We start from the raw sequence: 72,089 nt of genomic DNA, 5'->3' as shown, positions 1-72,089 counted from the left end.
TCGGAATCTATAACTAGTGTCACATGAATGGTTCAAACATAGACAGTAAGAAGAGTCAGTTTTCTTGTACTCAGGTCGGCATTGTGCCCTTTGCATTTAATTCCGATGCAATATCTGTGCTTCATCTTCAATAAGAAGGCCAGAGGGATACAGTAAACCTGAAGTGAAGCATCGGAATCTATAACTAGTGTCACAGGAAAGGTTCAAAACATAGGCAGTAAGATGAGTCAGTTTTCTTGTACTTAAGTCGGCGTTATGCCTTTTGTATTTAATTCCGATGCAATTTCTGTGTTTCATCGTCAATAAGAAGGTCAGAGGGAGACAGTAAACGTGAAGAGAAGCATCGGAATCTATAACTAGTGTCACAGGAATGTTTCAATCATAGACAGTAAGAGGAGTCAGTTTTCTTGTACTTAAGTCGGCATTGTGCCTTTTGTATTTAATTCCGATGCTATATCTGTGTTTCATCAACAATAAGATGGTCAGAGGGATACAGTAAACCTGAAGTGAAGCATCGGAAGCTATGCTTAGTGTCACATGAATGGTTCAAAACTCAGACAGTAAGAAGAGTCTGTTTTCTTGTACTTAAGTCGGCATTGTGCCTTTTGTATTTGATTCCGATGCAATTTCTGTGTTTCATCGTCAATAAGAAGGTCAGAGGGATACAGTAAACCTGAAGAGAAGCATCGGAATCTATAACTAGTGTCACATTAATGGTTCAAACATAGACAATAAGAAGAGTCAGTATTCTTGTACATAAGTCGGCATTGTGCCTTTTGTATTTAATTCCGATGCAAATTCTGTGTTTCATCGTCAATAAGAAGGTCAGAGGGATACAGTAAACCTGAAGAGAAGCATCGGAATCTGTAACTAGTGTCACAGGAATGGTTCAAATCATAGACAGTAAGAAGAGTCAGTTTTCTTGTACTTATGTAGGCATTGTCCCTTTTGTTTTTAATTCCGATGCTATATCTGTGTTTCATCAACAATAAGATGGTCATAGGGATACAGTAAACCTGAAGTGAAGCATCGGAATCTATAACTAGTGTCACATGTATGGTTCAAACATAGACAGTAAGATGAGTCAGTTTTCTTGTACTTAAGTCGGCATTGTGCCCTTTGTATTTAATTCCGATGCAATATCTGAGTTTCATCTTCAATAAGAAGGTCAGAGGGATACAGTAAACCTGAAGTGAAGCATCGGAATCTATAACTAGTGTCACAGGAAAGGTTCAGAACATAGACAGTAAGAAGAGTCAGTTTTGTTGTACTTATGTAGGCATTGTGTCTTTTGTATTTAATTCCGATGATATATCTGTGTTTCATCAACAATAAGATGGTCAGAGGGATACAGTAAAGCTGAAGTGAAGCATCGGAATCTATAACTAGTGTCACAGGAATGGTTCAAAACATAGACAGTAAGAAGAGTCAGTTTTCTTGTACTTAAGTCGTCATTGTGCCTTTTGTATTTAACTCCGATGCAATGTCTGTGTTTCATCGTTAATAAGAAGGTCAGAGGGATACAGTAAACCTGAAGTGAAGCATCGGAATCTATAACTAGTGTCACAGGAATGGTTCCAAACATAGACAGTAAGAAGAGTCAGTTTTCTTGTACTTAAGTCTGCATTGTGCCTTTTGTATTTAATTCCGATGCAATTTCTGTGTTTCATCGTCAATAAGAAGGTCAGAGGGATACAGCAAACCTCAAGTGAAGCATCGGAATCTATAACTAGTGTCACAGGAATGTTTCAATCATAGACAGTAAGAGGAGTCAGTTATCTTGTACTTAAGTCGGCATTGTGCTTTTTGTATTTAATTCCGATGCAATTTCTGTGGTTCATCGTCGATAAGAAGGTCAGAGGGATACAGTAAAACTGAAGTGAAGCATCGGAATCTATAACTAGTGTCACATGAATGGTTCAAACAAAAACAGTAAGAAGAGTCAGTTTTCTCGTACACAAGTCGGCATTGTGCCTTTTGTATTTAATTCCGATGCAAATTCTGTGTTTCATCGATAATAAGAAGGTCAGATGGATACAGTAAACCTGAAGTGAAGCATCGGAATCTATAACTAGTGTCACAGGAATGGTTCAAAACATAGACAGTAAGAAGAGTCAGTTTTCTTGTACTTAAGTCGGCATTGTGCCTATTGTATTTAACTCCGATGCAATGTCTGTGTTTCATCGTCAATAAGGAGGTCAGAGGGATACAGTAAACCTGAAGTGAAGCATCGGAATCTATAACTAGTGTCACAGGAATGGTTCCAAACATAGACAGTAAGAAGAGTCAGTTTTCTTGTACTTAAGTCTGCATTGTGCCTTTTGTGTTTAATTCCGATGCAATTTCGGTGTTTCATCGTCAATAAGAAGGTCAGAGGAATACAGTAAACCTCAAGTGAAGCATCGGAATCTATAACTAAAGTCACAGGAATGTTTCAATCATAGACAGTAAGAGGAGTCAGTTTTCTTGTACTTAAGTCGGCATTGTGCCTTTTGTATTTAATTCCGATGCAATTTCTGTGTTTCATCGTCGATAAGAATGTCAGAGGGATACAGTAAACCTGAAGTGAAGCATCGGAATCTATAACTAGTGTCACATGAATGGTTCAAACATAAACAGTAAGAAGAGTCAGTTATCTCGTACATAAGTCGGCATTGTGCCTTTTGTATTTAATTCCGATGCAAATTCTGTGTTTCATCGATAATAAGAAGGTCAGATGGATACAGTAAACCTGAAGTGAAGCATCGGAATCTATAACTAGTGTCACGGGAATGGTTCAAACATAGACAGTAAGAAGTGTCAGTTTTCTTGTACATAAGTCGGCATTGTGCGTTTATATTTAATTCCGATGCAAATTCTGTGTTTCATCGATAATAAGAAGGTCAGATGGATACAGTAAACCTGAAGTGAAGCATCGGAAGCTATGCCTAGTGTCACATGAATGGTTCAAAACACAAACAGTAAGAAGAGTCTGTTTTCTTGTACTTAAGTCGGCATTGTGCCTTTTGTATTTAGTTCCGATGCAATTTCTGTGTTTCATCGTCAATAAGAAGGTCAGAGGGATACAGTAAACCTGAAGTGAAGCATCGGAATCTATAACTAGTGTCACATGAATGGTTCAAACATAGACAGTAAGAAGAGTCAGTTTTCTTGTACTCAGGTCGGCATTGTGCCCTTTGCATTTAATTCCGATGCAATATCTGAGCTTCATCTTCAATAAGAAGGCCAGAGGGATACAGTAAACCTGAAGTGAAGCATCGGAATCTATAACTAGTGTCACAGGAAAGGTTCAAAACATAGGCAGTAAGATGAGTCAGTTTTCTTGTACTTAAGTCTGCATTGTGCCTTTTGTATTTAATTCCGATGCAATTTCTGTGTTTCATCGTCGATAAGAAGGTCAGAGGGATACAGTAAAACTGAAGTGAAGCATCGGAATCTATAACTAGTGTCACATGAATGGTTCAAACATAGACAGTAAGATGAGTCTGTTTTCTTGTACATAAGTCGGCATTGTGCCTTTTGTATTTAATTCCGATGCAAATTCTGTGTTTCATCGATAATAAGAAGGTCAGATGGATACAGTAAACCAGAAGTCAAGCATCGGAAGCTATGCCTAGTGTCACATGAATGGTTCAAATCACAGACAGTAAGAAGAGACTGTTTTCTTGTACTTAAGTAGGCATTGTGTCTTTTGTATTTAATTCCGATGCAATTTCTGTGTTTCATCGTCAATAAGAAGGTCAGAGGGATCAGTAAACTTGAAGTGAAGCATCGGAATCTATAACTAGTGTAACAGGAAGGGTTCAAATCATAGACAGTAAGAAGAGTCAGTTTTCTTGTACTTATGTAGGCATTGTGCGTTTTGTATTTAATTCCGATGCTATATCTGTGTTTCATCAACAAAAAGATGGACAGAGGGATACAGTAAACCTGAAGTGAAGCATCGGAAGCTATGCCTAGTGTCACATGAATGGTTCCAAACATAGACAGTAAGAAGAGTCAGTTTTCTTGTACTTAAGTCTGCATTGTGCCTTTTGTATTTGATTCCGATGCAATTTCTGTGTTTCATCGTCAATAAGAAGGTCAGAGGGATACAGTAAGCCTCAAGTGAAGCATCGGAATCTATAACTAGTTTTACAGGAATGTTTCAATCATAGACAGTAAGAGGAGTCAGTTTTCTTGTACTTAAGTCGGCATTGTGCCTTTTGTATTTAATTCCGATGCAATTTCTGTGTTTCATCGTCGATAAGAAGGTCAGAGGGATACAGTAAAACTGAAGTGAAGCATCGGAATCTATAACTAGTGTCACATGAATGGTTCAAACACAGACAGTAAGAAGAGTCAGTTTTCTTGTACTTAAGTCGGCATTGTGCCCTTTGTATTTAATTCCGATGCAATATCTGTGTTTCATCGTCAATAAGAAGGTCAGAGGGATACAGTAAACCTGAAGAGAAGCATCGGAATCTGTAACTAGTGTCACAGGAATGGTTCAATTCATAGACAGTAAGAGGAGTCAGTTTTCTTGTACTTAAGTCGGCGTTGTGCCTTTTGTATTTAATTCCGATGCAATTTCTGTGTTTCATCGTCAATAAGAAGGTCAGAGGGATACAGTAAACCTGAAGAGAAGCATCGGAATCTATAACCAGTGTCACAGGAATGGTTCAAATCATAGACAGTAAGAAGAGTCAGTTTTGTTGTACTTATGTAGGCATTGTGTCTTTTGTATTTAAATCCGATGCTATATCTGTGTTTCATCAACAATAAGATGGTCAGAGGGATACAGTAAACCTGAAGTGAAGCATCGGAATCTATAACTAGTGTCACATGAATGGTTCAAACATAGACAGTAAGAAGAGTCAGTTTTCTTGTACTTAAGTCGTCATTGTGCCCTTTGTATTTAATTCCGATGCAATATCTGTGTTTCATCGTCAATAAGAAGGTCAGAGGGATACAGTAAACCTGAAGAGAAGCATCGGAATCTGTAACTAGCGTCACAGGAATGGTTCAATCCATAGACAGTAAGAAGAGTCAGTTTTCTTGTACTTATGTAAGCATTGTCCCTTTTGTATTTAATTCCGATGCTATATCTGTGTTTCAACAACAAAAAGATGGACATAGGGATACAGTAAACCTGAAGTGAAGCATCGGAAGCTATGCCTAGTGTCACATGAATGGTTCCAAACATAGACAGTAAGAAGAGTCAGTTTTCTTGTACTTAAGTCTGCATTGTGCCTTTTGTATTTAATTCCGATGCAATTTCTGTGTTTCATCGTCAATAAGAAGGTCAGAGGGATACAGTAAACCTCAAGTGAAGCATCGGAATGTATAACTAGTGTCACAGGAATGTTTCAATCATAGACAGTAAGAGGAGTCAGTTTTCTTGTACTTAAGTCGGCATTGTGCCTTTTGTATTTAATTCCGATGCAATTTCTGTGTTTCATCGTCGATAAGAAGGTCAGAGGGATACAGTAAAACTGAAGTGAAGCATCGGAATCTATAACTAGTGTCACATGAATGGTTCAAACATAGACAGTAAGAAGAGTCAGTTTTCTTGTACTTAAGTCGGCATTGTGCCCTTTGTATTTAATTCCGATGCAATATCTGTGTTTCATCGTCAATAAGAAGGTCAGAGGGATACAGTAAACCTGAAGGGAAGCATCGGATTCTGTAACTAGTGTCACAGGAATGGTTCAATTCATAGACAGTAAGAGGAGTCAGTTTTCTTGTACTTAAGTCGGCGTTGTGCCTTTTGTATTTAATTCCGATGCAATTTCTGTGTTTCATCGTCAATAAGAAGGTCAGAGGGATACAGTTAACCTGAAGAGAAGCATCGGAATCTATAACCAGTGTCACAGGAATGGTTCAAATCATAGACAGTAAGAAGAGTCAGTTTTCTTGTACTTATGTAGGCATTGTGTCTTTTGTATTTAAATCCGATGTTATATCTGTGTTTCATCAGGAATAAGATGGTCAGAGGGATACAGTAAACCTGAAGTGAAGCATCGGAATCTATAACTAGTGTCACATGAATGGTTCAAACATAGACAGTAAGAAGAGTCAGTTTTCTTGTACTTCAGTCGGCATTGTGCCCTTTGTATTTAATTCCGATGCAATATCTGTGTTTCATCGTCAATAAGAAGGTCAGAGGGATACAGTAAACCTGAAGAGAAGCATCGGAATCTGTAACTAGTGTCACAGGAATGGTTCAATCCATAGACAGTAAGAAGAGTCAGTTTTCTTGTACTTATATAGGCATTGTCCCTTTTGTATTTAATTCCGATGCTATATCTGTGTTTCATCAACAATAAGATGGTCATAGGGATACAGTAAACCTGAAGTGAAGCATCGGAATCTATAACTAGTGTCACATGAATGGTTCATACATAGACAGTAGAAGAGTCAGTTTTCTTGTACTTAAGTCGGCATTGTGCCCTTCGTATTTAATTCCGATGCAATATCTGTGTTTCATCTTCAATAAGAAGGTCAGAGGGATATAGTAAACCTGAAGTGAAGCATCGGAATCTATAACTAGTGTCACAGGAAAGGTTCAAAACATAGACAGTAAGATGAGTCAGTTTTCTTGTACTTAAGTCGGCGTTGTGCCTTTTGTATTTAATTCCGATGCAATTTCTGTGTTTCATCGTCAATAAGAAGGTCAGAGGGATACAGTAAACCTGAAGAGAAGCATCGGAATCTATAACCAGTGTCACAGGCATGATTCAAATCATAGACAGTAAGAAGAGTCAGTTTTCTTGTACTTATGTAGGCATAGTGTCTTTTGTATTTAAATCAGATGCTATATCTGTGTTTCATCAACAATAAGATGGTCAGAGGGATACAGTAAACCTGAAGTGAAGCATCGGAATCTATAACTAGTGTCACATGAATGGTTCAAACATAGACAGTAAGAAGAGTCAGTTTTCTTGTACTTAAGTCGGCATTGTGCCCTTTGTATTTAATTCCGATGCAATATATGTGTTCCATCGTCAATAAGAAGGTCAGAGGGATACAGTAAACCTGAAGAGAAGCATCGGAATCTGTAACTAGTGTCACAGGAATGGTTCAAATCATAGACAGTAAGAAGAGTCAGTTTTCTTGTACTTATGTAGGCATTGTCCCTTTTGTATTTAATTCCGATGCTATATCTGTGTTTCATCAACAATAAGATGGTCATAGGGATACAGTAAACCTGAAGTGAAGCATCGGAATCTATAACTAGTGTCACATGAATGGTTCAAACATAGACAGTAAGATGAGTCAGTTTTCTTCTACTTAAGTCGGCATTGTGCCCTTTGTATTTAATTCTGATGCAATATCTGAGTTTCATCTTCAATAAGAAGGTCAGAGGGATACAGTAAACCTGAAGTGAAGCATCGGAATCTATAATTAGTGTCACAGGAAAGGTTCACAACATAGACAGTAAGAAGAGTCAGTTTTGTTGTACTTATGTAGGCATTGTGTCTTTTGTATTTAATTCCGATGATATATCTGTGTTTCATCAACAATAAGATGGTCAGAGGGATACAGTAAAGCTGAAGTGAAGCATCGGAATCTATAACTAGTGTCACATGAACGGTTCAAACATAGACAGTAAGAAGAGTCAGTTTTCTTGTACTTAAGTCGGCATTGTGCCCTTTGTATTTAATTCCGATGCAATATCTGTGTTTCATCGTCATAAAGAAGGTCAGAGGGATACAGTAAACTTGAAGTGAAGCATCGGAATCTATAACTAGTGTAACAGGAATGGTTCAAATCATAGACAGTAAGAAGAGTCAGTTTTCTTGTACTTATGTAGGCATTGTGCGTTTTGTATTTAATTCCGATGCTATATCTGTGTTTCATCAAAAAAACGATGGACAGAGGGATACAGTAAACCTGAAGTGAAGCATCGGAAGCTATGCCTAGTGTCACATGAATGGTTCCAAACATAGACAGTAAGAAGAGTCAGTTTTCTTGTACTTAAGTCTGCATTGTGCCTTTTGTATTTAATTCCGATGCAATTTCTGTGTTTCATGGTCAATAAGAAGGTCAGAGGGATACAGTAAAACTGAAGTGAAGCATCGGAATCTATAACTAGTGTCACATAAATGGTTGAATCATAGACAGTAAGAAGAGTCAGTTTTCTTGTACTTAAGTCGGCATTGTGCCCTTTGTATTTAATTCCGATGCAATATCTGTGTTTCATCGTCAATAAGAAGGTCAGAGGGATACAGTAAACCTGAAGAGAAGCATCGGAATCTGTAACTAGTGTCACAGGAATGGTTCAATTCATAGACAGTAAGAGGAGTCAGTTTTCTTGTACTTAAGTCGGCGTTGTGCCTTTTGTATTTAATTCCGATGCAATTTCTGTGTTTCATCGTCAATAAGAAGGTCAGAGGGATACAGTAAACCTGAAGAGAAGCATCGGAATCTATAACCAGTGTCACGGGAATGGTTCAAATCATAGACAGTAAGAAGAGTCAGTTTTCTTGTACTTATGTAGGCATTGTGTCTTTTGTATTTAAATCCGATGCTATATCTGTGTTTCATCAACAATAAGATGGTCAGAGGGATACAGTAAACCTGAAGTGAAGCATCGGAATCTATAACTAGTGTCACATGAATGGTTCAAACATAGACAGTAAGAAGAGTCAGTTTTCTTGTACTTAAGTCGGCATTGTGCCCTTTGTATTTAATTCCGATGCAATATCTGTGTTTCATCGTCAATAAGAAGGTCAGAGGGATACAGTACACCTGAAGAGAAGCATCGGAATCTGTAACTAGTGTCACAGGAATGGTTCAATCCATAGACAGCAAGAAGAGTCAGTTTTCTTGTACTTATATAGGCATTGTCCCTTTTGTATTTAATTCCGATGCTATATCTGTGTTTCATCAACAATAAGATGGTCATAGGGATACAGTAAACCTGAAGTGAAGCATCGGAATCTATAACTAGTGTCACATGAGTGGTTCAAACATAGACAGTAAGAAGAGTCAGTTTTCTTGTACTTAAGTCGGCATTGTGCCCTTCGTATTTAATTCCGATGCAATATCTGTGTTTCATCTTCAATAAGAAGGTCAGAGGGATATAGTAAACCTGAAGTGAAGCATCGGAATCTATAACTAGTGTCACAGGAAATGTTCAAAACATAGACAGTAAGATGAGTCAGTTTTCTTGTACTTAAGTCGGCGTTGAGCCTTTTGTATTTAATTCCGATGCAATTTCTGTGTTTCATCGTCAATAAGAAGGTCAGAGGGATACAGTAAACCTGAAGAGAAGCATCGGAATCTATAACCAGTGTCACAGGCATGGTTCAAATCATAGACAGTAAGAAGAGTCAGTTTTCTTGTACTTATGTAGGCATTGTGTCTTTTGTATTTAAATCCGATGCTATATCTGTGTTTCATCAACAATAAGATGGTCAGAGGGATACAGTAAACCCGAAGTGAAGCATCGGAATCTATAACTAGTGTCACATGAATGGTTCAAACATAGACAGTAAGAAGAGTCAGTTTTCTTGTACTTATGTAGGCATTTTGCGTATTGTATTTAATTCCGATGCTATATCTGTGTTTCATCAACAAAACGATGGACAGAGGGATACAGTAAACCTGAAGTGAAGCATCGGAAGCTATGCCTAGTGTCACATGAATGGTTCCAAACATAGACAGTAAGAAGAGTCAGTTTTCTTGTACTTAAGTCTGCATTGTGCCTTTTGCATTTAACTCCGATGCAATTTCTGTGTTTCATCGTCAATAAGAAGGTCAGAGGGATACAGTAAACCTCAAGTGAAGCATCGGAATCTATAACTAGTGTCACAGGAATGTTTCAATCATAGACAGTAAGAGGAGTCAGTTTTCTTGTACTTAAGACGGCATTGTGCCTTTTGTATTTAATTCCGATGCAATTTCTGTGTTTCATCGTCGATAAGAAGGTCAGAGGGATACAGTAAAACTGAAGTGAAGCATCGGAATCTATAACTAGTGTCACATGAATGGTTCAAACATAGACAGTAAGAAGAGTCAGTTTTCTTGTACTTAAGTCGGCATTGTGCCCTTTGTATTTAATTCCGATGCAATATCTGTGTTTCATCGTCAATAAGAAGGTCAGATGTATACAGTAAACCTGAAGAGAAGCATCGGAATCTGTAACTAGTGTCACAAGAATGGTTCAATTCATAGACAGTAAGAGGAGTCAGTTTTCTTGTACTTAAGTCGGCGTTGTGCCTTTTGTATTTAATTCCGATGCAATTTCTGTGTTTCATCGTCAATAAGAAGGTCAGAGGGATACAGTAAACCTGAAGAGAAGCATCGGAATCTATAACCAGTGTCACAGGAATGGTTCAAATCATAGACAGTAAGAAGAGTCAGTTTTCTTGTACTTATGTAGGCATTGTGTCTTTTGTATTTAAATCCGATGTTATATCTGTGTTTCATCAACAATAAGATGGTCAGAGGGATACAGTAAACATGAAGTGAAGCATCGGAATCTATAACTAGTGTCACATGAATGGTTCAAACATAGACAGTAAGAAGAGTCAGTTTTCTTGTACTTAAGTCGGCATTGTGCCCTTTGTATTTAATTCCGATGCAATATCTGTGTTTCATCGTCAATAAGAAGGTCAGAGGGATACAGTAAACCTGAAGAGAAGCATCGGAATCTGTAACTAGTGTCACAGGAATGGTTCAATCCATAGACAGTAAGAAGAGTCAGTTTTCTTGTACTTATGTAGGCATTGTCCCTTTTTTATTTAATTCCGATGCTATATCTGTGTTTCATCAACAATAAGATGGTCAGAGGGATACAGTAAACCTGAAGTGAAGCATCGGAATCTGTAACAAGTGTCACATGAAAGGTTCAAACATAGACAGTAAGAAGAGTCAGTTTTCTTGTACTTAAGTCGGCATTGTGCCCTTCGTATTTAATTCCGATGCAATATCTGTGTTTCATCTTCAATAAGAAGGTCAGAGGGATATAGTAAACCTGAAGTGAAGCATCGGAATCTATAACTAGTGTCACAGGAAAGGTTCCAAACATAGACAGTAAGAAGAGTCAGTTTTCTTGTACTTAAGTCTGCATTGTGCCTTTTATATTTAATTCCGATGCAATGTCTGTGTTTCATCGTCAATAAGAAGGTCAGAGGGATACAGTAAACCTGAAGTGAAGCATCGGAATCTATAACTAGTGTCACAGGAATGGTTCCAAACATAGACAGTAAGAAGAGTCAGTTTTCTTGTACTTAAGTCTGCATTGTGCCTTCTGTATTTAATTCCGATGCAGTTTCTGTGTTTCATCGTCAATAAGAAGGTCAGAGTTATACAGCAAACCTCAAGTGAAGCATCGGAATCTATAACTAGTGTCACAGGAATGTTTCAATCATAGACAGTAAGAGGAGTCAGCTTTCTTGTACTTAAGTCGGCATTGTGAATTTTCTATTTAATTCCGATGCAATTTCTGTGCTTCATCGTCAATAAGTATGTCAGAGGGATTCAGTAAACCTGAAGTGAAGCATCGGGATCTATAACTAGTGTCACATGAATGGTTCAAACATAGACAGTAAGATGAGTCAGTTTTCTTGTACTTAAGTCTGCATTGTGCCTATGTATTTAATTCCGATGCAATGTCTGTGTTTCATCGTCAGTAAGAAGGTCAGAGGGATACAGTAAACCTGAAGAGAAGCATCGGAATCTATAACTAGTGTCACAGGAATGGTTCAAAACATAGACAGTAAGAAGAGTCAGTTTTCTTTTACTTAAGTCGGCATTGTGCCTTTTGTATTTAATTACGGTGCAATATCTGTGTTTCATCGTCAATAAGAAGGTCAGAGGGATACAGTAAACCTGAAGTGAAGCATCGGAATCTATAACTAGTGTCGCAGGAATGGTTCAAAACATAGACAGTAAGAAGAGTCAGTTTTCTTGTACTTAAGTCGGCATTGTGAATTTTCTATTTAATTCCGATGCAATTTCTGTGCTTCATCGTCAATAAGAATGTCAGAGGGATACAGTAAACCTGAAGTGAAGCATCGGAATCTATAACTAGTGTCACACGAATGGTTCAAACATAGACAGTAAGAAGACTCAGTTTTCTTGTACTTAAGTCGGCATTGTGCCCTTTGCATTTAATTCCGATGCAATATCTGTGTTTCATCTTCAATAGGAAGGCCAGAGGGATACAGTAAACCTGAAGTGAAGCATCGGAACCTATAACTAGTGTCACAGGAAAGGTTCAAAACATAGGCAGTAAGATGAGTCAGTTTTCTTGTACTTAAGTCGGCGTTGTGCCTTTTGTATTTAATTCCGATGCAATTTCTGTGTTTCATCGTCAATAAGAAGGTCAGAGAGAGACAGTAAACCTGAAGAGAAGCATCGGAATCTGTAACTAGTGTCACAGGAATGGTTCAAATCATAGACAGTAAGAAGAGTCAGTTTTCTTGTACTTATGTAGGCAATTTGTCTTTTGTATTTAATTCCGATGCTATATCTGTGTTTCATCAACAATAAGATGGTCAGAGGGATACAGTAAACCTGAAGTGAAGCATCGGAATCTCTAACTAGTGTCGCAGGAATGGTTCAAAACATAGATATTAAGAAGAGTCAGTTTTCTTGTACTTAAGCAGGCATTGTGCCTTTTGTATTTAACTCCGATGCAATGTCTGTGTTTCATCGTCAATAAGAAGGTCAGAGGGATACAGTAAACCTGAAGTGAAGCATCGGAATCTATAACTAGTGTCACAGGAATGGTTCCAAACATAGACAGTAAGAAGAGTCAGTTTTCTTGTACTTAAGTCTGCATTGTGCCTTTTGTATTTAATTCCGATGCAATTTCTGTGTTTCATCGTCAATAAGAAGGTCAGAGGGATACAGTAAACCTCAAGTGAAGCATCGGAATCTATAACTAGTGTCATAGGAATGTTTCAATCATAGACAGTAAGAGGAGTCAGTTTTCTTGTACTTAAGTCGGCATTGTGCCTTTTGTATTTAATTCCGATGCAATTTCTGTGTTTCATCGTCGATAAGAAGGTCAGAGGGATACAGTAAAACTGAAGTGAAGCATCGGAATCTATAACTAGTGTCACATGAATGGTTCAAACATAGACAGTAAGATGAGTCTGTTTTCTTGTACATAAGTCGGCATTGTGCCTTTTGTATTTAATTCCGATGCAAATTCTGTGTTTCATCGATAATAAGAAGGTCAGATGGATACAGTAAACCAGAAGTGAAGCATCGGAAGCTATGCCTAGTGTCACATGAATGGTTCAAATCACAGACAGTAAGAAGAGTCTGTTTTCTTGTACTTAAGTAGGCATTGTGTCTTTTGTATTTAATTCCGATGCAATTTCTGTGTTTCATCGTCAATAAGAAGGTCAGAGGGATACAGTAAATTTGAAGTGAAGCATCGGAATCTATAACTAGTGTAACAGGAATGGTTCAAATCATAGACAGTAAGGAGAGTCAGTTTTCTTGTACTTATGTAGGCATTGTGCGTTTTGTATTTAATTCCGATGCTATATCTGTGTTTCATCAACAAAAAGATGGACAGAGGGATACAGTAAACCTGAAGTGAAGCATCGGAAGCTATGCCTAGTGTCACATGAATGGTTCCAAACATAGACAGTAAGAAGAGTCAGTTTTCTTGTACTTAAGTCTGCATTGTGCCTTTTGTATTTAATTCCGATGCAATTTCTGTGTTTCATCGTCAATAAGAAGGTCAGAGGGATACAGTAAACCTCAAGTGAAGCATCGGAATCTATAACTAGTGTCACAGGAATGTTTCAATCATAGACAGTAAGAGGAGTCAGTTTTCTTGTACTTAAGTCGGCATTGTGCCTTTTGTATTTAATTCCGATGCAATTTCTGTGTTTCATCGTCGATAAGAAGGTCAGAGGGATACAGTAAAACTGAAGTGAAGCATTGGAATCTATAACTAGTGTCACATGAATGGTTCAAACATAGACAGTAAGAAGAGTCAGTTTTCTTGTACTTAAGTCGGCATTGTGCCCTTTGTATTAAATTCCGATGCAATATCTGTGTTTCATCGTCAATAAGAAGGTCAGAGGGATACAGTAAACCTGAAGAGAAGCATCGGAATCTGTAACTAGTGTCACAGGAATGGTTCAATTCATAGACAGTAAGAGGAGTCAGTTTTCTTGTACTTAAGTCGGCGTTGTGCCTTTTGTATTTAATTCCGATGCAATTTCTGTGTTTCATCGTCAATACGAAGGTCAGTGGGATACAGTAAACCTGAAGAGAAGCATCGGAATCTATAACCAGTGTCACAGGAATGGTTCAAATCATAGACAGTAAGAAGAGTCAGTTTTCTTGTACTTATGTAGGCATTGTGTCTTTTGTATTTAAATCCGATGCTATATATGTGTTTCATCAACAATAAGATGGTCAGAGGGATACAGTAAACCTGAAGTGAAGCATCGGAATCTATAACTAGTGTCACATGAATGGTTCAAACATAGACAGTAAGAAGAGTCAGTTTTCTTGTACTTAAGTCGGCATTGTGCCCTTTGTATTTAATTCCGATGCAATATCTGTGTTTCATCGTCAATAAGAAGGTCAGAGGGATACAGTAAACCTGAAGAGAAGCATCGGAATCTGTAACTAGTGTCACAGGAATGGTTCAATCCTTAGACAGTAAGAAGAGTCAGTTTTCTTGTACTTATGTAGGCATTGTCCCTTTTGTATTTAATTCCGATGCTATATCTGTGTTTCATCAACAATAAGATGGTCATAGGGATACAGTAAACCTGAAGTGAAGCATCGAAATCTATAACTAGTGTCACATGAATGGTTCAAACATAGGCAGTAAGATGAGTCAGTTTTCTTGTACTTAAGTCTGCATAGTGCACTTTGTATTTAATTCCGATGCAATATCTGAGTTTCATCTTCAATAAGAAGGTCAGAGGTATACAGTAAACCTGAAGTGAAGCATCGGAAGCTATGCCTAGTGTCACATGAATGGTTCAAAACACAGACAGGAAGAAGAGTCTGTTTTCTTGTACTTAAGTCGGCATTGTGCTTTTTGTATTTAATTCCGATGCAATTCCTGTGTTTTATCGTCAATAAGAAGGTCAGAGGGATACAGTAAACCTGAAGAGAAGCATCGGAATCCATAACTAGTGTCACTCGAATGGTTCAAATCATAGACAGTAAGAAGAGTCAGTTTTCTTGTACTTATGTAGGCATTGTGCCTTTTGTATTTAATTCCGATGCAATTTCTGTGTTTCATCGTCAATAAGAAGGTCAGAGGGATACAGTAAACTTGAAGAGAAGCATCGGAATCTATAACCAGTGTCACAGGCATGGTTCAAATCATAGACAGTAAGAAGAGTCAGTTTTCTCGTACTTATGTAGGCATAGTGTCTTTTGTATTTAATTCCGATGCTATATCTGTGTTTCATCAACAATAAGATGGTCAGAGGGATACAGTAAACCTGAAGTGAAGCATCGGAATCTATAACTAGTGTCACATGAATGGTTCAAACATAGACAGTAAGAAGAGTCAGTTTTCTTGTACTTAAGTCGGCATTGTGCCCCTTGTAGTTAATTCCGATGCAATATCCGTGTTTCATCGTCAATAAGAAGGTCAGAGGGATACCGTAAACCTGAAGAGAAGCATCGGAATCTGTAACTAGTGTCACAGGAATGGTTCAAATCATAGACAGTAAGAAGAGTCAGTTTTCTTGTACCTATGTAGGCATTGTCCCTTTTGTATTTAATTCCGATGCTATATCTGTGTTTCATCAACAATAAGATGGTCATAGGGATACAGTAAACCTGAAGTGAAGCATCGGAATCTATAACTAGTGTCACATGAATGGTTCAAACATAGACAGTAAGATGAGTCAGTTTTCTTGTACTTAAGTCGGCATTGTGCCCTTTGTATTTAATTCCGATGCAATATCTGAGTTTCATCTTCAATAAGAAGGTCAGAGGGATACAGTAAACCTGATGTGAAGCATCGGAATCTATAATTAGTGTCACAGGAAAGGTTCAAAACATAGACAGTAAGAAGAGTCAGTTTTGTTGTACTTATGTAGGCATTGTGTCTTTTATATTTAATTCCGATGATATATCTGTGTTTCATCAACAATAAGATGGTCAGAGGGATACAGTAAAGCTGAAGTGATGCATCGGAATCTATAACTAGTGTCACAGGTATGGTTCAAAACATAGACAGTAAGAAGAGTCAGTTTTCTTGTACTTAAGTCGGCATTGTGCCTTTTGTATTTAACTCCGATGCAATGTCTGTGTTTCATCGTCAATAAGAAGGTCAGAGGGATACAGTAAACCTGAAGTGAAGCATCGGAATCTATAACTAGTGTCACAGGAATGGTTCCAAACATAGACAGTAAGAAGAGTCAGTTTTCTTGTACTTAAGTCTGCATTGTGTCTTTTGTATTTAATTCCGATGCAATTTCTGTGTTTCATCGTCAATAAGAAGGTCAGAGGGATACAGCAAACCTCAAGTGAAGCATCGGAATCTATAATTAGTGTCACAGGAATGTTTCAATCATAGACAGTAAGAGGAGTCAGCTTTCTTGTACTTAAGTCGGCATTGTGAATTTTCTATTTAATTCCGATGCAATTTCTGTGCTTCATCGTCAATAAGAATGTCAGAGGGATTCAGTAATCCTGAAGTGAAGCATCGGAATCTATAACTAGTGTCACATGAATGGTTCAAACATAGACAGTAAGAAGAGTCAGTTTTCCTTGTACTTAAGTCGACATTGTGCCCTTTGCATTTAATTCCGATGCAATATCTGTGTTTCATCTTCAATAAGAAGGCCAGAGGGATAAAGTAAACCTGAAGTGAAGTATCGGAATCTATAACTAGTGTCACAGGAAAGGTTCAAAACATAGGCAGTAAGATGAGTCAGTTTTCTTGTACTTAAGTCGGCGTTGTGCCTTTTGTATTTAATTCCGATGCAATTTCTGTGTTTCATCGTCAATAAGAAGGTCAGAGGGAGACAGTAAACCTGAAGTGAAGCATCGGAATCTATAACTAGTGTCACAGGAATGGTTCAAAACATAGACATTAAGAAGAGTCAGTTTTCTTGTACTTAAGTCGGCATTGTGGCTTTTGTATTTAACTCCGATGCAATGTCTGTGCTTCATCGTCAATAAGAAGGTCAGAGGGATACAGTAAAACTGAAGTGAAGCATCGGGATCTATAACTAGTGTCACATGAATGGTTCAAACATAGACAGTAAGAAGAGTAAGTTTTCTTGTACATAAGTCGGCATTGTGCCTTTTGTATTTAATTCCGATGCAAATTCTGTGTTTCATCGATAATAAGAAGGTCAGATGGATACAGTAATCCTGAAGTGAAGCTACGGAAGCTATGCCTAGTGTCACATGAATGGTTCAAAACACAGACAGTAGGAAGAGTCTGTTTTCTTGTACTTAAGTCGGCATTGTGCCTTTTGTATTTAATTCCGTTGCAATTTCTGTGTTTCATCGTCAATATGAAGGTTAGAGGGATACAGTAAACCTGAAGAGAAGCATCGGAATCTATAACTAGTGTAACAGGAATGGTTCAAATCGTAGACAGTAAGAAGAGTCAGTTTTCTTGTACTTATGTAGGCATTGTGTCTTTTGGATTTAAATCCGATGCTATATCTGTGTTTCATCAACAATAAGATGGTCAGAGGGATACAGTAAACCTGAAGTGAAGCATAGGAATCTATAACTAGTGTCACATGAATGGTTCAAACATAGACAGTAAGATGAGTCAGTTTTCTTGTACTTAAGTCGGCATTGTGCCCTTTGTATTTAATTCCGATGCAATATCTGAGTTTCATCTTCAATAAGAAGGTCAGAGGGATACAGTAAACCTGAAGTGAAGCATCGGAATCTATACCTAGTGTCACAGGAAAGGTTCAAAACATAGACAGTAAGAAGAGTCAGTTTTCTTGTACTTAAGTTGGCATTGTGCCCTTTGTATTTTATTCCGATGCAATATCTGTGTTTCATCTTCAATAAGAAGGACAGAGGGATACAGTAAACCTGAAGTGAAGCGTCGGAATCTATAACTAGTGTCACAGGAATGGTTTAAATCATAGACAGTAAGATGAGTCAGTATTCTTGAACTTAAGTCGGCATTGTTCCTTTTCTATTTAATTCCGATGCAATTTCTATGTTTCATCGTCACTAAGAAGGTCAGAGGGATACAGTAAACCTGAAGTGAAGCATCGGAATCTATAACTAGTGTCACAGGAAAGGTTCAAAACATCGACAGTAAGAAGAGTCAGTTTTCTTGTACTTAAGTCGGCATAGTGCCTTTTGTATTTAACTCCGATGCAATGTCTGTGTTTCATCGTCAGTAAGAAGGTCAGAGGGATACAGTAAACCTGAAGTGAAGCATCGGAATTTATAACTAGTGTCACAGGAATGGTTCCAAACATAGACAGTAAGAAGAGTCAGTTTTCTTGTACTTAAGTCTGCATTGTGCCTTTTGTATTTAATTCCGATGCAATTTCTGTGTTTCATAGTCAATAAGAAGGTCAGAGGGATACAGTAAACCTCAAGTGAAGCATCGGAATCTATAACTAGTGTCACAGGAATGTTTCAATCATATACAGTAAGAGGAGTCAGTTTTCTTGTACTTAAGTCGGCATTGTGCCTTTTGTATTTAATTCCCATGCAATTTCTGTGTTTCATCGTCGATATAAGGTCAGAGGGATACAGTAAAACTGAAGTGAAGCATCGGAATCTATAACTAGTGTAACAGGAATGGTTCAAATCATAGACAGTAAGATGAGTCAGTTTTCTTGTACATAAGTCGGCATTGTGCCTTTTGTATTTAATGCCGATGCAAATTCTGTGTTTCATCGATAATAAGAAGGTCAGATGGATACAGTAAACCTGAAGTGAAGCATCGGAAGCTATGCCTAGTGTCACATGAATGGTTCAAGTCACAGACAGTAAGAAGAGTCTGTTTTCTTGTACTTAAGTAGGCAATGTGCCTTTTGTATTTAATTCCGATGCAATTTCTGTGTTTCATCGTCAATAAGAAGGTCAGAGGGATACAGTAAACCTGAAGAGAAGCATCGGAATCTATAACTAGTGTAACAGGAATGGTTCAAATCATAGACAGTAAGATGAGTCAGTTTTCTTGTAATTATGTAGGCATTGTGCGTTTTGCATTTAATTCCGATGCTATATCTGTGTTTCATCAACAAAAAGATGGTCAGAGGGATACAGTAAACCTGAAGTGAAGCATCGGAAGCTATGCCAAGTGTCACATGAATGGTTCCAAACATAGACAGTAAGAAGAGTCAGTTTTCTTGTACTTAAGTCTGCATTCTGCCTTTTGTATTTAATTCCGATGCAATTTCTGTGTTTCATCGTCAATAAGAAGGTCAGAGGGATACAGTAAACCTCAAGTGAAGCATCGGAATCTATAACTAGTGTCACAGGAATGTTTCAATCATAGACAGTAAGAGGAGTCAGTTTTCTTGTACTTAAGTCTGCATTGTGCCTTTTGTTATTAATTCCGATGCAATTTCTGTGTTTCATCGTCGATAAGAAGGTCAGAGGGATACAGTAAAACTGAAGTGAAGCAACGGAATCTATAACTAGTGTCGCATGAATGGTTCAAACATAGACAGTAAGAAGAGTCAGTTTTCTTGTACTCAAGTCGGCATTGTGCCCTTCGTATTTATCTCCGATGCAATATCTGTGTTTCATCTTCAATAAGAAGGTCAGAGGGATATAGTAAACCTGAAGTGAAGCATCGGAATCTATAACCAGTGTCACAGGAAAGGTTCAAAACATAGACAGTAAGATGAGTCAGTTTTCTTGTACTTAAGTCGGCGTTGTGCCTTTTGTATTTAATTCCGATGCAATTTCTGTGTTTCATCGTCAATAAGAAGGTCAGAGGGATACAGTAAACTTGAAGAGAAGCATCGGAATCTATAACCAGTGTCACAGGAATGGTTCAAATCATAGACAGTAAGAAGAGTCAGTTTTCTTGTACTTATGTAGGCATTGTGTCTTTTGTATTTAAATCCGATGCTATATCTGTGTTTCATCAACAATAAGATGGTCAGAGGGATACAGTAAACCTGAAGTGAAGCATCGAAATCTATAGCTAGTGTCACATGAATGGTTCAAACATAGACAGTAAGATGAGTCAGTTTTCTTGTACTTAAGTCGGCATTGTGCCCTTTGTATTTAATTCCGATGCAATATCTGAGTTTCATCTTCAATAAGAAGGTCAGAGGTATACAGTAAACCTGAAGTGAAGCATCGGAAGCTATGCCTAGTGTCACATGAATGGTTCAAAACACAGACAGTAAGAAGAGTCTGTTTTCTTGTACTTAAGTCGGCATTGTGCTTTTTGTATTTAATTCCGATGCAATTCCTGTGTTTTATCGTCAATAAGAAGGTCAGAGGGATACAGTAAACCTGAAGAGAAGCATCGGAATCCATAACTAGTGTCACTGGAATGGTTCAAATCATAGACAGTAAGAAGAGTCAGTTTTCTTGTACTTATGTAGGCATTGTGCCTTTTGTATTTAATTCCGATGCTATATCTGTGTTTCATTAACAATAAGATGGTCAGAGGGATACAGTAAACCTGAAGTGAAGCATCGGAATCTATAACTAGTGTCACATGAATGGTTCAAACATAGACAGTAAGAAGAGTCAGTTTTCTTGTACTTAAGGCGGCATTGTGCCCTTCGTATTTAATTCCGATGCAATATCTGTGTTTCATCTTCAATAAGAAGGTCAGAGGGATATAGTAAACCTGAAGTGAAGCATCGGACTCTATAACTAGTGTCACAGGAAAGGTTCTAAACATAGACAGTAAGATGAGTCAGTTTTCTTGTACTTAAGTCGGCGTTGTGCCTTTTGTTTTTAATTCCGATGCAATATCTGTGTTTCATCGTCAATAAGAAGGTCAGAGGGATACAGTAAACCAGAAGAGAAGCATCGGAATCTGTAACTAGTGTCACAGGAAAGGTTCAAATCATAGGCAGTAAGAAGAGTCAGTTTTCTTGTACTTACGTATGCATTGTCCCTTTTGTATTTAATTCCGATGCGATATCTGTGTTTCATCAACAATAAGATGGTCATAGGGATACAGTAAACCTGAAGTGAAGCATCGGAATCTATAACTAATGTCACATGAATGGTTCAAACATAGACAGTAAGATGAGTCAGTTTTCTTGTACTTAAGTCAGCATTGTTCCCTTTGTATTTAATTCCGATGCAATATCTGAGTTTCATCTTCAATAAGAAGGTCAGAGGGATACAGTAAACCTGAAGTGAAGCATCGGAATCTATAACTAGTGTCACAGGAAAGGTTCAAAACATAGACAGTATGAAGAGTCAGTTTTCTTGTACTTAAGTTGGCATTGTGCCCTTTGTATTTTATTCCGATGCAATATCTGTGTTTCATCTTCAATAAGAAGGACAGAGGGATACAGTAAACCTGAAGTGAAGCGTCGGAATCTATAACTAGTGTCACAGGAATGGTTTAAATCATAGACAGTAAGAAGAGTCAGTATTCTTGAACTTAAGTCGGCATTGTTCCTTTTCTATTTAATTCCGATGCAATTTTTTATGTTTCATCGTCACTAAGAACGTCAGAGGGATACAGTAAACCTGAAGTGAAGCATCGGAATCTATAACTAGTGTCACAGGAATGGTTCAATACATAGACAGTAAGAAGAGTCAGTTTTCTTGTACTTAAGTCGGCATTGTGAATCTTCTCTTTAATTTCGATGCAATTTCTGTGCTTCATCGTCAATAAGAATGTCACAGGGATACAGTAAACCTGAAGTGAAGCATCGGAATCTATAACTAGTGTCACAGGAATGTTTCAATCATAGACAGTAAGAGGAGTCAGTTTTCTTGTACTTAAGTCGGCATTGTGCCTTTTGTATTTAATTCCGATGCAATTTCTGTGTTTCATCGTCGATAAGAAGGTCAGAGGGATACAGTAAAACTGAAATGAAGCATCGGAGTCTATAACTAGTGTCACATGAATGGTTCAAACATAGACAGTAAGAAGAGTCTGTTTTCTTGTTCATATGTCGGCATTGTGCCTTTTGTATTTAAATCCGATGCAAATTCTGTGTTTCATCGATAATAAGAAGGTCAGATGGATACAGTAAACCTGAAGTGAAGCATCGGAAGCTATGCCTAGTGTCACATGAATGGTTCAAAACATAGACAGTAAGAAGAGTCTGTTTTCTTGTACTTAAGTCGGCATTGTGCCTTTTGTACTTAATTCCGATGCAATTTCTGTGTTTCATCTACAATAAGAAGGTCAGAGGGATACAGTAAACCTGAAGAGAAGCATCGGAATCTATAACTAGTGTAACAGGAATGGTTCAAATCATAAACAGTAAGAAGATTCAGTTTTCTTGTACTTATGTAGGCATTGTGCGTTTTGTATTTAATTCCGATGCTATATCTGTGTTTCATCAACAATAAGATGGTCAGAGGGATACAGTAAACCTGAAGTAAAGCATCGGAAGCTATGCCTAGTGTCACTTGAATGGTTCAAAACACAGACAGTAAGAAGAGTCTGTTTTCTTGTACTTAAGTCGGCATTGTGCTTTTTGTATTTAATTCCGATGCAATTCCTGTGTTTTATCGCCAATAAGAAGGTCAGAGGGATACAGTAAACCTGAAGAGAAGCATCGGAATCCATAACTAGTGTCACTGGAATGGTTCAAATCATAGACAGTAAGAAGAGTCAGTTTTCTTGTACTTATGTAGGCATTGTGCCTTTTCTATTTAATTCCGATGCTATATCTGTGTTTCATTAACAATAAGATGGTCAGAGGGATACAGTAAACCTGAAGTGAAGCATCGAAATCTATAACTAGTGTCACATGAATGGTTCAAACATAGACAGTAAGAAGAGTCAGTTTTCTTGTACTTAAGTCGGCATTGTGCCCTTTGTATTTAATTCCGATGCAATATCTGTGTTTCATCTTCAATAAGAAGGCCAGAGGGATATAGTAAACCTGAAGTGAAGCATCGGAATCTATAACTAGTGTCACAGGAAAAATTCAAAACATAGACAGTAAGATGAGTCAGTTTTCTTGTACTTAACTCGGCGTTGTGCCTTTTGTATTTAATTCCGATGCAATTTCTGTGTTTCATCGTCAATAAGAAGGTCAGAGGGATACAGTAAACCTGAGGAGAAGCATCGGAATCTAAAACCAGTGTCACAGGAATGGTTCAAATCATAGACAGTAAGAAGAGTCAGTTTTCTTGTACTTATGTAGGCATTGTGTCTTTTGTATTTAAATCCGATGCTATATCTGTGTTTCATCAACAATAAGATGGTCAGAGGGATACAGTAAACCTGAAGTGAAGCATCGGACTCTATAACTAGTGTCACATGAATGGTTCAAACATAGACAGTAAGAAGAGTCAGTTTTCCTGTACTTAAGTCGGCATTGTGCCCTTTGTATTTAATTCCGATGCAATATCTGTGTTTCATCGTCAATAAGGTCAGAGGGATACAGTAAACCTGAAGTGAAGCATCGGAATCTATAACTAGTGTCACATGAATGGTTCAAACATAGACAGTAAGATTAGTCAGTTTTCTTGTACTTAAGTCGGCATTGTGCCTTTGTATTTAATTCCGATGCAATATCTGAGTTTCATCTTCAATAAGAAGGTCAGAGGGATACATTAAACCTGAAGTGAAGCATCGGAATCTATAACTAGTGTCACAGGAAAGGTTCAAAACATAGACAGTAAGAAGAGTCAGTTTTCTTGTACTTAAGTCGGCATTGTGCCTTTTGTATTTAACTCCGATGCAATGTCTGTGTTTCATCGTCAATAAGAAGGTCAGAGGGATACAGTAAACCTCAAGTGAAGCATCGGAATCTATAACTAGTGTCACAGGAATGTTTCAATCATAGACAGTAAGAGGAGTCAGTTTTCTTGTACTTAAGTCGGCATTGTGCCTTTTGTATTTAATTCCGATGCAATTTCTGTGTTTCATCTTCAATAAGAAGGTCAGAGGTATACAGTAAACCTGAAGAGAAGCATCGGAATCTATAACTAGTGTAACGGGAATGGTTCAAATCATAGACAGTGAGAAGAGTCAGTTTTCTTGTACTTAAGTAGGCATTGTGCGTTTTGTATTTAATTCCGATGCTATATCTGTGTTTCATCAACAATAAGATGGTCAGAGGGATACAGTAAACCTGAAGTGAAGCATCGGACTCTATAACTAGTGTCACATGAATGGTTCAAACATAGACAGTAAGAAGAGTCAGTTTTCTTGTACTTAAGTCGGCATTGTGCCCTTTGTATTTAATTCCGATGCAATATCTGTGTTTCATCGTCAATAAGGACAGAGGGATACAGTAAACCTGAAGAGAAGCATCGGAATCTATAACTAGTGTCACAGGAATGGTTCAAATCATAGACAGTAAGAAGAGTCACTTTTCTTACACTTATGTAGGCATTGTCCCTTTTGTATTTAATTCCGATGCTATATCTGTGTTTCATCAACACCAAGATGGTCACAGGGATACAGTAAACCTGAAGTGAAGCATCGGAATCTATAACTAGTGTCACATGAATGGTTCAAACATAGACAGTAAGATGAGTCAGTTTTCTTGTACTTAAGTCGGCATTGTGCCCTTTGTATATAATTCCGATGAAATATCTGAGTTTCATCTTCAATAAGAAGGTCAGAGGGATACAGTAAACCTGAAGTGAAGCATCGGAATCTATAACTAGTGTCACAGGAAAGGTTCAAAACATAGACAGTAAGAAGAGTCAGTTTTCTTGTACTTAAGTTGGCATTGTGCCCTTTGTATTTTATTCCGATGCAATATCTGTGTTTCATCTTCAAAAAGAAGGTCAGAGGGATACAGTAAAAATGAAGTGAAGCATCGGAATCGATAACTAGTGTCACAGGAATGGTTCAAAGCATAGACAGTAAGAAGAGTCAGTTTTCTTGTACTTAAGTCGGCATTGTGCCTTTTCTATTTAATTCCGATGCAATTTCTGTGTTTAATCGTCAATAAGAAGGTCACAGCGATACAGTGAACCTGAAGTGATGCATCGGAATCTATAACTAGTGTCACAGCAATGGTTCAAAACATAGACAGTAAGAAGAGTCAGTTTTCTTGTACTTAAGGCGGCATTGTGCCTTTTGTATTTAATTCCACTGAAATTTCTGTGTTTCATCGTCAATATGAAGGTCAGAGGGATACAGTAAAAATGAAGTGAAGCATCGAATCTATAACTAGTGTCACAGGAATGGTTCAAAGCATAGACAGTAAGAAGAGTCAGTTTTCTTGTCCTTAAGTCGGCATTGTGCCTTTTCTATTTAATTCCGATGCAATTTCTGTGTTTAATCGTCAATAAGAAAGTCAGATGGATACAGTAAAAATGAAGTGAAGCATCGGAATCTATAACTAGTGTCACAGGAATGGTTCAAAGCATAGACTGTAAGAAGAGTCAGTTTTCTTTTACTTAAGTCTTCATTGTGCCTTTTCTATTGATATCCGATGCAATTTCTGTGTTTAATCGTCAATACGAAGGTCAGAGGGATACAGTAAACCTGAAGTGAAGCATCGGAATCTAAAACTAGTGTCACAGGAAAGGTTCAAAACATAGACAGTAAGATGAGTCAGTTTTCTTGTACTTAAGTTGGCATTGTGCCTTTTCTGTTTACTTCCGATGCAATTTCTGTGTTTCATCGTCAATAAGAAGGTCAGAGGAATACAGTAAACCTAATGTGAAGCATCGTCATCTATAACTAGTGTCACAAAAATGGTTCAAAACATAGACAGTAAGAAGCGTCAGTATTCTTGTACTTAAGTCGGCATTGTTCCTTTTTTATTTAACTCCGATGCAATTTCTATGTTTCATCGTCAATAAGAAGGTCAGAGGGATACAGTAAACTTGAAGTGAAGCATAGGAATCTATAACTAGTGCCACAGGAGTGGATCAAAACATAGACAGTAAGAAGAGTCAGATTTCTTTTACTTAAGTCGGCGTTGTGCCCTTTGTATTTGATTCCGATGCAATATCTGTGTTTCATCTTCAATCAGAAGGACAGAGGAATACAGTAAACCTGAAGAGAAGCATCGGAATCTATAACTAGTGTCACAGGTATGGTTCAAATCATAGACAATAAGAAGAGTCAGTTTTCTTGTACTTATGTAGGCATTGTTTCTTTTGTATTTAATTCCTAAGCTATGTCTGTGTTTCATCAACAATAAGATGGTCAGAGGGATACAGTAAACCTGAGGTGAAGCATCGGAATCTATAACTAGTGTCACAGGAATGGTTCAAATCATAGACGGTAAGAAGAGTCAGTTTTCTTGTACTTATGTAGGCATTGTGTCTTTTGTATTTAATTCCGATGCTATATCTGTGTTTCATCAACAATAAGATGGTCAGAGGGATACAGTAAACCTGAAGTGAAGCATCGGAATCTATAACTAGTGTCACAGGAATGGTTCAAAACATAGGCAGTAAGAAGAGTCAGTTTTCTTGTACTTAAGTCGGCATTGTGCCTTTTGCATTTAACTCCGATGCAATGTGTGTGTTTCATCGTCAATAAGAAGGTCAGAGGGATACAGTAAACCTGAAGTGAAGCATCGGAATCCATAACTAGTGTCACAGGAATGGTTCAAAACATAGACAGTAAGAAGAGTCAGTTTTGTTGTACTTAAGTCTGCATTGTGCCTTTTGTATTTAATTCCGATGCAATTTCTGTGTTTCATCGTCAATAAGAAGGTCAGAGGGATACAGTAAACCTCAAGTGAAGCGTCGGAATCTATAACTAGTGTCACAGGAATGTTTCAATCATAGACAGTAAGAGGAGTCAGTTTTCTTGTACTTAAGTCGGCGTTGTGCCTTTTGTATTTAATTCCGATGCAATTTCTGTGTTTCATCGTCGATAAGAAGGTCAGAGGGATACAGTAAACCTGAAGTGAAGCATCGGAATCTACAACTAGTGTCACATGAATGGTTCAAACATAGACAGTAAGAAGAGTCAGTTTTCTTGTACATAAGTCGGCATTGTGCCTTTTTTATTTAATTCCGATGCAAATTCTGTGTTTCATCGATAATAAGAAGGTCAGATGAATACAGTAAACCTGAAGTGAAGCATCGGAAGCTATGCCTAGTGTCACATGAATGGTTCAAAACACAGACAGTAAGAATAGTCTGTTTTCTTGTACTTAAGTTGGCATTGTGCCTTTTGTATTTAATTCCGATGCAATTTCTGTGTTTTATCGTCAATAAGAAGATCAGAGGGATACAGTAAACCTGAAGAGAAGCATCGGAATCCATAACTAGTTTCACTGGAATGTTTCAAATCATAGACAGTAAGAAGGGTCAGTTTCTTGTACTTATGTAGGCATTGTGCCTTTTGTATTTAATTCCGATTCTATATCTGTGTTTCATCAACAATAAGATGGTCAGAGAGATACAGTACACCTGAAGTGAAGCATCGGAATCTATAACTAGTGTCACATGAATGGTTCAAACATAGACGGTAAGAAGAGTCAGTTTTCTTGTACTTAAGTCGGCATTGTGCCCTTTGTATTTAATTCCGATGCAATAGCTGTGTTTCATCTTCAATAAGAAGGTCAGAGGGATACAGTAAACCTGAAGTGAAGCATCGGAATCTATAACTAGTATCACAGGAAAGGTTCAAAACATAGACATTAAGATGAGTCAGTTTTCTTGTACTTAAGTCGGCATTGTGCCTTTTGTATTTAATTCCGATGCAATTTCTGTGTTTCATCGTCAATAAGAAGGTCAGAGGGATACAGTAAACCTGAAGAGAAGCATCGTAATCTATAACTAGTGTCACAGGAATGGTTCAAATCATAGACAGTAAGAAGAGTCAGTTTTCTTGTACTTATGTAGGCATTGTGTCTTTTGTATTTAATTCCGATGCTAAATCTGTGTTTCATCAACAATAAGATGGTCAGAGGGATACAGTAAACCTGAAGTGAAGCATCGGAATCTATAACTAGTGTCACATGAATGGTTCAAACATAGACAGTAAGAAGAGTCAGTTTTCTTGTACTTAAGTTGGCATTGTGCCCTTTGTATTTAATTTCGATGCAATATCTGTGTTTCATCTTCGATAAGAAGGACAGAGGGATACAGTAAACCTGAAGTGAAGCATCGGAATCTATAACTAGTGTCACAGGAAAGGTTCAAAACATAGACAGTAAGATGAGTCAGTTTTCTTGTACTTAAGTCGGCGTTGTGCCTTTTGTATTTAATTCCGATGCAATTTCTGTGTTTCATCGTCAATAAGAAAGTCTGAGGGATACAGTAAACCTGAAGTGAAGCATCGGAATCTATAACTAGTGCCACAGGAAAGGTTCAAAACATAGACAGTATGATGAGTCAGTTTTCTTGTACTTAAGTCGGCATTGTGCCTTTTTTTTTTAACTCCGATGCAATTTCTGTCTTTCATCGTCAATAAGAAGGTCAGAGGGATACAGTAAACCTGAAGTAAAGCATAGGAATCTATAACTAGTATCACAGGAATAGCTCAAAACGTAGACAATAAGAAGAGTCAGTTTTCTTGTACATAAGTCGGCACTGTGCATTTCGTATTTAATTCCGATGCAATTTCTCTGTTTCATCGTCAATAAGAAGGTCAGAGAGATACAGTAAACCTGAAGTGTAGCATCTGAATCTATAACTAGTGTCACAGGAATGGTTCAAACATAGGCAGTAAGAAGAGTCAATTTTCTTGTACTTAAGTCGGCATTGTGGCTTTTGTATTTAATTCCGATGCAATTTCTGTGTTTCGTCGTCAATAAGAAGGTCAGAGGGATACAGTAAACCTGAAGTGAAGCATCGGAATCTATAACTAGTGTCACAGGTATGGTTCAAACATAAACAGTAAGAAGAGTCAGTTTTCTTGTACTTAAGTCGGCATTGTGAATTTTCTATTTAATTTCGATGCATTTTCTGTGCTTCATCGTCAATAAGAAGGTCAGAGGGATACAGTAAACCTGAAGTGAAGCATCTGAATCTATAACGAGTGTCACAGGAACGGTTCAAAGCATAGACAGTAAAAAGAGTCAGTTTTCTTGTCCTTAAGTCGGCATTGTGCCTTTTCTATTTAATTCCGATGCAATTTCTGTGTTTAATCGTCAATAAGAAAGTCAGAGGGATACAGTAAAAATGAAGTGAAGCATCGGAATCTATAACTAGTGTCACAGGAATGGTTCATAGCATTGACAGTAAGAGGAGGTAGTTTTCTTGTACTTAAGTCGGCATTGTGCCTTTTCTATTTAATTCCGATGCAATTTCTGTGTTTAATCGTTAATAAGAAGGTCAGAGGGATACAGTGAACCTGAAGTGAAGCATCGGAATCTATAACTAGTGTCACAGGAATGGTTCAAAACATAGACAGTAAGAAGAGTCAGTTTTCTTGTACTTAAGGCGGCATTGTGCCTTTTGTATTTAATTCCGCTAAAATTTCTGTGTTTCGTCGTCAATATGAAGGTCAGAGAGATACAGTTAACCTGAAGTGAAGCATCGAATCTATAACTAATGTCACAGGAAAGGTTCAAAGCATAGTCAGTAAGAAGAGTCAGTTGTCTTGTCCTTAAGTCGGCATTGAGCCTTTTCTATTTAATTCCGATGCAATTTCTGTGTTTAATCGTCAATAAGAAAGTCAGATGGATACAGTAAAAATGAAGTGAAGCATCGGAATCTATAACTAGTGTCACATGAATGGTTCAAAACATAGACAGTAAGAAGAGTCAGTTTTCTTGTACTTAAGTCGGCATTGTGCCCTTTGTATTTAATTCCGATGCAATATCTGTGTTTCATCTTCAACAAGAAGGTCAGAGGGATACAGTGAACCTGAAGTGAAGCATCGGAATCTAAAACTAGTGTCACAGGAAAGGTTCATAACGTAGACAGTAAAATGAGTCAGTTTTCTTGTACTTAAGTCGGCATTGTGCCTTTTCTGTTTACTTCCGATGCAATTTCTGTGTTTCATCGTCAATAAGAAGGTCAAAGGGATACAGTAAACCTAAAGTGAAGCATCGGCATCTATAACTAGTGTCACAGGAGTGGATCAAAACATAGACAGTAAGAAGAGTCAGTTTTCTTGTACTTAAGTCGGCGTTGTGCCCTTTGTATTTAATTCCGATGCAATATCTGTGTTTCATCTTCAATAAGAAGGACAGAGGAATACAGTATACCTGAAGAGATGCATCGGAATCTATAACTAGTGTCACAGGAATGGTTGAAGTCATAGACAGTAAGAAGAGTCATTTTTCTTGTACTTATGTAGGCATTGTGTCTTTCGTATTTAATTCCGATGCTATATCTGTGTTTCATCAACAATAAGATGGTCAGAGGGATACAGTAAACCTGAAGTGAAGCATCGGAATCTATAACTAGTGTCACATGAATGGTTCAAACATTGACAGCAAGAAGAGTCAGTTTTCTAGTACTTAAGTCGGCATTGTGCCCTTTGTGTTTAATTCCGATGCAATATCTGTGTTTCATCTTCAATAAGAAGGTCAGAGGGATACAGTAAACCTGAAGTGAAGCATCGGAATCTGTAACTAGTGTCACAGGAGAGGTTCAAAACATAGACAGTAAGATGAGTCAGTTTTCTTGTACTTAAGTCGGCGTTGTGCCTTTTGTATTTCATTCCGATGCAATTTCTGTGTTTCATCGTCAATAAGAAGGTCAGAGGGATACAGTAAACCTGAAGTGAAGCATCGGAATCTATAACTAGTGTCACAGGAATGGTTCATTACTTAGACAGTAAGAAGAGTCAGTTTTCTTGTACTTAAGTCAGCATTGCGCCTTTTGTATTTAATTCCGATGCAATATCTGTGTTTCATCGTCAATAAGAAGGTCAGAGGGATACAGTAAACCTGAAGTAAAGCATCGGAATCTATAACTAGTGTCTCAGGAATGGTTCAAAACATAGACAATAAGAAGAGTCAGTTTTCTTGTTCTTAAGTCGGCATTGTGCCTTTTGTATTTAATTCCGATGCAATTTCTGTGTTTCATCGTCAATAAGAAGGTCAGAGGAATACAGTAAACCTGAAGTGGAGCATCCGAATCTATAACTAGTGTCACAGGAATGGTTCAAACATACACAGTAAGAAGAGTCAGTTTTCTTTTACTTAAGTCGGCATTGTGCCTTTTGTATTTAATTCCGATGCAATTTCTGTGTTTCATCGTCAATAAGAAGGTCAGAGAGATACAGTAAAACTGAAGTGAGGCATCGGAATCTATCACTAGTGTCACAGGAATGGTTCAAACCTAAACAGTAAGAAGAATCGGTTTTCTTGTACATCGGTCGGCATTGTGCCCTTTGTATTTAATTCCGATGCAATTTCTGTGTTTCATTGTCAATAAGAAGGTCAGAGCGATACAGTGAACCTGAAGTGATGCATCGGAATCTATAACTAGTGTCACAGCAATGGTTCAAAACATAGACAGTAAGAAGAGTCAGTTTTCATGTACTTAAGGCGGCATTGTGCCTTTTGTATTTAATTCCACTGAAATTTCTGTGTTTCATCGTCAATATGAAGGTCAGAGGGATACAGTAAACCTGAAGTGAAGCATCGAATCTATAACTAGTGTCACAGGAATGGTTCAAAGCATAGACAGTAAGAAGAGTCAGTTTTCTTGTCCTTAAGTCGGCATTGTGCCTTTTCTATTTAATTCCGATGCAATTTCTGTGTTTAATCGTCAATAAGAAAGTCAGATGGATACAGTAAAAATGAAGTGAAGCATCGGAATCTATAACTAGTGTCACAGGAATGGTTCAAAGCATAGACTGTAAGAAGAGTCAGTTTTCTTGTACATAAGTCTTCATTGTGCCTTTTCTATTGATATCCGATGCAATTTCTGTGTTTAATCGTCAATACGAAGGTCAGAGGGATACAGTAAACCTGAAGTGAAGCATCGGAATCTAAAACTAGTGTCACAGGAAAGGTTCAAAACATAGACAGTAAGATGAGTCAGTTTTCTTGTACTTAAGTTGGCATTGTGCCTTTTCAGTTTACTTCCGATGCAATTTCTGTGTTTCATCGTCAATAAGAAGGTCAGAGGGATACAGTAAACCTAATGTGAAGCATCGTCATCTATAACTAGTGTCACAAAAATGGTTCAAAACATAGACAGTAAGAAGCGTCAGTATTCTTGTACTTAAGTCGGCATTGTTCCTTTTTTATTTAACTCCGATGCAATTTCTATGTTTCATCGTCCATAAGAAGGTCAGAGGGATACAGTAAACCTGAAGTGAAGCATAGGAATCTATAACTAGTGCCACAGGAGTGGATCAAAACACAGACAGTAAGAAGAGTCAGATTTCTTTTACTTAAGTCGGCGTTGTGCCCTTTGTATTTGATTCCGATGCAATATCTGTGTTTCATCTTCAATCAGAAGGACAGAGGAATACAGTAAACCTGAAGAGAAGCATCGGAATCTATAACTAGTGTCACAGGAATGGTTCAAATCATAGACAATAAGAAGAGTCAGTTTTCTTGTACTTATGTAGGCATTGTTTCTTTTGTATTTAATTCCTAAGCTATGTCTGTGTTTCATCAACAAAAAGATGGTCAGAGGGATACAGTAAACCTGAGGTGAAGCATCGGAATCTATAACTAGTGTCACAGGAATGGTTCAAATCATAGACGGTAAGAAGAGTCAGTTTTCTTGTACTTATGTAGGCATTGTGTCTTTTGTATTTAATTCCGATGCTATATCTGTGTTTCATCAACAATAAGATGGTCAGAGGGATACAGTAAACCTGAAGTGAAGCATCGGAATCTATAACTAGTGTCACAGGAATGGTTCAAAACATAGGCAGTAAGAAGAGTCAGTTTTCTTGTACTTAAGTCGGCATTGTGCCTTTTGCATTTAACTCCGATGCAATGTGTGTGTTTCATCGTCAATAAGAAGGTCAGAGGGATACAGTAAACCTGAAGTGAAGCATCGGAATCCATAACTAGTGTCACAGGAATGGTTCAAAACATAGACAGTAAGAAGAGTCAGTTTTGTTGTACTTAAGTCTGCATTGTGCCTTTTGTATTTAATTCCGATGCAATTTCTGTGTTTCATCGTCAATAAGAAGGTCAGAGGGATACAGTAAACCTCAAGTGAAGCGTCGGAATCTATAACTAGTGTCACAGGAATGTTTCAATCATAGACAGTAAGAGGAGTCAGTTTTCTTGTACTTAAGTCGGCGTTGTGCCTTTTGTATTTAATTCCGATGCAATTTCTGTGTTTCATCGTCGATAAGAAGGTCAGAGAGATACAGTAAACCTGAAGTGAAGCATCGGAATCTATAACTAGTGTCACATGAATGGTTCAAACATAGACAGTAAGAAGAGTCAGTTTTCTTGTACATAAGTCGGCATTGTGCCTTTTTTATTTAATTCCGATGCAAATTCTGTGTTTCATCGATAATAAGAAGGTCAGATGAATACAGTAAACCTGAAGTGAAGCATCGGAAGCTATGCCTAGTGTCACATGAATGGTTCAAAACACAGACAGTAAGAATAGTCTGTTTTCTTGTACTTAAGTTGGCATTGTGCCTTTTGTATTTAATTCCGATGCAATTTCTGTGTTTTATCGTCAATAAGAAGATCAGAGGGATACAGTAAACCTGAAGAGAAGCATCGGAATCCATAACTAGTTTCACTGGAATGTTTCAAATCATAGACAGTAAGAAGGGTCAGTTTTCTTGTACTTATGTAGGCATTGTGCCTTTTGTATTTAATTCCGATTCTATATCTGTGTTTCATCTACAATAAGATGGTCAGAGGGATACAGTACACCTGAAGTGAAGCATCGGAATCTATAACTAGTGTCACATGAATGGTTCAAACATAGACGGTAAGAAGAGTCAGTTTTCTTGTACTTAAGTCGGCATTGTGCCCTTTGTATTTAATTCCGATGCAATAGCTGTGTTTCATCTTCAATAAGAAGGTCAGAGGGATACAGTAAACCTTAAGTGAAGCATCGGAATCTATAACTAGTGTCACAGGAAAGGTTCAAAACATAGACATTAAGATGAGTCAGTTTTCTTGTACTTAAGTCGGCGTTGTGCCTTTTGTATTTAATTCCGATGCAATTTCTGTGTTTCATCGTCAATAAGAAGGTCAGAGGGATACAGTAAACCTGAAGAGAAGCATCGGAATCTATAACTAGTGTCACAGGAATGGTTCAAATCAAAGACAGTAAGAAGAGTCAGTTTTCTTGTACTTATGTAGGCATTGTGTCTTTTGTATTTAATTCCGATGCTAAATCTGTGTTTCATCAACAATAAGATGGTCAGAGGGATACAGTAAACCAGAAGTGAAGCATCGGAATCTATAACTAGTGTCACATGAATGGTTCAAACATAGACAGTAAGAAGAGTCAGTTTTCTTGTACTTATGTTGGCATTGTGCCCTTTGTATTTAATTTCGATGCAATATCTGTGTTTCATCTTCGATAAGAAGGACAGAGGGATACAGTAAACCTGAAGTGAAGCATCGGAATCTATAACTAGTGTCACAGGAAAGGTTCAAAACATAGACAGTAAGATGAGTCAGTTTTCTTGTACTTAAGTCGGCGTTGTGCCTTTTGTATTTAATTCCGATGCAATTTCCGTGTTTCATCGTCAATAAGAAAGTCTGAGGGATACAGTAAACCTGAAGTGAAGCATCGGAATCTATAACTAGTGCCACAGGAAAGGTTCAAAACATAGACAGTATGATGAGTCAGTTTTCTTGTACTTAAGTCGGCATTGTGCCTTTTTTTTTTAACTCCGATGCAATTTCTGTCTTTCATCGTCAATAAGAAGGTCAGAGGGATACAGTAAACCTGAAGTAAAGCATAGGAATCTATAACTAGTGTCACAGGAATAGTTCAAAACGTAGACAATAAGAAGAGTCAGTTTTCTTGTACATAAGTCGGCATTGTGCATTTCGTATTTAATTCCGATGCAATTTCTCTGTTTCATCGTCAATAAGAAGGTCAGAGAGATACAGTAAACCTGAAGTGAAGCATCCGAATCTATAACTAGTGTCACAGGAATGGTTCAAACATAGACAGTAAGAAGAGTCAATTTTCTTGTACTTAAGTCGGCATTGTGGCTTTTGTATTTAATTCCGATGCAATTTCTGTGTTTCGTCGTCAATAAGAAGGTCAGAGGGATACAGTAAACCTGAAGTGAAGCATCGGAATCTATAACTAGTGTCACAGGTATGGTTCAAACATAAACAGTAAGAAGAGTCAGTTTTCTTGTACTTAAGTCGGCATTGTGAATTTTCTATTTAATTCCGATGCATTTTCTGTGCTTCATCGTCAATAAGAAGGTCAGAGGGATACAGTAAACCTGAAGTGAAGCATCTGAATCTATAACGAGTATCACAGGAACGGTTCAAAGCATAGACAGTAAGAAGAGTCAGTTTTCTTGTCCTTAAGTCGGCATTGTGCCTTTTCTATTTAATTCCGATGCAATTTCTGTGTTTAATCGTCAATATGAAAGTCAGAGGGATACAGTAAAAATGAAGTGAAGCATCGGAATCTATAACTAGTGTCACAGGAATGGTTCAAAGCATTGACAGTAAGAAGAGGTAGTTTTCTTGTACTTAAGTCGGCATTGTGCCTTTTCTATTTAATTCCGATGCAATTTCTGTGTTTAATCGTTAATAAGAAGGTCAGAGGGATACAGTGAACCTGAAGTGAAGCATCGGAATCTATAACTAGTGTCACAGGAATGGTTCAAAACATAGACAGTAAGAAGAGTCAGTTTTCTTGTACTTAAGGCGGCATTGTGCCTTTTGTATTTAATTCCGCTAAAATTTCTGTGTTTCGTCGTCAATATGAAGGTCAGAGAGATACAGTTAACCTGAAGTGAAGCATCGAATCTATAACTAATGTCACAGGAAAGGTTCAAAGCATAGACAGTAAGAAGAGTCAGTTTTCTTGTCCTTAAGTCGGCATTGAGCCTTTTCTATTTAATTCCGATGCAATTTCTGTGTTTAATCGTCAATAAGAAAGTCAGAGGGATACAGTAAAAATGAAGTGAACTATCGGAATCTATAACTAGTGTCACAGGAATGGTTCAAAGCATAGACAGTAAGAAGAGTCACTTTTCTTGTACTGAAGTCGGCATTGTGCCTTTTCTCTTTAATTCCGATGCAATTTCTGTGTTTAATCGTCAATAAGAAAGTCAGATGGATACAGTAAAAATTAAGTGAAGCATCGGAATCTATAACTAGTGTCACATGAATGGTTCAAAACATAGACAGTAAGAAGAGTCAGTTTTCTTGTACTTAAGTCGGCATTGTGCCCTTTGTATTTAATTCCGATGCAATATCTGTGTTTCATCTTCAACAAGAAGGTCAGAGGGATACAGTGAACCTGAAGTGAAGCATCGGAATCTAAAACTAGTGTCACAGGAAAGGTTCATAACGTAGACAGTAAAATGAGTCAGTTTTCTTGTACTTAAGTCGGCATTGTGCCTTTTCTGTTTACTTCCGATGCAATTTCTGTGTTTCATCGTCAATAAGAAGGTCAAAGGGATACAGTAAACCTAAAGTGAAGCATCGGCATCTATAACTAGTGTCACAGGAGTGGATCAAAACATAGACAGTAAGAAGAGTCAGTTTTCTTGTACTTAAGTCGGCGTTGTGCCCTTTGTACTTAATTCCGATGCAATATCTGTGTTTCATCTTCAATAAGAAGGACAGAGGAATACAGTAAACCTGAAGAGATGCATCGGAATCTATAACTAGTGTCACAGGAATGGTTGAAGTCATAGACAGTAAGAAGAGTCATTTTTCTTGTACTTATGTAGGCATTGTGTCTTTCGTATTTAATTCCGATGCTATATCTGTGTTTCATCAACAATAAGATGGTCAGAGGGATACAGTAAACCTGAAGTGAAGCATCGGAATCTATAACTAGTGTCACATGAATGGTTCAAACATTGACAGCAAGAAGAGTCAGTTTTCTAGTACTTAAGTCGGCATTGTGCCCTTTGTGTTTAATTCCGATGCAATATCTGTGTTTCATCTTCAATAAGAAGGTCAGAGGGATACAGTAAACCTGAAGTGAAGCATCGGAATCTGTAACTAGTGTCACAGGAGAGGTTCAAAACATAGACAGTAAGATGAGTCAGTTTTCTTGTACTTAAGTCGGCGTTGTGCCTTTTGTATTTCATTCCGATGCAATTTCTGTGTTTCATCGTCAATAAGAAGGTCAGAGGGATACAGTAAACCTGAAGTGAAGCATCGGAATCTATAACTAGTGTCACAGGAATGGTTCATTACTAAGACAGTAAGAAGAGTCAGTTTTCTTGTACTTAAGTCAGCATTGCGCCTTTTGTATTTAATTCCGATGCAATATCTGTGTTTCATCGTCAATAAGAAGGTCAGAGGGATACAGTAAACCTGAAGTAAAGCATCGGAATCTATAACTAGTGTCTCAGGAATGGTTCAAAACATAGACAATAAGAAGAGTCAGTTTTCTTGTTCTTAAGTCGGCATTGTGCCTTTTGTATTTAATTCCGATGCAATTTCTGTGTTTCATCGTCAATAAGAAGGTCAGAGGAATACAGTAAACCTGAAGTGGAGCATCCGAATCTATAACTAGTGTCACAGGAATGGTTCAAACATACACAGTAAGAAGAGTCAGTTTTCTTTTACTTAAGTCGGCATTGTGCCTTTTGTATTTAATTCCGATGCAATTTCTGTGTTTCATCGTCAATAAGAAGGTCAGAGAGATACAGTAAAACTGAAGTGAGGCATCGGAATCTATCACTAGTGTCACAGGAATGGTTCAAACCTAAACAGTAAGAAGAATCGGTTTTCTTGTACATCGGTCGGCATTGTGCCCTTTGTATTTAATTCCGATGCAATTTCTGTGTTTCATTGTCAATAAGAAGGTCAGAGCGATACAGTGAACCTGAAGTGATGCATCGGAATCTATAACTAGTGTCACAGCAATGGTTCAAAACATAGACAGTAAGAAGAGTCAGTTTTCATGTACTTAAGGCGGCATTGTGCCTTTTGTATTTAATTCCACTGAAATTTCTGTGTTTCATCGTCAATATGAAGGTCAGAGGGATACAGTAAACCTGAAGTGAAGCATCGAATCTATAACTAGTGTCACAGGAATGGTTCAAAGCATAGACAGTAAGAAGAGTCAGTTTTCTTGTCCTTAAGTCGGCATTGTGCCTTTTCTATTTAATTCCGATGCAATTTCTGTGTTTAATCGTCAATAAGAAAGTCAGATGGATACAGTAAAAATGAAGTGAAGCATCGGAATCTATAACTAGTGTCACAGGAATGGTTCAGAGCATAGACTGTAAGAAGAGTCAGTTTTCTTGTACATAAGTCTTCATTGTGCCTTTTCTATTGATATCCGATGCAATTTCTGTGTTTAATCGTCAATACGAAGGTCAGAGGGATACAGTAAACCTGAAGTGAAGCATCGGAATCTAAAACTAGTGTCACAGGAAAGGTTCAAAACATAGACAGTAAGATGAGTCAGTTTTCTTGTACTTAAGTTGGCATTGTGCCTTTTCAGTTTACTTCCGATGCAATTTCTGTGTTTCATCGTCAATAAGAAGGTCAGAGGGATACAGTAAACCTAATGTGAAGCATCGTCATCTATAACTAGTGTCACAAAAATGGTTCAAAACATAGACAGTAAGAAGCGTCAGTATTCTTGTACTTAAGTCGGCATTGTTCCTTTTTTATTTAACTCCGATGCAATTTCTATGTTTCATCGTCAATAAGAAGGTCAGAGGGATACAGTAAACCTGAAGTGAAGCATAGGAATCTATAACTAGTGCCACAGGAGTGGATCAAAACACAGACAGTAAGAAGAGTCAGATTTCTTTTACTTAAGTCGGCGTTGTGCCCTTTGTATTTGATTCCGATGCAATATCTGTGTTTCATCTTCAATCAGAAGGACAGAGGAATACAGTAAACCTGAAGAGAAGCATCGGAATCTATAACTAGTGTCACAGGAATGGTTCAAATCATAGACAATAAGAAGAGTCAGTTTTCTTGTACTTATGTAGGCATTGTGTCTTTCGTATTTAATTCCGATGCTATATCTGTGTTTCATCAACAATAAGATGGTCAGAGGGATACAGTAAACCTGAAGTGAAGCATCGGAATCTATAACTAGTGTCACATGAATGGTTCAAACATTGACAGCAAGAAGAGTCAGTTTTCTAGTACTTAAGTCGGCATTGTGCCCTTTGTGTTTAATTCCGATGCAATATCTGTGTTTCATCTTCAATAAGAAGGTCAGAGGGATACAGTAAACCTGAAGTGAAGCATCGGAATCTGTAACTAGTGTCACAGGAGAGGTTCAAAACATAGACAGTAAGATGAGTCAGTTTTCTTGTACTTAAGTCGGCGTTGTGCCTTTTGTATTTCATTCCGATGCAATTTCTGTGTTTCATCGTCAATAAGAAGGTCAGAGGGATACAGTAAACCTGAAGTGAAGCATCGGAATCTATAACTAGTGTCACAGGAATGGTTCATTACTTAGACAGTAAGAAGAGTCAGTTTTCTTGTACTTAAGTCAGCATTGCGCCTTTTGTATTTAATTCCGATGCAATATCTGTGTTTCATCGTCAATAAGAAGGTCAGAGGGATACAGTAAACCTGAAGTAAAGCATCGGAATCTATAACTAGTGTCTCAGGAATGGTTCAAAACATAGACAATAAGAAGAGTCAGTTTTCTTGTTCTTAAGTCGGCATTGTGCCTTTTGTATTTAATTCCGATGCAATTTCTGTGTTTCATCGTCAATAAGAAGGTCAGAGGAATACAGTAAACCTGAAGTGGAGCATCCGAATCTATAACTAGTGTCACAGGAATGGTTCAAACATACACAGTAAGAAGAGTCAGTTTTCTTTTACTTAAGTCGGCATTGTGCCTTTTGTATTTAATTCCGATGCAATTTCTGTGTTTCATCGTCAATAAGAAGGTCAGAGAGATACAGTAAAACTGAAGTGAGGCATCGGAATCTATCACTAGTGTCACAGGAATGGTTCAAACCTAAACAGTAAGAAGAATCGGTTTTCTTGTACATCGGTCGGCATTGTGCCCTTTGTATTTAATTCCGATGCAATTTCTGTGTTTCATTGTCAATAAGAAGGTCAGAGCGATACAGTGAACCTGAAGTGATGCATCGGAATCTATAACTAGTGTCACAGCAATGGTTCAAAACATAGACAGTAAGAAGAGTCAGTTTTCATGTACTTAAGGCGGCATTGTGCCTTTTGTATTTAATTCCACTGAAATTTCTGTGTTTCATCGTCAATATGAAGGTCAGAGGGATACAGTAAACCTGAAGTGAAGCATCGAATCTATAACTAGTGTCACAGGAATGGTTCAAAGCATAGACAGTAAGAAGAGTCAGTTTTCTTGTCCTTAAGTCGGCATTGTGCCTTTTCTATTTAATTCCGATGCAATTTCTGTGTTTAATCGTCAATAAGAAAGTCAGATGGATACAGTAAAAATGAAGTGAAGCATCGGAATCTGTAACTAGTGTCACAGGAATGGTTCAGAGCATAGACTGTAAGAAGAGTCAGTTTTCTTGTACATAAGTCTTCATTGTGCCTTTTCTATTGATATCCGATGCAATTTCTGTGTTTAATCGTCAATACGAAGGTCAGAGGGATACAGTAAACCTGAAGTGAAGCATCGGAATCTAAAACTAGTGTCACAGGAAAGGTTCAAAACATAGACAGTAAGATGAGTCAGTTTTCTTGTACTTAAGTTGGCATTGTGCCTTTTCAGTTTACTTCCGATGCAATTTCTGTGTTTCATCGTCAATAAGAAGGTCAGAGGGATACAGTAAACCTAATGTGAAGCATCGTCATCTATAACTAGTGTCACAAAAATGGTTCAAAACATAGACAGTAAGAAGCGTCAGTATTCTTGTACTTAAGTCGGCATTGTTCCTTTTTTATTTAACTCCGATGCAATTTCTATGTTTCATCGTCAATAAGAAGGTCAGAGGGATACAGTAAACCTGAAGTGAAGCATAGGAATCTATAACTAGTGCCACAGGAGTGGATCAAAACACAGACAGTAAGAAGAGTCAGATTTCTTTTACTTAAGTCGGCGTTGTGCCCTTTGTATTTGATTCCGATGCAATATCTGTGTTTCATCTTCAATCAGAAGGACAGAGGAATACAGTAAACCTGAAGAGAAGCATCGGAATCTATAACTAGTGTCACAGGAATGGTTCAAATCATAGACAATAAGAAGAGTCAGTTTTCTTGTACTTATGTAGGCATTGTTTCTTTTGTATTTAATTCCTAAGCTATGTCTGTGTTTCATCAACAATAAGATGGTCAGAGGGATACAGTAAACCTGAGGTGAAGCATCGGAATCTATAACTAGTGTCACAGGAATGGTTCAAATCATAGACGGTAAGAAGAGTCAGTTTTCTTGTACTTATGTAGGCATTGTGTCTTTTGTATTTAATTCCGATGCTATATCTGTGTTTCATCAACAATAAGATGGTCAGAGGGATACAGTAAACCTGAAGTGAAGCATCGGAATCTATAACTAGTGTCACAGGAATGGTTCAAAACATAGGCAGTAAGAAGAGTCAGTTTTCTTGTACTTAAGTCGGCATTGTGCCTTTTGCATTTAACTCCGATGCAATGTGTGTGTTTCATCGTCAATAAGAAGGTCAGAGGGATACAGTAAACCTGAAGTGAAGCATCGGAATCCATAACTAGTGTCACAGGAATGGTTCAAAACATAGACAGTAAGAAGAGTCAGTTTTGTTGTACTTAAGTCTGCATTGTGCCTTTTGTATTTAATTCCGATGCAATTTCTGTGTTTCATCGTCAATAAGAAGGTCAGAGGGATACAGTAAACCTCAAGTGAAGCGTCGGAATCTATAACTAGTGTCACAGGAATGTTTCAATCATAGACAGTAAGAGGAGTCAGTTTTCTTGTACTTAAGTCGGCGTTGTGCCTTTTGTATTTAATTCCGATGCAATTTCTGTGTTTCATCGTCGATAAGAAGGTCAGAGGGATACAGTAAACCTGAAGTGAAGCATCGGAATCTATAACTAGTGTCACATGAATGGTTCAAACATAGACAGTAAGAAGAGTCAGTTTTCTTGTACATAAGTCGGCATTGTGCCTTTTTTATTTAATTCCGATGCAAATTCTGTGTTTCATCGATAATAAGAAGGTCAGATGAATACAGTAAACCTGAAGTGAAGCATCGGAAGCTATGCCTAGTGTCACATGAATGGTTCAAAACACAGACAGTAAGAATAGTCTGTTTTCTTGTACTTAAGTTGGCATTGTGCCTTTTGTATTTAATTCCGATGCAATTTCTGTGTTTTATCGTCAATAAGAAGATCAGAGGGATACAGTAAACCTGAAGAGAAGCATCGGAATCCATAACTAGTTTCACTGGAATGTTTCAAATCATAGACAGTAAGAAGGGTCAGTTTTCTTGTACTTATGTAGGCATTGTGCCTTTTGTATTTAATTCCGATTCTATATCTGTGTTTCATCAACAATAAGATGGTCAGAGGGATACAGTACACCTGAAGTGAAGCATCGGAATCTATAACTAGTGTCACATGAATGGTTCAAACATAGACGGTAAGAAGAGTCAGTTTTCTTGTACTTAAGTCGGCATTGTGCCCTTTGTATTTAATTCCGATGCAATAGCTGTGTTTCATCTTCAATAAGAAGTCAGAGGGATACAGTAAACCTTAAGTGAAGCATCGGAATCTATAACTAGTGTCACAGGAAAGGTTCAAAACATAGACATTAAGATGAGTCAGTTTTCTTGTACTTAAGTCGGCGTTGTGCCTTTTGTATTTAATTCCGATGCAATTTCTGTGTTTCATCGTCAATAAGAAGGTCAGAGGGATACAGTAAACCTGAAGAGAAGCATCGGAATCTATAACTAGTGTCACAGGAATGGTTCAAATCATAGACAGTAAGAAGAGTCAGTTTTCTTGTACTTATGTAGGCATTGTGTCTTTTGTATTTAATTCCGATGCTAAATCTGTGTTTCATCAACAATAAGATGGTCAGAGGGATACAGTAAACCAGAAGTGAAGCATCGGAATCTATAACTAGTGTCACATGAATGGTTCAAACATAGACAGTAAGAAGAGTCAGTTTTCTTGTACTTATGTTGGCATTGTGCCCTTTGTATTTAATTTCGATGCAATATCTGTGTTTCATCTTCGATAAGAAGGACTGAGGGATACAGTAAACCTGAAGTGAAGCATCGGAATCTATAACTAGTGTCACAGGAAAGGTTCAAAACATAGACAGTAAGATGAGTCAGTTTTCTTGTACTTAAGTCGGCGTTGTGCCTTTTGTATTTAATTCCGATGCAATTTCCGTGTTTCATCGTCAATAAGAAAGTCTGAGGGATACAGTAAACCTGAAGTGAAGCATCGGAATCTATAACTAGTGCCACAGGAAAGGTTCAAAACATAGACAGTATGATGAGTCAGTTTTCTTGTACTTAAGTCGGCATTGTGCCTTTTTTTTTTAACTCCGATGCAATTTCTGTCTTTCATCGTCAATAAGAAGGTCAGAGGGATACAGTAAACCTGAAGTAAAGCATAGGAATCTATAACTAGTGTCACAGGAATAGTTCAAAACGTAGACAATAAGAAGAGTCAGTTTTCTTGTACATAAGTCGGCATTGTGCATTTCGTATTTAATTCCGATGCAATTTCTCTGTTTCATCGACAATAAGAAGGTCAGAGAGATACAGTAAACCTGAAGTGAAGCATCCGAATCTATAACTAGTGTCACAGGAATGGTTCAAACATAGACAGTAAGAAGAGTCAATTTTCTTGTACTTAAGTCGGCATTGTGGCTTTTGTATTTAATTCCGATGCAATTTCTGTGTTTCGTCGTCAATAAGAAGGTCAGAGGGATACAGTAAACCTGAAGTGAAGCATCGGAATCTATAACTAGTGTCACAGGTATGGTTCAAACATAAACAGTAAGAAGAGTCAGTTTTCTTGTACTTAAGTCGGCATTGTGAATTTTCTATTTAATTCCGATGCATTTTCTGTGCTTCATCGTCAATAAGAAGGTCAGAGGGATACAGTAAACCTGAAGTGAAGCATCTGAATCTATAACGAGTGTCACAGGAATGGTTCAAAGCATAGACAGTAAGTAGAGTCAGTTTTCTTGTCCTTAAGTCGGCATTGTGCATTTTCTATTTAATTCCGATGCAATTTCTGTGTTTAATCGTCAATAAGAAAGTCAGAGGGATACAGTAAAAATGAAGTGAAGCATCGGAATCTATAACTAGTGTCACAGGAATGGTTCAAAGCATTGACAGTAAGAAGAGGTAGTTTTCTTGTACTTAAGTCGGCATTGTGCCTTTTCTATTTAATTCCGATGCAATTTCTGTGTTTAATCGTTAATAAGAAGGTCAGAGGGATACAGTGAACCTGAAGTGAAGCATCGGAATCTATAACTAGTGTCACAGGAATGGTTCAAAACATAGACAGTAAGAAGAGTCAGTTTTCTTGTACTTAAGGCGGCATTGTGCCTTTTGTATTTAATTCCGCTAAAATTTCTGTGTTTCGTCGTCAATATGAAGGTCAGAGAGATACAGTAAACCTGAAGTGAAGCATCGAATCTATAACTAATGTCACAGGAAAGGTTCAAAGCATAGACAGTAAGAAGAGTCAGTTTTCTTGTCCTTAAGTCGGCATTGTGCCTTTTCTATTTAATTCCGATTCAATTTCTGTGTTTAATCGTCAATAAGAAAGTCAGAGGGATACAGTAAAAATGAAGTGAACTATCGGAATCTATAACTAGAGTCACAGGAATGGTTCAAAGCATAGACAGTAAGAAGAGTCACTTTTCTTGTACTGAAGTCGGCATTGTGCCTTTTCTATTTAATTCCGATGCAATTTCTGTGTTTAATCGTCAATAAGAAAGTCAGAGGGATACAGTAATAATGAAGTGAAGCATCGGAATCTATAACTAGTGTCACATGAATGGTTCAAAACATAGACAGTAAGAAGAGTCAGTTTTCTTGTACTTAAGTCGGCATTGTGCCCTTTGTATTTAATACCAATGCAATATCTGTGTTTCATCTTCAACAAGAAGGTCAGAGGGATACAGTGAACCTGAAGTGAAGCATCGGAATCTAAAACTAGTGTCACAGGAAAGGTTCATAAGGTAGACAGTAATATGAGTCAGTTTTCTTGTACTTAAGTCGGCATTGTGCCTTTTCTGTTTACTTCCGATGCAATTTCTGTGTTTCATCGTCAATAAGAAGGTCAAAGGGATACAGTAAACCTAAAGTGAAGCATCGGCATCTATAACTAGTGTCACAGGAGTGGATCAAAACATAGACAGTAAGAAGAGTCAGTTTTCTTGTACTTAAGTCGGCGTTGTGCCCTTTGTATTTAATTCCGATGCAATATCTGTGTTTCATCTTCAATAAGAAGGACAGAGGAATACAGTAAACCTGAAGAGATGCATCGGAATCTATAACTAGTGTCACAGGAATGGTTGAAGTCATAGACAGTAAGAAGAGTCATTTTTCTTGTACTTATGTAGGCATTGTGTGTTTGGTATTTAATTCCGATGCTATATCTGTGTTTCATCAACAATAAGATGGTCAGAGGGATACAGTAAACCTGAAGTGAAGCATCGGAATCTATAACTAGTGTCACATGAATGGTTCAAACATTGACAGCAAGAAGAGTCAGTTTTCTAGTACTTAAGTCGGCATTGTGCCCTTTGTGTTTAATTCCGATGCAATATCTGTGTTTCATCTTCAATAAGAAGGTCAGAGGGATACAGTAAACCTGAAGTGAAGCATCGGAATCTGTAACTAGTGTCACAGGAGAGGTTCAAAACATAGACAGTAAGATGAGTCAGTTTCCTTGTACTTAAGTCGGCGTTGTGCCTTTTGTATTTCATTCCGATGCAATTTCTGTGTTTCATCGTCAATAAGAAGGTCAGAGGGATACAGTAAACCTGAAGTGAAGCATCGGAATCTATAACTAGTGTCACAGGAATGGTTCATTACTTAGACAGTAAGAAGAGTCAGTTTTCTTGTACTTAAGTCAGCATTGTGCCTTTTGTATTTAATTCCGATGCAATATCTGTGTTTCATCGTCAATAAGAAGGTCAGAGGGATACAGTAAACCTGAAGTAAAGCATCGGAATCTATAACTAGTGTCTCAGGAATGGTTCAAAACATAGACAATAAGAAGAGTCAGTTTTCTTGTTCTTAAGTCGGCATTGTGCCTTTTGTATTTAATTACGATGCAATTTCTGTGTTTCATCGTCAATAAGAAGGTCAGAGGAATACAGTAAACCTGAAGTGGAGCATCCGAATCTATAACTAGTGTCACAGGAATGGTTCAAACATACACAGTAAGAAGAGTCAGTTTTCTTTTACTTAAGTCGGCATTGTGCCTTTTGTATTTAATTCCGATGCAATTTCTGTGTTTCATCGTCAATAAGAAGGTCAGAGAGATACAGTAAAACTGAAGTGAAGCATCGGAATCTATCACTAGTGTCACAGGAATGGTTCAAACCTAAACAGTAAGAAGAATCGGTTTTCTTGTACATCGGTCGGCATTGTGCCCTTTGTATTTAATTCCGATGCAATTTCTGTGTTTCATTGTCAATAAGAAGGTCAGAGGGATACAGTAAACCTGAAGTGAAGCATCGGACTCTATAATTAGTGTCGCATGAATGGTTCAAAGCATAGAAAGTAAGGAGAGTCAGTTTCCTTGTACTTAAGTCGGCATTGTGCCTTTTGTATTTAATTACGATGCAATATCTGTGTTTCATCGTCAATAAGAAGGTCAGAGGGATACAGTAAACATGAAGTAAAGCATCGGAATCTATAACTAGTGTCACAGGAGAGGTTCAAAACATAGACAGTAAGATGAGTCAGTTTTCTTGTACTTAAGTCGACGTTGTGCCTTTTGTATTTAATTCCGATGCAATTTCTGTGTTTCATCGTCAATAAGAAGGTCAGAGGGATACAGTAAACCTGAAGTGTAGCATCGGAATCTATAACTAGTGTCACAGGAATGGTTCATAACTTAGACAGTAAGAAGAGTCAGTTTTCTTGTACTTAAGTCGGCATTGTGCCTTTTGTATTTAACTCCGATGCAATTTCTGTGTTTCATCGTCAATAAGAAGGTCAGAGGGATACAGTAAACCTGAAGTAAAGCATCGGAATCTATAACTAGTGTCACAGGAATGGTTCAAAACATAGACAATAAGAAGAGACTGTTTTCTTGTACTTAAGTCGGCAGTGTGCCTTTTGTATTTAATTCCGATGCAATTTCTGTGTTTCATCGTCAAAAAGAAGGTCAGAGGAATACAGTATACCTGAAGTGAAGCATCCGAATCTATAACTAGTGTCACAGGAATGGTTCAAACATAGACAGTAAGAAGAGTCAGTTTTCTTGTACTTAAGTCGGCACTGTGCCATTTGTATTTAATTCCGATGCAATTTCTGTGTTTCATCGTCAATAAGGAGTTCAGAGGGATACAGTAAACCTGAAGTGAAGCATCGGAATCTATAACTAGTGTCACAGGAATGGTTCAAACATAAATAGTAAGAAGAATCAGTTTTCTTGTACATCGGTCGGCATTGTGCCTTTTGTATTTAATTCCGATGCAATATCTGTGTTTCATCGTCAATAAGAAGGTCAGAGGAATACAGTATACCTGAAGTGAAGCATCCGAATCTATAACTAGTGTCACAGGAATGGTTCAAACATAGACAGTAAGAAGAGTCAGTTTTCTTGTACTTAAGTCGGCACTGTGCCATTTGTACTATATTCCGATGCAATTTCTGTGTTTCATCGTCAATAAGGAGTTCAGAGGGATACAGTAAACCTGAAGTGAAGCATCGGAATCTATAACTAGTGTAACAGGAATGGTTCAAACATAAATAGTAAGAAGAATCAGTTTTCTTGTACATCGGTCGGCATTGTGCCTTTTGTATCTAATTCCGATGCAATATCTGTGTTTCATCTTCAATAAGAAGGTCAATGGGATACAGTAAACCTGAAGTGAAGCATCGGAATCTAAAACTAGTGTCACAGGAAAGGTTCATAACATAGACAGTAATATGAGTCAGTTTTCTTCTACTTAAGTCGGCATTGTGCCTTTTCTGTTTACTTCGGATGCAATTTCTGTGTTTCATCGTCAATAAGAAGGTCGGAGGGATACAGTAAACCTAAAGTGAAGCATCGGACTCTATAACTAGTGTCACAGGAATGGTTCAACACATAGACAGTAAGAAGCGTCAGTATTGTTGTACTTAAGACGGCATTGTTCCTTTTCTATTTAACTCCGATGCAATTTCTATGTTTCATCGTCAATAAGAAGGTCAGAGGGATACAGTAAACCTGAAGTGAAGCATCGGAATCTATAACTAGTGTCACAGGAGTGGATCAAAACATAGACAGTAAGAAGAGTCAGTTTTCTTGTACTTAAGTCGGCGTTGTGCACTTTGTATTTAATTCCGATGCAATATCTGTCTTTCATCTTCAATAAGAAGGACAGAGGAATACAGTAAACCTGAAGAGATGCATCGGAATCTATAACTAGTGTCACAGGAGTGGTTGAAATCATAGACAGTAAGAGGAGTCATTTTTCTTGTACTTATGTAGGCATTGTGTCTTTCGTATTTAATTCCGATGCTATATCTGTGTCTCATCAACAATAAGATGGTCAGAGGGATACAGTAAACCTGAAGTGAAGCATCGGAATCTATAACTAGTGTCACATGAATGGTTCAAACATTGACAGTAAGAAAAGTCAGTTTTCTTGTACTTAAGTCGGCATTGTGCCCTTTGTATTTAATTCCGTTGTAATATCTGTGTTTCAACTTCAATAAGAAGGTCAGAGGGATACAGTAAACCTGAAGTGGAGCATCCGAATCTATAACTAGTGTCACAGGAATGGTTCAAACATACACAGTAAGAAGAGTCAGTTTTCTTGTACTTAAGTCGGCATTGTGCCTTTTGTATTTAATTCCGATGCAATTTCTGTGTTTCATCGTCAATAAGAAGGTCAGAGAGATACAGTAAAACTGAAGTGAAGCATCGGAATCTATCACTAGTGTCACAGGAATGGTTCAAACCTAAACAGTAAGAAGAATCGGTTTTCTTGTACATCGGTCGGCATTGTGCCCTTTGTATTTAATTCCGATGCAATTTCTGTGTTTCATTGTCAATAAGAAGGTCAGAGGGATACAGTAAACCTGAAGTGAAGCATCGGACTCTATAATTAGTGTCGCATGAATGGTTCAAAGCATAGAAAGTAAGGAGAGTCAGTTTCCTTGTACTTAAGTCGGCATTGTGCCTTTTGTATTTAATTACGATGCAATATCTGTGTTTCATCGTCAATAAGAAGGTCAGAGGGATACAGTAAACATGAAGTAAAGCATCGGAATCTATAACTAGTGTCACAGGAGAGGTTCAAAACATAGACAGTAAGATGAGTCAGTTTTCTTGTACTTAAGTCGACGTTGTGCCTTTTGTATTTAATTCCGATGCAATTTCTGTGTTTCATCGTCAATAAGAAGGTCAGAGGGATACAGTAAACCTGAAGTGTAGCATCGGAATCTATAACTAGTGTCACAGGAATGGTTCATAACTTAGACAGTAAGAAGAGTCAGTTTTCTTGTACTTAAGTCGGCATTGTGCCTTTTGTATTTAACTCCGATGCAATTTCTGTGTTTCATCGTCAATAAGAAGGTCAGAGGGATACAGTAAACCTGAAGTAAAGCATCGGAATCTATAACTAGTGTCACAGGAATGGTTCAAAACATAGACAATAAGAAGAGACTGTTTTCTTGTACTTAAGTCGGCAGTGTGCCTTTTGTATTTAATTCCGATGCAATTTCTGTGTTTCATCGTCAAAAAGAAGGTCAGAGGAATACAGTATACCTGAAGTGAAGCATCCGAATCTATAACTAGTGTCACAGGAATGGTTCAAACATAGACAGTAAGAAGAGTCAGTTTTCTTGTACTTAAGTCGGCACTGTGCCATTTGTATTTAATTCCGATGCAATTTCTGTGTTTCATCGTCAATAAGGAGTTCAGAGGGATACAGTAAACCTGAAGTGAAGCATCGGAATCTATAACTAGTGTCACAGGAATGGTTCAAACATAAATAGTAAGAAGAATCAGTTTTCTTGTACATCGGTCGGCATTGTGCCTTTTGTATTTAATTCCGATGCAATATCTGTGTTTCATCGTCAATAAGAAGGTCAGAGGAATACAGTATACCTGAAGTGAAGCATCCGAATCTATAACTAGTGTCACAGGAATGGTTCAAACATAGACAGTAAGAAGAGTCAGTTTTCTTGTACTTAAGTCGGCACTGTGCCATTTGTACTATATTCCGATGCAATTTCTGTGTTTCATCGTCAATAAGGAGTTCAGAGGGATACAGTAAACCTGAAGTGAAGCATCGGAATCTATAACTAGTGTAACAGGAATGGTTCAAACATAAATAGTAAGAAGAATCAGTTTTCTTGTACATCGGTCGGCATTGTGCCTTTTGTATCTAATTCCGATGCAATATCTGTGTTTCATCTTCAATAAGAAGGTCAATGGGATACAGTAAACCTGAAGTGAAGCATCGGAATCTAAAACTAGTGTCACAGGAAAGGTTCATAACATAGACAGTAATATGAGTCAGTTTTCTTCTACTTAAGTCGGCATTGTGCCTTTTCTGTTTACTTCGGATGCAATTTCTGTGTTTCATCGTCAATAAGAAGGTCGGAGGGATACAGTAAACCTAAAGTGAAGCATCGGACTCTATAACTAGTGTCACAGGAATGGTTCAACACATAGACAGTAAGAAGCGTCAGTATTGTTGTACTTAAGACGGCATTGTTCCTTTTCTATTTAACTCCGATGCAATTTCTATGTTTCATCGTCAATAAGAAGGTCAGAGGGATACAGTAAACCTGAAGTGAAGCATCGGAATCTATAACTAGTGTCACAGGAGTGGATCAAAACATAGACAGTAAGAAGAGTCAGTTTTCTTGTACTTAAGTCGGCGTTGTGCACTTTGTATTTAATTCCGATGCAATATCTGTCTTTCATCTTCAATAAGAAGGACAGAGGAATACAGTAAACCTGAAGAGATGCATCGGAATCTATAACTAGTGTCACAGGAGTGGTTGAAATCATAGACAGTAAGAGGAGTCATTTTTCTTGTACTTATGTAGGCATTGTGTCTTTCGTATTTAATTCCGATGCTATATCTGTGTTTCATCAACAATAAGATGGTCAGAGGGATACAGTAAACCTGAAGTGAAGCATCGGAATCTATAACTAGTGTCACATGAATGGTTCAAACATTGACAGTAAGAAAAGTCAGTTTTCTTGTACTTAAGTCGGCATTGTGCCCTTTGTATTTAATTCCGTTGTAATATCTGTGTTTCAACTTCAATAAGAAGGTCAGAGGGATACAGTAAACCTGAAGTGGAGCATCCGAATCTATAACTAGTGTCACAGGAATGGTTCAAACATACACAGTAAGAAGAGTCAGTTTTCTTTTACTTAAGTCGGCATTGTGCCTTTTGTATTTAATTCCGATGCAATTTCTGTGTTTCATCGTCAATAAGAAGGTCAGAGAGATACAGTAAAACTGAAGTGAAGCATCGGAATCTATCACTAGTGTCACAGGAATGGTTCAAACCTAAACAGTAAGAAGAATCGGTTTTCTTGTACATCGGTCGGCATTGTGCCCTTTGTATTTAATTCCGATGCAATTTCTGTGTTTCATTGTCAATAAGAAGGTCAGAGGGATACAGTAAACCTGAAGTGAAGCATCGGACTCTATAATTAGTGTCGCATGAATGGTTCAAAGCATAGAAAGTAAGGAGAGTCAGTTTCCTTGTACTTAAGTCGGCATTGTGCCTTTTGTATTTAATTACGATGCAATATCTGTGTTTCATCGTCAATAAGAAGGTCAGAGGGATACAGTAAACATGAAGTAAAGCATCGGAATCTATAACTAGTGTCACAGGAGAGGTTCAAAACATAGACAGTAAGATGAGTCAGTTTTCTTGTACTTAAGTCGACGTTGTGCCTTTTGTATTTAATTCCGATGCAATTTCTGTGTTTCATCGTCAATAAGAAGGTCAGAGGGATACAGTAAACCTGAAGTGTAGCATCGGAATCTATAACTAGTGTCACAGGAATGGTTCATAACTTAGACAGTAAGAAGAGTCAGTTTTCTTGTACTTAAGTCGGCATTGTGCCTTTTGTATTTAACTCCGATGCAATTTCTGTGTTTCATCGTCAATAAGAAGGTCAGAGGGATACAGTAAACCTGAAGTAAAGCATCGGAATCTATAACTAGTGTCACAGGAATGGTTCAAAACATAGACAATAAGAAGAGACTGTTTTCTTGTACTTAAGTCGGCAGTGTGCCTTTTGTATTTAATTCCGATGCAATTTCTGTGTTTCATCGTCAAAAAGAAGGTCAGAGGAATACAGTATACCTGAAGTGAAGCATCCGAATCTATAACTAGTGTCACAGGAATGGTTCAAACATAGACAGTAAGAAGAGTCAGTTTTCTTGTACTTAAGTCGGCACTGTGCCATTTGTATTTAATTCCGATGCAATTTCTGTGTTTCATCGTCAATAAGGAGTTCAGAGGGATACAGTAAACCTGAAGTGAAGCATCGGAATCTATAACTAGTGTCACAGGAATGGTTCAAACATAAATAGTAAGAAGAATCAGTTTTCTTGTACATCGGTCGGCATTGTGCCTTTTGTATTTAATTCCGATGCAATATCTGTGTTTCATCGTCAATAAGAAGGTCAGAGGAATACAGTATACCTGAAGTGAAGCATCCGAATCTATAACTAGTGTCACAGGAATGGTTCAAACATAGACAGTAAGAAGAGTCAGTTTTCTTGTACTTAAGTCGGCACTGTGCCATTTGTATTATATTCCGATGCAATTTCTGTGTTTCATCGTCAATAAGGAGTTCAGAGGGATACAGTAAACCTGAAGTGAAGCATCGGAATCTATAACTAGTGTAACAGGAATGGTTCAAACATAAATAGTAAGAAGAATCAGTTTTCTTGTACATCGGTCGGCATTGTGCCTTTTGTATCTAATTCCGATGCAATATCTGTGTTTCATCTTCAATAAGAAGGTCAATGGGATACAGTAAACCTGGCGTGAAGCATCGGAATCTAAAACTAGTGTCACAGGAAAGGTTCATAACATAGACAGTAATATGAGTCAGTTTTCTTCTACTTAAGTCGGCATTGTGCCTTTTCTGTTTACTTCGGATGCTATTTCTGTGCTTCATCGTCAATAAGAAGGTCGGAGGGATACAGTAAACCTAAAGTGAAGCATCGGACTCTATAACTAGTGTCACAGGAATGGTTCAACACATAGACAGTAAGAAGCGTCAGTATTGTTGTACTTAAGACGGCATTGTTCCTTTTCTATTTAACTCCGATGCAATTTCTATGTTTCATCGTCAATAAGAAGGTCAGAGGGATACAGTAAACCTGAAGTGAAGCATCGGAATCTATAACTAGTGTCACAGGAGTGGATCAAAACATAGACAGTAAGAAGAGTCAGTTTTCTTGTACTTAAGTCGGCGTTGTGCACTTTGTATTTAATTCCGATGCAATATCTGTCTTTCATCTTCAATAAGAAGGACAGAGGAATACAGTAAACCTGAAGAGATGCATCGGAATCTATAACTAGTGTCACAGGAGTGGTTGAAATCATAGACAGTAAGAGGAGTCATTTTTCTTGTACTTATGTAGGCATTGTGTCTTTCGTATTTAATTCCGATGCTATATCTGTGTTTCATCAACAATAAGATGGTCAGAGGGATACAGTAAACCTGAAGTGAAGCATCGGAATCTATAACTAGTGTCACATGAATGGTTCAAACATTGACAGTAAGAAAAGTCAGTTTTCTTGTACTTAAGTCGGCATTGTGCCCTTTGTATTTAATTCCGTTGTAATATCTGTGTTTCAACTTCAACAAGAAGGTCAGAGGGATACAGTAAACCTGAAGTGAAGCATCGGAATCTATAACTAGTGTCACAGGAGAGGTTCAAAACATAGACAGTAAGATGAGTCAGTTTTCTTGTACTTAAGTCGGCGTTGTGCCTTTTGTATTTAATTCCGATGCAATTTCTGTGTTTCATCGTCAATAAGAAGGTCAGAGGGATACAGTAAACCTGAAGTGTAGCATCGGAATCTATAACTAGTGTCACAGGAATGGTTCATAATTTAGACAGTAAGAAGAGTCAGTTTTCTTGTACTTAAGTCGGCATTGTGCCTTTTGTATTTAACTCCGATGCAATTTCTGTGTTTCATCGTCAATAAGAAGGTCAGAGGGATACAGTAAACCTGAAGTAAAGCATCGGAATCTATAACTAGTGTCACAGGAATGGTTCAAAACATAGACAATAAGAAGAGACAGTTTTCTTGTACTTAAGTCGGCAGTGTGCCTTTTGTATTTAATTCCGATGCAATTTCTGTGTTTCATCGTCAAAAAGAAGGTCAGAGGAATACAGTATACCTGAAGTGAAGCATCCGAATCTATAACTAGTGTCACAGGAATGGTTCAAACATAGACAGTAAGAAGAGTCAGTTTTCTTGTACTTAAGTCGGCACTGTGCCATTTGTATTTAATTCCGATGCAATTTCTGTGTTTCATCGTCAATAAGGAGTTCAGAGGGATACAGTAAACCTGAAGTGAAGCATCGGAATCTATAACTAGTGTCACAGGAATGGTTCAAACATAAATAGTAAGAAGAATCAGTTTTCTTGTACATCGGTCGGCATTGTGCCTTTTGTATTTAATTCCGATGCAATATCTGTGTTTCATCGTCAATAAGAAGGTCAGAGGAATACAGTATACCTGAAGTGAAGCATCCGAATCTATAACTAGTGTCACAGGAATGGTTCAAACATAGACAGTAAGAAGAGTCAGTTTTCTTGTACTTAAGTCGGCACTGTGCCATTTGTATTATATTCCGATGCAATTTCTGTGTTTCATCGTCAATAAGGAGTTCAGAGGGATACAGTAAACCTGAAGTGAAGCACCGGAATCTATAACTAGTGTAACAGGAATGGTTCAAACATAAATAGTAAGAAGAATCAGTTTTCTTGTACATCGGTCGGCATTGTGCCTTTTGTATCTAATTCCGATGCAATATCTGTGTTTCATCTTCAATAAGAAGGTCAATGGGATACAGTAAACCTGAAGTGAAGCAACGGAATCTAAAACTAGTGTCACAGGAAAGGTTCATAACATAGACAGTAATATGAGTCAGTTTTCTTCTACTTAAGTCGGCATTGTGCCTTTTCTGTTTACTTCCGATGCAATTTCTGTGTTTCATCGTCAATAAGAAGGTCAGAGGGATACAGTAAACCTAAAGTGAAGCATCGGCATCTATAACTAGTGTCACAGGAATGGTTCAACACATAGACAGTAAGAAGCGTCAGTATTGTTGTACTTAAGTCGGCATTGTTCCTTTTCTATTTAACTCCGATGCAATTTCTATGTTTCATCGTCAATAAGAAGGTCAGAGGGATACAGTAAACCTGAAGTGAAGCATCGGAATCTATAACTAGTGTCACAGGAGTGGATCAAAACATAGACAGTAAGAAGAGTCAGTTTTCTTGTACTTAAGTCGGCGTTGTGCCCTTTGTATTTAATTCCGATGCAATATCTGTGTTTCATCTTCAATAAGAAGGACAGAGGAATACAGTAAACCTGAAGAGATGCATCGGAATCTATAACTAGTGTCACAGGAGTGGTTGAAATCATAGACAGTAAGAGGAGTCATTTTTCTTGTACTTATGTTGGCATTGTGTCTTTCGTATTTAATTCCGATGCTATATCTGTGTTTCATCAACAATAAGATGGTCAGAGGGATACAGTAAACCTGAAGTGAAGCATCGGAATCTATAACTAGTGTCACAGGAATGGTTCAAAATATAGACAGTAAGAAGTGTCTGTTTTCTTGTACTTAAGTCGGCATTGTGCCTTTTGTATTTAATTCCGATGCAATGTCTGTGTTTCATCGTCAATAAGAAGGTCAGAGTGATACGGTAAACCTGAAGTAAATCATCGGAATCTATAACTAGTGTCACAGAAATGGTTCAAACATAGACAGTAAGAAGAGCCAGTCTTCTTGTACTTGAGTCGGCATTGTGCCTTTTGTATTTAATTCCGATGCAATTTCTGTGTTTCATCGTCAATAAGAAGGTCAGAGGGATACAGTAAAGCTGAAGTGAAGCTTCGGAATCTATAACTAGAGTCACAGGAATGGTTCAAAACATAGACAGTAAGAAGAGACAGTTTCCTTGTACTTAAGGCGGCATTGTGCCTTTTGTATTTAATTCCGCTGAAATTTCTGTGTTTCATCGTCAATATGAAGGTCAGAGGGATACAGTAAACCTGAAGTGAAGCATCGAATCTATAACTATAGTCACAGGAATGGTTCAAAGCATAGACAGTAAGAAGAGTCAGTTTTCTTGTCCTTAAGTCGGCATTGTGCCTTTTCTATTTAATTTCGATGCAATTTCTGTGTTTAATCGTCAATAAGAAAGTCAGAGGGATACAGTAAAAATGAAGTGAAGCATCGGAATCTATAACTAGTGTCACAGGAGAGGTTCAAAACATAGACAGTATGATGAGTCAGTTTTCTTGTACTTAAGTCGGCGTTGTGCCTTTTGTATTTCATTCCGATGCAATTTCTGTGTTTCATCGTGAATAAGAAGGTCAGAGGGATAGAGTAAACCTGAAGTGTAGCATCGGAATCTATGACTAGTGTCACAGGAATGGTTCATATCTTAGACAGAAAGAAGAGTCAGTTTTCTTGTACTTAAGTCGGCATTGTGCCTTTTGTATTTAACTCCGATGCAATTTCTGTGTTTCATCGTCAATAAGAAGGTCAGAGGGATACAGTAAACCTGAAGTAAAGCATCGGAATCTATAACTAGTGTCACAGGAGAGGTTCAAAACATAGACAGTAAGATGAGTCAGTTTTCTTGTACTTAAGTCAGCGTTGTGCCTTTTGTATTTAATTCCGATGCAATTTCTTTGTTTCATCGTCAATAAGAAGGTCAGAGGGATACAGTAAACCTGAAGTGTAGCATCGGAATCTATAACTAGTGTCACAGGAATGGTTCATAACTTAGACAGTAAGAAGAGTCAGTTTTCTTGTACTTAAGTCGGCATTGTGCCTTTTGTATTTACCTCCGATGCAATTTCTGTGTTTCATCGTCAATAAGAAGGTCAGAGGGATACAGTAAACCTGAAGTAAAAGATCGGAATCTATAACTAGTGTCACAGGAATGGTTCAAAACATAGACAGTAAGAAGAGACAGTTTTCTTGTACATAAGTCGGCATTGTGCCTTTTGTATTTAATTCCGATACAATTTCTGTGTTTCATCGTCAATAAGAAGGTCAGAGGAGTACAGTAAACCTGATGTGAAGCATCCGAATCTATAACTAGTGTCACAGGAATGGTTCAAACATAGACAGTAAGAAGTGTCAGTTTTCTTGTACTTAAGACGGCACTGTGCCTTTTGTATTTAATTCAGATGCAATTTCTGTGTTTCATCGTGAATAAGAAGTTCAGAGGGATACAGTAAACCTGAAGTGAAGCATCGGAATCTATAACTAGTGTCACAGGAATGGTTCAAACATAAACAGTAAGAAGAATCAGTTTTCTTGTACATCGGTCGGCATGGTGCCTTTTGTATTTAATTCCGATGCAATTTCTGTGTTTCATCGTCAATAAGAAGGTCAGAGGGATACAGTAAACGTGAAGTGAAGCATCGGACTCTATAATTAGTGTCACATGAATGGTTCAAAACATACACAGTAAGAAGAGTCAGTTTTCTTGTACTTAAGTCGGCATTGTGCCTTTTGTATTTAATTACGATGCAATATCTGTGATTCATCTTCAATAAGAAGGTCAGAGGGATACAGTAAACCTGAAGTGACGCATCGGAATCTATAACTAGTGTCACAGGAATGGTTCAAAACATAGACAGGAAGAAGAGTCAGTTTTCTTGTACTTAAGTCGGCATTATGCCTTTTGTATTTAATTCCGATGCAATGTCTGTGTTTCATCGTCAATAAGAAGGTCAGAGTGATACGGTAAACCTGAAGTAAAGCATCGGAATCTATAACTAGTGTCACAGAAATTGTTTAAACATTGACAGTAAGAAGAGCCAGTCTTCTTGTACTTGAGTCGGCATTGTGCCTTTTGTATTTAATTCCGATGCAATTTCCGTGTTTCATCGTCAATAAGAAGGTCAGAGGGATACAGTAAAGCTGAAGTGAAGCTTCGGAATCTATAACTAGTGTCACAGGATTGGTTCAAAACATAGACAGTAAGAAGAGACAGTTTCCTTGTACTTAAGGCGGCATTGTGCCTTTTGTATTTAATTCCGCTGAAATTTCTGTGTTTCATCGTCAATAAGAAGGTCAGAGGGATACAGTAAACCTGAAGTGTAGCATCGGAATCTATAACTAGTGACACAGGAATGGTTCATAACTTAGACAGTAAGAAGAGTCAGTTTTCTTGTACTTAAGTCGGCATTGTGCCTTTTGTATTTAACTCCGATGCAATTTCTGTGTTTCATCGTCAATAAGAAGGTCAGAGGGATACAGTAAACCTGAAGTAAAGCATCGGAATCTATAACTAGTGACACAGGAGAGGTTCAAAACATAGGCAGTAAGATGAGTCAGTTTTCTTGTACTTAAGTCATCGTTGTGCCTTTTGTATTTAATTCCGATGCAATTTCTTTGTTTCATCGTCAATAAGAAGGTCAGAGGGATACAGTAAACCTGAAGTGTAGCATCGGAATCTATAACTAGTGTCACAGGAATGGTTCATAACTTAGACAGTAAGGAGAGTCAGTTTTCTTGTACTTAAGTCGGCATTGTGCCTTTTGTATTTACCTCCGATGCAATTTCTGTGTTTGATCGTCAATAAGAAGGTCAGAGGGATACAGTAAACCTGAAGTAAAGCATCGGAATCTATAACTAGTGTCACAGGGATGGTTCAAAACATAGACAGTAAGAAGAGACAGTTTTCTTGTACTTAAGTCGGCATTGTGCCTTTTGTATTTAATTCCGATACAATTTCTGTGTTTCATCGTCAATAAGAAGGTCAGAGGAGTACAGTAAACCTGAAGTGAAGCATCCGAATCTATAACTAGTGTCACAGGAATGGTTCAAACATAGACAGTAAGAAGAGTCAGTTTTCTTGTACTTAAGACGACACTGTGCCTTTTGTATTTAATTCCGATGCAATTTCTGTGTTTCATCGTCAATAAGAAGTTCAGAGGGATACAGTAAACCTGAAGTGAAGCATCGGAATCTATAACTAGTGTCACAAGAATGGTTCAAACATAAACAGTAAGAAGAATCAGTTTTCTTGTACATCGGTCGGCATGGTGCCTTTTGTATTTAATTCCGATGCAATTTCTGTGTTTCATCGTCAATAAGAAGGTCAGAGGGATACAGTAAACGTGAAGTGAAGCATCGGACTCTATAATTAGTGTCACATGAATGGTTCAAAACATAGACAGTAAGAAGAGTCAGTTTTCTTGTACTTAAGTCGGCATTGTGCCTTTTGTATTTAATTACGATGCAATATCTGTGTTTCATCGTCAATAAGAAGGTCAGAGGGATACAGTAAACCTGAAGTGAAGCATCGGAATCTATAACTAGTGTCACAGGAATGGTTCAAGACATAGACAGTAAGAAGAGTCAGTTTTCTTGTACTTAAGTCGGCATTGTGCCTTTTGTATTTAATTCCGATGCAATGTCTGTGTTTCATCGTCAATAAGAAGGTCAGAGTGATACGGTAAACCTGAAGTAAAGCATCGGAATCTATAACTAGTGTCACAGAAATGGTTCAAACATAGACAGTAAGAAGAGCCAGTCTTCTTGTACTTGAGTCGGCATTGTGCCTTTTGTATTTAATTCCGATGCAATTTCTGTGTTTCATCGTCAATAAGAAGGTCAGAGGGATACAGTAAACCTGAAGTGAAGCTTCGGAATCTATAACTAGTGTCACAGGAATGGTTCAAAACATAGACAGTAAGAAGAGACAGTTTTCTTGTACTTAAGGCGGCATTGTGCCTTTTGTATTTAATTCCGCTGAAATTTCTGTGATTCATCGTCAATATGAAGGTCAGAGGGATACAGTAAACCTGAAGTGAAGCATCGAATCTATAACTATAGTCACAGGAATGGTTCAAAGCATAGACAGTAAGAAGAGTCAGTTTTCTTGTCCCTAAGTCGGCATTGTGCCTTTTCTATTTAATTCCGATGCAATTTCTGTGTTTAATCGTCAATAAGAAAGTCAGAGGGATACAGTAAAAATGAAGGGGAGCATCGGAATCTATAACTAGTGTCACAGGAATGGTTCAAAACATAGACAGTAAGAAGAGTCAGTTCTCTTGTACTTAAGGCGGCATTGTGCCTTTTGTATTTAATTCCGCCGATATTTCTGTGTTTCATCGTCAATATGAAGGTCAGAGGGATACAGTAAACTTGAAGTGAAGCATCGAATCTATAACTAGTGTCACAGGAATGGTTCAAAGCATAGACAGTAAGAAGAGTCAGTTTTCTTGTACTTGAGTCGGCATTGTTCCTTTTCTATTTAATTCCGATGCAATTTCTATGTTTCATCGTCAATAAGAAGGTCAGAGGGATACAGTTAACCTGAAGTGAAGCATCGGAATCTATAACTAGTGTCAAAGGAGTGGATCAAAACATAGACAGTAAGAAGAGTCAGGTTTCTTGTACTTAAGCCGGCGTTGTGGTTTTTGTATTTAATTCCGGTGCAATTTCTGTGTTTCATCAACAATAAGAAGGTCAGAGGTATGCAGTAAACCTAAAGTGAAGAATCGGCAACTATAACTAGTGTCACAGGAATGGTTCAAAACATAGACAGTAAGAAGAGTCAGTTTTCTAGTACTTAAGTCGGCATTGTGACTTTTATGTATAATTCCGATGCAATTTCTGTGTTTCATCGTCAATAAGAAGGTCAGAGGGATGCACTAAACCTGAAGTGAATCATCTGAATCTATAACTAGTGTCACAGGAATGGTTTAAAACATAGACAATAAGAAGAGTCAGATTTCTTGAACTTAAGTCGGCATTGTGCCTTTTGTATTTAATTCCGTTGCAATTTCTGTGTTTCATCGTCAATAAGATGGTCAGAGGGATACAGTAAACCTGAGGTGAAGCATCGGAATCTTTAACTAGTGTCACAGGAATGGTTCAAAACATTGACAGTAAGAAGAGTCAGTTTTCGTGTAAGTAAGACGGCATTGTGTGATTTCTATTTAATTCCGATGCAATTTCTGTGTTTCATCGTCAATACGAAGGTCAGAGGGATACAGTAAACCTAAAGCGAAGCATCGGCATCCATAACTAGTGTTACAGGAATGGTTCATAACTTACACAGTAAGAAGAGTGAGTTTTCTTGAACTTAAGTAGGCATTGTGCCTTTTGTATTTAATTCCGATGCGATTTCTGTGTTTCATCGTCAGTAAGAAGGTCAGAGGGATACAGTAAACCTGAAGTGAAGCATCGGAATCTATAACTAGTGTCACATGAATGGTTCAAAACATAGACAGTAAGAAGAGTCAGTTTTCTTGTACTTAAGTTGGCATTGTGCTTTTTGTATTCAATTCCGATGCAATTTCTGTGTTTCATCGTCAATAAGAAAGTCAGAGGGATAGAGTGAACCTGAAGTGAAGCATCGGAATCACTATTTAGTGTCACAGGAATGGTTCAAACATAGACAGTAAGAAGAGTCAGTTTTCTTGTACTTAATTCGGCATTGTGCCTTTTCTATTTACTTCCGATGCAATTTCTGTGTTTCATCGTCAATAAGAAGGTCAGAGGGATACAGTAAACCTAAAGCGAAGCATCGGCATCCATAACTAGTGTTACAGGAATGGTTCAAAACATAGACAGTAAGAAGCGTCAGTATTATTGTTTTTAAGTCGGCATTGTTCCTTTTCTATTTAATTCCGATGCAATTTCTATGTTTCATCGTCAATAAGAAGGTCAGAGGGATACAGTAATCCTGAAGTGAAGCATCGGAATCTATAACTAGTGTCACAGGAGTGGATCAAAGCATAGACAGTAAGAAGAGTCAGTTTCTTGTACTTAAGTCGGCGTTGTGCCTTTTGTATTTAATTCCGGTGCAATTTCTGTGTTTCATCAACAATAAGAAGGTCAGAGGTATGCAGTAAACCTGAAGTGAAGCATCGTAATCTATAACTAGTGTCACAGGAATGGTTCAAAACATAGACAGTGAGAAGAGCCAGTCTTCTTGTACTTGAGTCGGCATTGTGCCTTATGTATTTAATTCTGATGCAATTTCTGTGTTTCATCGTCAATAAGAAGGCCAGAGGGATACAGTAAAGCTGAAGTGAAGCTTCGGAATCTATAACTAGTGTCACAGGAATGGTTCAAAACATAGACAGTAAGAAGAGACAGTTTTCTTGTACTTAAGGCGGCATTGTGCCTTTTGTATTTAATTCCGCTGAAATTTCTGTGTTTCATCGTCAATATGAAGGTCAGAGGGATACAGTAAACCTGAAGTGAAGCATCGAATCTATAACTATAGTCACAGGAATAGTTCAAAGCATAGACAGTAAGAAGAGTCAGTTTTCTTGTCCTTAAGTCGGAATTGTGCCTTTTCTATTTAATTCCGACGCAATTTCTGTGTTTAATCGTCAATAAGAAAGTCAGAGGGATACAGTAAAAATGAAGGGGAGCATCGGAATCTATAACTAGTGTCACAGGAATGGTTCAAAACATAGACAGTAAGAAGAGTCAGTTCTCTTGTACTTAAGGCGGCATTGTGCCTTTTGTATATAATTCCGCTGATATTTCTGTGTTTCATCGTCAATATGAAGGTCAGAGGGATACAGTAAACCTGAAGTGAAGCATCGAATCTATAACTAGTGTCACAGGAATGGTTCAAAACATTGACAGTAAGAAGAGTCAGTTTTCGTGTAGTTAAGACAGCATTGTGTGTTTTCTATTTAATTCCGATGCAATTTCTGTGTTTCATCGTCAATACGAAGGTCAGAGGGATGCGATAAACCTGAAGTGAAGCATCGGAATCTATAACTAGTGTCACAGGAATGGTTCATAACTTACACAGTAAGAAGAGTGAGTTTTCTTGAACTTAAGTAGGCATTGTGCCTTTTGTATTTAATTCCGATGCGATTTCTGTGTTTCATCGTCAGTAAGAAGGTCAGAGGGATACAGTAAACCTGAAGTGAAGCATCGGAATCTATAACTAGTGTCACATGAATGGTTCAAAACATAGACAGTAAGAAGAGTCAGTTTTCTTGTACTTAAGTTGGCATTGTGCTTTTTGTATTCAATTCCGATGCAATTTCTGTGTTTCATCGTCAATAAGAAGGTCAGAGGGATACAGTAAACCTAAAGCGAAGCATCGGCATCTATAACTAGTGTTACAGGAATGGTTCAAAACATAGACAGTAAGAAGCGTCATTATTATTGTTTTTAAGTCGGCATTGTTCCTTTTCTATTTAATTCCGATGCAATTTCTATGTTTCATCGTCAATAAGAAGGTCAGAGGGATACAGTAATCCTGAAGTGAAGCATCGGAATCTATAACTAGTGTCACAGGAGTGGATCAAAACATAGACAGTAAGAAGAGTCAGTCTCTTGTACTTAAGTTGGCGTTGTGCCTTTTGTATTTAATTCCGGTGCAATTTCTGTGTTTCATCAACAATAAGAAGGTCAGAGGTATGCAGTAAACCTGAAGTGAAGCATCGTAATCTATAACTAGTGTCACAGGAATGGTTCAAAACATAGACAGTAAGAAGAGTCAGTTTTCTTGTACTTATGTCGGCATTGTGCCTTTTATATTTAATTCCGATGCAATTTCTGTGTTTTATCGTCTCTAAGAGGGTGAGAGGAATACAGTAAACCTGAAGTGAAGCATCGAAATCTATAACTAGTGTCACAGGAATGCTTCAAAGCATAGACAGTAAGAAGAATCAGTTTTCTTGTACTTAGGTCGTCATTGTGCCATTTGTATTTGGTTCCGACGCAATATCTGTGTTTCATCGTCAATAAGAAGGTCAGAGGGATACAGTAAACCTGAAGTGAAGCATCGGAATCTATAACTAGTGTCACAGGAATGGTTTAAAAAATAGACAGTAAGAAGAGTCAGTTTTCTTGTACTTAAGTCGGCATTGTGCCTTTTGTAAATAATTCCGATGCAATTTCTGTTTTTCATCGTCAATAAGAAGGTCAGAGGGATACAGTAAACCTGAAGTGAACTATCGGAATCTATAACTAGTGTCACAGGAATGGTTCAAAACATAGACAGTAAGAAGAGTCAGTTTTCTTGTACTTAAGTTGGCATTGTGCATTTTGTATTTAATTCCGATGCAATTTCTGTGTTTCATCGTCAATAAGAAGGTCAGAGGGATACAGTAAAAATGAAGTGAAGCATCGGAATCTATAACTAGTGTCAAATGAATGGTTCAACACATAGACAGTAAGAAGAGTCAGTTATCTTGTACTTAAGTCGGCATTGTGCCTTTTGTATTGAATTCCGATGCTATTTCTGTGTTTCATCGTCAATAAGGAGGTCAGAGGGATACAGTAAACCGGAAGTGAAGCATCGGAATCTATAACTAGTGTCACAGGAATGGTTCAAAACATTTGACAGTAACAAGAGTCAGTTTTCTTGTACTTAAGTCGGAATTGTGCCTTATGTATTCAATTCCGATGAAATTTCTGTGTTTCATCGTCAATAAGAAGGTCAGAGGGATACAGTAAACCTGAAGTGAAGCATCGGAATCTATAACTAGTTTCACTGGAATGGTTCAAAACATAGACAGTAAGAAGAGTCAGTTTCCTTGTTCCTAAGTCGGCATTGTGCCTTTCGTATTTAATTCCGATGCAATTTCTGTGTTTCCTTGTCAATAAGAAGGACAGAGGGATACAGTAAACCTGGAGTGAAGAATCGGAATCTATAACTAGTGTCACAGGAGTGGATAAATTATAGACAGTAAGAAGAGTCAGTTTTCTTGTACTTAAGTCGGCATTGTGCCTTTTGTATTTACTTCCGATGCAATTTCTGTGATTCATCGTCAATAAGAAGGTCAGAGGGATACAGTAAAAATGAAGTGAAGCATCGGAATCTATAACTCGTGTCACATGAATCGTTCAACAGAAAGACAGTAAGAAGAGTCAGTTATCTTGTACTTAAGTCGGCATTGTGCCTTTTCTATTTAATTCCGAAGCTATTTCTGTGTTTCATCGTCAATAAGAAGGTCAGAGGGATACAGTAAACCTAAAGTGAAGCATCGGCATCTATAACTAGTGTCACAGGAATGGTTCAAATCATAGACAGTAAGAAGTGTCAGTATTCCTGTACTTAAGTCGGCATTGTTCCGTTTCTATTTAATTCCGATGCAATTTCTATGTTTCATCGTCAATAAGAAGGTCAGAGGGATACAGTAAACCTGAAGTGAAGCATTGGAATCTATAACTAGTGTCACAGGACTGGATCAAAACATAGACAGTAAAAAGAGTCAGTTTTCTTGTACGTAAGACGGCGTTGTGCCTTTTGTATTTAATTCCGGTGCAATTTCTGCGTTTCATCAACAATAAGAAGGTCAGAGGGATAAAGTAAAGCTGAAGTGAAGCTTCGGAATCTATAACTAGTGTCACAGGAACGGTTCAAAACGTAGACAGTAAGAGGAGTCAGTTTTCTTGTACTTATGTTGTCATTGTGCCTTTTGTATTTAATTCCGATGCAATTTCTGTGTTTCATCGTCACTAAGTGGGTCAGAGGAATACAGTAAACCTGAAGGGAAGCATCGGAATCTATTACTAGTGTCACAGGAATGGTTCAAATCATAGACTGTAAGAAGAATCAGTTTTCTGGTACTTAAGTCGGCATTGTTCCTTTTGTATTTAACTCCGATGCAATTTCTGTGTTTCATCGTCTATATGAACGTCAGAGGGATACAGTAAACTAGAAGTGAAGCATTGGAACATATAACTAGTGTCACAGGAATGGTTCAAAACATAGACAGTAAAGAAGAGTCAGTTTTCTTGTACTTAAGTCGGCATTGTGCATTTTGTATTTAATTCCGATGCAATTTCTGTGTTTCATCGTCAATAAGAAGGTCAGAGGGATACAGTAAAAATGAAGTGAAGCATCGGAATCTACAACTAGTGTCAAATGATAGGTTCAACATATAGACAGTAAGAAGAGTCAGTTATCTTGTACTTAAGTCGGCATTGTGCCTTTTGTATTTAATTCCGATGCTATTTCTGTGTTTCATCGTCAACAAGAAGATCAGAGGAATACAGTAAACCTGAAGTGAAGCATCGGAATCTATAACTAGTGTCACAGGAATGGTTCAAAACATAGACAGTAAGAAGAGACAGTTTTCTTGTACTTAAGGCGGCATTGTGCCTTTTGTATTTAATTCCGCTGAAATTTCTGTGTTTCATCGTCAATATGAAGGTCAGAGGGATACAGTAAACCTGAAGTGAAGCATCGAATCTATAACTATAGTCACAGGAATGGTTCAAAGCATAGACAGTAAGAAGAGTCAGTTTTCTTGTACTTAAGTTGGCATTGTGCTTTTTGTATTCAATTCCGATGCAATTTCTGTGTTTCATCGTCAATAAGAAAGTCAGAGGGATAGAGTGAACCTGAAGTGAAGCATCGGAATCACTATTTAGTGTCACAGGAATGGTTCAAACATAGACAGTAAGAAGAGTCAGTTTTCTTGTACTTAATTCGGCATTGTGCCTTTTCTATTTACTTCCGATGCAATTTCTGTGTTTCATCGTCAATAAGAAGGTCAGAGGGATACAGTAAACCTAAAGCGAAGCATCGGCATCCATAACTAGTGTTACAGGAATGGTTCAAAACATAGACAGTAAGAAGCGTCAGTATTATTGTTTTTAAGTCGGCATTGTTCCTTTTCTATTTAATTCCGATGCAATTTCTATGTTTCATCGTCAATAAGAAGGTCAGAGGGATACAGTAATCCTGAAGTGAAGCATCGGAATCTATAACTAGTGTCACAGGAGTGGATCAAAGCATAGACAGTAAGAAGAGTCAGTTTCTTGTACTTAAGTCGGCGTTGTGCCTTTTGTATTTAATTCCGGTGCAATTTCTGTGTTTCATCAACAATAAGAAGGTCAGAGGTATGCAGTAAACCTGAAGTGAAGCATCGTAATCTATAACTAGTGTCACAGGAATGGTTCAAAACATAGACAGTAAGAAGAGCCAGTCTTCTTGTACTTGAGTCGGCATTGTGCCTTATGTATTTAATTCTGATGCAATTTCTGTGTTTCATCGTCAATAAGAAGGCCAGAGGGATACAGTAAAGCTGAAGTGAAGCTTCGGAATCTATAACTAGTGTCACAGGAATGGTTCAAAACATAGACAGTAAGAAGAGACAGTTTTCTTGTACTTAAGGCGGCATTGTGCCTTTTGTATTTAATTCCGCTGAAATTTCTGTGTTTCATCGTCAATATGAAGGTCAGAGGGATACAGTAAACCTGAAGTGAAGCATCGAATCTATAACTATAGTCACAGGAATAGTTCAAAGCATAGACAGTAAGAAGAGTCAGTTTTCTTGTCCTTAAGTCGGAATTGTGCCTTTTCTATTTAATTCCGACGCAATTTCTGTGTTTAATCGTCAATAAGAAAGTCAGAGGGATACAGTAAAAATGAAGGGGAGCATCGGAATCTATAACTAGTGTCACAGGAATGGTTCAAAACATAGACAGTAAGAAGAGTCAGTTCTCTTGTACTTAAGGCGGCATTGTGCCTTTTGTATATAATTCCGCTGATATTTCTGTGTTTCATCGTCAATATGAAGGTCAGAGGGATACAGTAAACCTGAAGTGAAGCATCGAATCTATAACTAGTGTCACAGGAATGGTTCAAAACATTGACAGTAAGAAGAGTCAGTTTTCGTGTAGTTAAGACAGCATTGTGTGTTTTCTATTTAATTCCGATGCAATTTCTGTGTTTCATCGTCAATACGAAGGTCAGAGGGATGCGATAAACCTGAAGTGAAGCATCGGAATCTATAACTAGTGTCACAGGAATGGTTCATAACTTACACAGTAAGAAGAGTGAGTTTTCTTGAACTTAAGTAGGCATTGTGCCTTTTGTATTTAATTCCGATGCGATTTCTGTGTTTCATCGTCAGTAAGAAGGTCAGAGGGATACAGTAAACCTGAAGTGAAGCATCGGAATCTATAACTAGTGTCACATGAATGGTTCAAAACATAGACAGTAAGAAGAGTCAGTTTTCTTGTACTTAAGTTGGCATTGTGCTTTTTGTATTCAATTCCGATGCAATTTCTGTGTTTCATCGTCAATAAGAAGGTCAGAGGGATACAGTAAACCTAAAGCGAAGCATCGGCATCTATAACTAGTGTTACAGGAATGGTTCAAAACATAGACAGTAAGAAGCGTCATTATTATTGTTTTTAAGTCGGCATTGTTCCTTTTCTATTTAATTCCGATGCAATTTCTATGTTTCATCGTCAATAAGAAGGTCAGAGGGATACAGTAATCCTGAAGTGAAGCATCGGAATCTATAACAAGTGTCACAGGAGTGGATCAAAACATAGACAGTAAGAAGAGTCAGTCTCTTGTACTTAAGTCGGCGTTGTGCCTTTTGTATTTAATTCCGGTGCAATTTCTGTGTTTCATCAACAATAAGAAGGTCAGAGGTATGCAGTAAACCTGAAGTGAAGCATCGTAATCTATAACTAGTGTCACAGGAATGGTTCAAAACATAGACAGTAAGAAGAGTCAGTTTTCTTGTACTTATGTCGGCATTGTGCCTTTTATATTTAATTCCGATGCAATTTCTGTGTTTTATCGTCTCTAAGAGGGTGAGAGGAATACAGTAAACCTGAAGTGAAGCATCGAAATCTATAACTAGTGTCACAGGAATGCTTCAAAGCATAGACAGTAAGAAGAATCAGTTTTCTTGTACTTAGGTCGTCATTGTGCCATTTGTATTTGGTTCCGACGCAATATCTGTGTTTCATCGTCAATAAGAAGGTCAGAGGGATACAGTAAACCTGAAGTGAAGCATCGGAATCTATAACTAGTGTCACAGGAATGGTTTAAAAAATAGACAGTAAGAAGAGTCAGTTTTCTTGTACTTAAGTCGGCATTGTGCCTTTTGTAAATAATTCCGATGCAATTTCTGTTTTTCATCGTCAATAAGAAGGTCAGAGGGATACAGTAAACCTGAAGTGAACTATCGGAATCTATAACTAGTGTCACAGGAATGGTTCAAAACATAGACAGTAAGAAGAGTCAGTTTTCTTGTACTTAAGTTGGCATTGTGCATTTTGTATTTAATTCCGATGCAATTTCTGTGTTTCATCGTCAATAAGAAGGTCAGAGGGATACAGTAAAAATGAAGTGAAGCATCGGAATCTATAACTAGTGTCAAATGAATGGTTCAACACATAGACAGTAAGAAGAGTCAGTTATCTTGTACTTAAGTCGGCATTGTGCCTTTTGTATTGAATTCCGATGCTATTTCTGTGTTTCATCGTCAATAAGGAGGTCAGAGGGATACAGTAAACCGGAAGTGAAGCATCGGAATCTATAACTAGTGTCACAGGAATGGTTCAAAACATTTGACAGTAACAAGAGTCAGTTTTCTTGTACTTAAGTCGGAATTGTGCCTTATGTATTCAATTCCGATGAAATTTCTGTGTTTCATCGTCAATAAGAAGGTCAGAGGGATACAGTAAACCTGAAGTGAAGCATCGGAATCTATAACTAGTTTCACTGGAATGGTTCAAAACATAGACAGTAAGAAGAGTCAGTTTCCTTGTTCCTAAGTCGGCATTGTGCCTTTCGTATTTAATTCCGATGCAATTTCTGTGTTTCCTTGTCAATAAGAAGGACAGAGGGATACAGTAAACCTGGAGTGAAGAATCGGAATCTATAACTAGTGTCACAGGAGTGGATAAATTATAGACAGTAAGAAGAGTCAGTTTTCTTGTACTTAAGTCGGCATTGTGCCTTTTGTATTTACTTCCGATGCAATTTCTGTGATTCATCGTCAATAAGAAGGTCAGAGGGATACAGTAAAAATGAAGTGAAGCATCGGAATCTATAACTCGTGTCACATGAATCGTTCAACAGAAAGACAGTAAGAAGAGTCAGTTATCTTGTACTTAAGTCGGCATTGTGCCTTTTGTATTTAATTCCGAAGCTATTTCTGTGTTTCATCGTCAATAAGAAGGTCAGAGGGATACAGTAAACCTAAAGTGAAGCATCGGCATCTATAACTAGTGTCACAGGAATGGTTCAAATCATAGACAGTAAGAAGTGTCAGTATTCCTGTACTTAAGTCGGCATTGTTCCGTTTCTATTTAATTCCGATGCAATTTCTATGTTTCATCGTCAATAAGAAGGTCAGAGGGATACAGTAAACCTGAAGTGAAGCATTGGAATCCATAACTAGTGTCACAGGACTGGATCAAAACATAGACAGTAAAAAGAGTCAGTTTTCTTGTACGTAAGACGGCGTTGTGCCTTTTGTATTTAATTCCGGTGCAATTTCTGCGTTTCATCAACAATAAGAAGGTCAGAGGGATAAAGTAAAGCTGAAGTGAAGCTTCGGAATCTATAACTAGTGTCACAGGAACGGTTCAAAACGTAGACAGTAAGAGGAGTCAGTTTTCTTGTACTTATGTTGTCATTGTGCCTTTTGTATTTAATTCCGATGCAATTTCTGTGTTTCATCGTCACTAAGTGGGTCAGAGGAATACAGTAAACCTGAAGGGAAGCATCGGAATCTATTACTAGTGTCACAGGAATGGTTCAAATCATAGACTGTAAGAAGAATCAGTTTTCTGGTACTTAAGTCGGCATTGTTCCTTTTGTATTTAACTCCGATGTAATTTCTGTGTTTCATCGTCTATATGAACGTCAGAGGGATACAGTAAACTAGAAGTGAAGCATTGGAACATATAACTAGTGTCACAGGAATGGTTCAAAACATAGACAGTAAAGAAGAGTCAGTTTTCTTGTACTTAAGTCGGCATTGTGCATTTTGTATTTAATTCCGATGCAATTTCTGTGTTTCATCGTCAATAAGAAGGTCAGAGGGATACAGTAAAAATGAAGTGAAGCATCGGAATCTACAACTAGTGTCAAATGATAGGTTCAACATATAGACAGTAAGAAGAGTCAGTTATCTTGTACTTAAGTCGGCATTGTGCCTTTTGTATTTAATTCCGATGCTATTTCTGTGTTTCATCGTCAACAAGAAGATCAGAGGAATACAGTAAACCTGAAGTGAAGCATCGGAATCTATAACTAGTGTCACAGGAATGGTTCAAAACATAGACAGTAAGAAGAGACAGTTTTCTTGTACTTAAGGCGGCATTGTGCCTTTTGTATTTAATTCCGCTGAAATTTCTGTGTTTCATCGTCAATATGAAGGTCAGAGGGATACAGTAAACCTGAAGTGAAGCATCGAATCTATAACTATAGTCACAGGAATGGTTCAAAGCATAGACAGTAAGAAGAGTCAGTTTTCTTGTCCTTAAGTCGGGATTGTGCCTTTTCTATTTAATTCCGATGCAATTTCTGTGTTTAATCGTCAATAAGAAAGTCAGAGGGATACAGTAAAAATGAAGGGGAGCATCGGAATCTATAACTAGTGTCACAGGAATGGTTCAAAACATAGACAGTAAGAAGAGTCAGTTCTCTTGTACTTAAGGCGGCATTGTGCCTTTTGTATATAATTCCGCCGATATTTCTGTGTTTCATCGTCAATATGAAGGTCAGAGGGATACAGTAAACCTGAAGTGAAGCATCGAATCTATAACTAGTGTCACAGGAATGGTTCAAAGCATAGACAGTAAGAAGAGTCAGTTTTCTTGTACTTGAGTCGGCATTGTTCCTTTTCTATTTAATTCCGATGCAATTTCTATGTTTCATCGTCAATAAGAAGGTCAGAGGGATACAGTTAACCTGAAGTGAAGCA

Source organism: Schistocerca americana, unplaced genomic scaffold (assembly GCF_021461395.2).
Source record: "Schistocerca americana isolate TAMUIC-IGC-003095 unplaced genomic scaffold, iqSchAmer2.1 HiC_scaffold_33, whole genome shotgun sequence".
NCBI classification, from domain to species: Eukaryota; Metazoa; Arthropoda; class Insecta; order Orthoptera; family Acrididae; genus Schistocerca; species Schistocerca americana.
This window is presented reverse-complemented; position numbering follows the sequence as displayed.